This window comes from Lissotriton helveticus, assembly GCF_964261635.1.
Source record: "Lissotriton helveticus chromosome 1_1 unlocalized genomic scaffold, aLisHel1.1 SUPER_1_unloc_47, whole genome shotgun sequence".
Lineage (NCBI taxonomy): Eukaryota > Metazoa > Chordata > Amphibia > Caudata > Salamandridae > Lissotriton > Lissotriton helveticus.
Genome location: NW_027611689.1, coordinates 532,615 through 604,703, shown reverse-complemented (window position 1 = coordinate 604,703; position 72,089 = coordinate 532,615). Strand labels below are relative to the sequence as shown.

Below are 72,089 nucleotides of genomic sequence, written 5' to 3'. Positions count from 1 at the left end.
TAATATCAAATGAAAGGACACCACACAAGTATATATTATAAAAATATATGTGTTTATTACTAAAAACAATCCCCAGTATTCTTTATGAATAAAGGGGCACAAGCGTTAAATCAAAAGCACAGTTTAAACATACAAAGTTGCACAATTATGGATGAGGGCGGGTGGCCACTCAAACCATATACTAAACAAGTGGTATAAGAGATACCAATTGAACAGTGGTTAGGCCTAGGGCCTAGGGAATCGCTGGGAGCAGTCAGGACAAGCAGTGCTGAAGTCGGGAGAGGCCCACGGGATTCGGGAGCAGTGCGGAAAGCGCACGCATGCACCAATGTTAACCAATGGTGCGTAAAAATGACAAAGTTAGAGTTTAAGGACACTTCCGCTGAACCTAGAGGAACAAAACTTAAGACACAGACCCTAGAGGTGTGCACCAGTGTGGGAACACCGGCGGAGCAAAGTTACCTCACCCACAGGAAGCGGGTGCACAGGGTCGAAGTTGAGTCGGGTTTCGTCACGCAGGCTCTTGGTGCTTGGAGCTGAAAGGGCTGCAGGCGGGGTGAAAGAGAAGTGTCCGGTGGAGTCCAAGGGTGGACTCGAGTCTAAAAGTACCTGAAAGCAGAGGGGACAGAGTCTGGGTCACTCAGCAGTGACCAGGGTGGAACCAGGACGGAACCAGGCAATGTCGGGCGCAATCAGGTCGCTGTCGCGGTGCTTCTCTCCGCTGTCACGTGGGCTCTGGGGCATCTACGACGTCCAGGAGCAGGTCACGATCTGTCCCACGCAGGCTCTCACCGTCGGCGCTGTCGGCTTCAAAATTGGAGCAAACAACACTTGGCAAAAGCAATCCACGCGGAACCGGGAGATTGCTTCTCACTCGAACCAGGAAGGTCAGAGTGGGGGCTCCTTTTCAGGGGAGCTGGTGCAGATCTGGAGCAACCAGATTCACAAGTCGGTTTCAAGTTTTTGTCGGCACAGGGGCCACTAGCCGGCGTTGGCCCGGTCACTTGCCAGCCTGTGGGTGAGGTAACTTTGCTCCGCCGGTGTTCCCACACTGGTGCACACCTCTAGGGTCTGTGTCTTAAGTTTTGTTCCTCTAGGTTCAGCGGAAGTGTCCTTAAACTCTAACGTCATTTTTACGCACCATTGGTTAACATTGGTGCATGCGTGCGCTTTCCGCACTGCTCCCGAATCCCGTGGGCCTCTCCCGACTTCAGCACTGCTTGTCCTGACTGCTCCCAGCGATGCCCTAGGCCTAACCACTGTTCGATTGGTATCTCTTATACCACTTGTTTAGTATATGGTTTGAGTGGCCACCCGCCCTCATCCATAATTGTGCAACTTTGTATGTTTAAACTGTGCTTTTGATTTAACGCTTGTGCCCCTTTATTCATAAAGAATACTGGGGATTGTTTTTAGTAATAAACACATATATTTTTATAATATATACTTGTGTGGTGTCCTTTCATTTGATATTACAGGATTGTATGTGGTAAAACAGCTCGCTTAACACGACCTCTTAAGTTAAGCCTTTAGGCTGCTTAGTCCATGCTACCCCTAGGATAGCTTGTCTAACAAGGTTGACTTACAACCTGACACCATAAGGGATTGTTTGGTCTGATAATAGGTGGTTCCAGAATTGGAAACATCACCTATCAGGCCAACTTCTCACAGATGAGAAATAGGAAAGTCTGTTCTCGTTTATAAAGGGCACCACACCTCAGCTTGGTTACTAAAAGTACAATGATTCTGGTTGCAGACGGCACACAATCTTGTTTACACGGCGAGGAGTCACATTAGCCTGGTGCTTGTGTACATATGCACAAGTGAGCCGGGCTACAGATGGCACACAGACTCATTTACATACAAGACTGGTGGTTCCTGGTTAGAGACGGCACACTAGCGTCTTTACACAGGGAGGAGGATAGGAGCCTAGTGCTCCGTAAACATATGTGGGAGATGTGAGCTTGGCGGTGCCTGGTTGAAGACGACGCACAGGAGCTTTAAACAGGGAGAGGAGCTGGGTGATGAAAGAAAGCCAGGGTCTGGCAATCTGCAGCGTGATGGATATTCAGCCCAACCTCCATGATACATGATGTTTTACAGACTGTTCTTGGCGCCCCGTTGTCAACCATAATCCTGCTGACATCCAAACCAGGTCATGTGGAGTCTGGTGTCATCTCTGTCCTCTTTCTACGCTCTATGTACCGATCCATAAATAACACAGACCCTTCCAGCCACAGCTCCAGGTGGTTACAAGCTCCACACTGAGTAACAGGAAGATCTTATAAGAGATCATGCGTCTGACATATCAGGTCACAACATTGAATCACAAATGGAAACCAGTATACAGAGCGTAGCTCCTCACATCACATTGTAAGAGGGATGAGAGCTACTCAAGTGTGAACACGTTTCACCTTATATATATATGTCTTATTAACATATCATGACTATCACTGGAAGGCATCAGAGCTCTGCACATGGTCCAAGACAAAGAGAGTCAACGTGCGATTGGAGGGTAAATGGTTTCTAAGAGTGAGAGACGACTGTTGATGCGTCATAATGTGATAATCTTTAAAGAGGTGCATTTTCAGGTTTTTTTTTGTCACGATTTGTAGCTGTGACAATTTTATATATGTTTGATTTAATATTCCTATTACAGAGTCTTCTCCCTTGAAAAGGCGCATTCTTGAACAACATGAGGATAAAACACATGCCGTCAAATCGAGAATGAAGGGATTGTGACATGGTCTAGGAACACTAACAACATATCTTACATCAAACCTCACATGTTTAACTGATGGAGCACAAAGAGTGATATAAAGTGATAAACTGAGAAAAAAGTAACCTGGAGAATTGCTGCAAATTAACGTAAATCAAAACTAATAAAGACGAACATAACCACAGCTGTATGACCTGGAAGCCGATTATTTCTTAATACAGTTTCGAGAGTGGTTGGGGATCAACCTCTGGGTCACTCACATATATATGATCTGATGTCTCCTGTATGCACCCATTCTGAACGCCCTGGGCAGCTTGCCCATCACGTACTGCAATAAAAGATTTATATGGGCAACTAACACGTGTATTACTTGCAGTTTGCGTACCCAACCTGCCTTGGGTCTCTTCGACTGTATTTATTTGGTCCTCAATGCCCCCATTGCACCAGTCAAATAGGTCATCAAGGATTTTTGTCCTCCCATTCTTGGGGCGATCGTGGGTGTGAAGCCTGTCTTACTTTTACCCATTATTTTACCGTGTCTAGCAAACATAAAAGAAAGTCAAGATCCCCAAACACAATCCGATAAAAGAAAATAGCAGTCCAACCTGAGGGGGGTGGCCCAGTCCGGCCTCTGACGGTCTATGACGGGCGAAGACAAGCCCGTTTTGGCCCGGTCTTGGCCCGGGCACGCCCCGCGCGCGTCGAACCTGCGGGACCGCTGCAATGCTTTTAAAGCCCCTCCAGGGTCTCTCAATAAAGTGCATAGTGGGTTATGGGCCAGGGGCCAGCAGCAGGGTTCAGGGCATGGCTCACTGGTTAGAGGAGGCAGACCCGGACGCTGAGATCAGACCCGGGACCAGGGTTCAATTCCCGACGCGGCAGGGTCTTGAGCCCAAAATGTCCACGGACTCGGTAATTCTCGCTTCGGTGCCTACTCGAATCACAGGTTCACACTCTGCAACTCTGGGCAATAGCTTGCTTAATCTCCACTACGGCCCCCCGCGGCGGGATGCCTGGCTTTCACCTTGGGGATACCCAGTAAGGGGCTATCTCACAGGGGAAAAACCAGGACGGGTTCCCAATGCAAAGCGCTTCGAGACCTGGCGGTGATATTGCGCTATATAAAAACCCATCCATCCATCCATCCCCTATTCAAATGTGAACTTGCACATCTGCACACGCTTAAAAAGAGGTGGAGTCAAATTTACAAATGTAACCTACTGCAGCCAAAGTGGAGCAATAGAAAATTTAGCACCACGCATAGCCAACCTCTGGTGATGCAATGCCCTCCCTTAGAAAATAATGCATTGGCAAATCCAATAGGTCTCGGCAATTTGACAGCTATAGGCGTTTCAATGTGAGTGTCTTTTAGCTAAGGATTTTTCACCTTCTCCTGGTGTGAAAATGTGTGTAACAAACATGGTATGAAAAAATCTTTACATTGGATGGTATTTATCAAACTTTTTTTTTTTTGGTTACATTTGTTTATTGGGTTTTAGGTCGCAGTTTCATGTACAATACAACAGTGATCAATCAAGGTAAACAAGCAATTACAAACATTGAAGTCCTAGAGATGCAATTTGAGACGTGGATTCCGTTAGGCATTGCACATTTCGGGGTCGTTGTTTGTCTATCGTCCCCAACTGTGTGTTTTGGTGGCGCGTATCACTTGGCACCCCATCATAGTGTATACACCCCCCATGGGTGAAACCGTCTCGGGCCTAGTAGACCGTCCCCTGCACCCGTGGGGGGTGAACTCGTGTTGCGTCTGGTACTGTGGGGGTGGTGCTATGGGCCTCAGGAATGTGGGTGTAATTCGCAATAGTATGTGGCATCGTAGTGTCTCTATGCGTGTAATCAATCAGCGAATAATATGTACAAGTAGCACTCTGTCTAGTTCAAGCTTGCCTTCTTACCCAGGAACTATGGGGGGGAACCGAGTAACTTGGGGGAGGGGTGGAAGTGAGGGATGGGCGGGAGGGGGGGTTTTCTAGGTCACCGTGTCTAAGCACAGAGTGCGTATTCTCGGGTCATTAGGTATAGGCCTATGATGAGCGTCGGTGTGTTGAGTCCAGGCGTCCGAGGGTCGTTGATTGTGTTCTCTCACCATAGGCATGTAGTCTCCGTGATATGTTTATGGACGCATGTGGGTTGGTGTCATCGGTCGTACCTGGGATTGTGTGGCTGTGGGTGACTCCTGAGGGCGTGTCGCCTGTGTGAAGGTGTATAGTAGTTGGGCCCACTCCAGGGATATGGGATGTTTGCGGTATCCCCGCACCTCCTCCTCCCGGAGTATCTCTTCCTCCACCTTACCCCATTTATGTACCGCGCCGACCCATGCCGCCTCCGGTGGTCCCGCAGGTGCTCTCCAGTGCATGGCGATACCGCATTTCGCTAGGAGGATTGCTAGTGATAGGAATCGGTATTGCGTTTTCTCAGTTTTCCGTTTGCGGAAAATTCCGAGTGCGCATGCCTCCCATGTATTCATGGTGGCAATGGTCGTGACCTCTTCTAGGATTCGGTGGATCATGTCCCAGTACCGTCGAATAGTGAGGCAATCCCAGAACATGTGCCTGAAGTCTGCCCCCGGGGTTCGACATCGAGGACATTCGAAGTGAGTGTCCGGGAAGAATCGTTGGAGGCGGCTCGGTGTGAGATAGGCTCTGTGGAGGACGTTGAATTGTATGTTGCGGAACCTCGCGTTCCTGGAGACTTTTTTGGGAAATTCCAGGGCTGACTTCCATTCCCCGTCATGTACCACTCTGCCGAAGTCTGTCTCCCATTTCTGGCGTAGAGACTGAAGGGATGGGAGGATTAACGAGCGCACCGCCCAGTAGAGCCATGTTACTAAGTGTCTCCCCACCCCCATGTGTAGGATCGTGTGAATCACTGGATGCGTCGTGGGTTCGCCGGCCTCTGGGTTCCAGTGCACACCGCTGCTATCCAATAATTGCCTATGGAGCAAAAACTGTCCCGGGGGTAGGTCATATCGGTCCATCATCTGCTCGAACGTCTGCAACTGTCCGTCTTCGAACAGAGATCCGACCTCCGTGACCGCCAGCTCTGTCCAGATCCGAAGTGCGCCCTGGGAGTAATACCAGTCCCTGCGAGGGAAACCCACCAATGGTAACAGAGGCGAGTACGGTGGCTGTGTTTTGGACATGCGATGTATGCGCATCATACACATTCGGGCAACCGACACCTGCAGGGGTCGAGTCCGTAGGGGTTTAGTGCCCAGTAATAAAAGTCTGGCGATCGCGGCCTGCGAGAGAGGACCATCAGCTGTGATGGTTTCTCCTACGTGTCGTCCCGCCGTCCAGTAGGACAACCACTGGAGCTGGGCCGCCAGAAAGTATGCCTCAAAGGCCGGCGCCCCCAGTCCCCCCTCCGTGGTAGGCAGGTAGAGTGTGGAGAGCGCCACCCGTTTTCGACCCCCTCCCCATATCAGGTCTCTCAGAAGAGTGTTCAGTTCTCCGAAGAATGATCGAGGTGGGATCACTGGGAGATTCGCAAAGCTATACAGCAGGCGGGGGACCATAATCATTTTTGCCAGTGCCACTCGGCCTATGGGCGCCAGTGGAAGCGTCTTCCAAAAGGTGACCGCCGATCGAAGACCAGCTAGCGTCCTACGATGATTTCCTGTGTATAGGTCCTCCGGGGTGTGGTACAACCGTACTCCCAGGTATCGGGGGGCGTCAGCATTCCAGGCGAGTGATTGGGTACCCATTCCAATTCCGAAGGGGGCCATATGAGGGCTCAGCGGGTATATGGACGATTTCCCCCAGTTGACCCTTAGGCCCGACACTGTCGCAAACTCCTCTAGCATTCTCCAGATGCTCGTCAGGTCGCTCGTGGCATCCCGAACATAGATCAGAAGGTCATCTGCATACAGGGATACGCAGTGCCACAGGTGCGCTATGGGGATACCCCAGTCTTCACCCTCTCGTCTTAGGCGTATCGCCAGAGGTTCTACCGCTAAAGCGAACAGGAGGGGTGACAACGGGCATCCTTGTCTAGTTCCTCTGTCTATGGTGAATTCCGGGGAGATATAGGTGCCGATTCGGACCCTGGACTTGAGTTGTGTGTACAGGAGCTTGGTGTAAGCGATTAGGCGGGGGCCAAAATTGTTCTTGGTGATGACTTCGAACAAATAAGGCCATAGGAGGGTGTCAAATGCCTTCTCTAGGTCTAGTATAAGGCAAGCTGCATTCGGGAACTGGGTTCGAGTCGTGTCTTAGACGTGAAAGAGCCTACGGAGGTTTTGGGAGGTGTTACGGTTTGGTACGAATCCGTTTTGGTCAGGATGGACCAGTTGGGGTACGACTTGGGCATACGTCGTCGCTAACAATTTACCTAGGATTTTACAGTCTGAGTTAAGTAATGTGATCGGTCTGTAGGACGATGGGAGTTGGGGATCCCTGTGTGGTTTTAGGAACGACACTATTATTGATTCTCTGAGGGAGCGTGGGAGGATTCCCGCTGTGAGTGCATCCTCCAACATAGTCGTTAGACGTGGGGCAAGGTGAGCTAAGAAGGTCTGGTAATACTCGAGGGGGAAGCCGTCCATGCCTGGGGCCTTGTTTCTGGCAAGCGTCCCTATCGCTGCCTTAACCTCGGTCCGAGTTAATTTCCTGTCTAGATCCTTCCTGAGCGCTGGCGAGACTTGGGGGATTGGCAACGGGTGTAAGAAGTCGGACGCCACGAGAGTGTCGTCTTGGCTGGAAGTCTGGTATATGTGCGAGTAATATGTGTAGAAAACCTGCATGATCGCTACCTGGGAGGTCTGGAGGTGACCAGCCTGGTCTGTAATTTCCGTGATAGGTTTTAGGTCAGGGTCCTGTCTAGCTAACCATGCTAAGAGTGTGCCACCCCTGTTGCCCTCCCGGTGTACCTTACTGGCGTATTTTCTGAAGTTGTATTTACGCAGGTCCCGCAGTGTCTCAGCGTATTTTGTCTTAGCCTCTGCTATTTGTAGCTGGGTCACCTCGCCGCGGTCATCCGCTTGCAGCATGGTTGCTAGCTCCTGTTCTGTGGTGTGTAATGCGTGTTCTAGTACCTGGCGCACTCCTAGCACTTGCTGAATGCAGTGTCCCCTCGCCACTACTTTGTGTGCATCCCACTCCACGAGACTAGAGGATGTCGAGCCCGCATTGAGTCTGAAGTGTTCCCGCAAGTGTTCCCCGTGTTCATGTGTGAATATCTGGTCTGTGAGGCACTCCCGAGGGAGCTTCCAGGTCGGCACTGGGGGGTGGGGCGGTTTCCATCGGAGGGTCAGAGCATGGGCATCATGATCCGATAGCACTCTGCCTAGGTAGTCTGTGTGTCTGGCTTTGGCGTGTATAGCAGGTGAGCAGAGAAATCGATCAAGTCTCACTCGAAGGTCATGTGGAATGGAGTGAAACGAGTATAACTTCGTCGTGGGGTTCAGTGCTCTCCACGTGTCCGTCAGTGTCCAGTGTCGAACCCACTCATTGAAGAGTTCCGTCTGTCTGTATATTGGTGACCGTGGTGGCGGGGGGCGGGACCGGTCGAGGGTCGTGTCTAAGACACTGTTGTAATCCCCTCCCAGTAGCCAAGGGGTGTGAGTGTGGTGTGCCAGTGTGTTCGTGAGGCGAGACCAGAAGGCGTTCTGTTCCACATTGGGGGCATAGATACTGCCCATCAGGATAGACTGTCCATTCAGTTGCCCTTCCAGTAGGACATGGCGTCCCTCCTTATCTACCACTCTGGATTATTTATGGAAGGGGACTCCCAGTCTGACCCAAATTAGCGTGCCCCTGGCAAATGCGGAGTACCCCATGGCACAGATCATACCCCTCCATTTCCCCTGCAACTTGCTGACTTCAGCCGTCGTCAGGTGAGTTTCCTGTAAGAGTGCGCCTGTTGCCTCTTCAGATAGGCATAGACTGCATACCGTTTGCTTGCCGTATGCAGCCCCCTGACGTTTAATGTGATAAAAGTAAAATCCGTGTTAGGGGGTTTTGTCATGTGTGGATGTCAATCGTGCTGGTCATTGCCTCTGGCACCCCTCGGCCGCTCCCAGAGTCACCCTCGCTCGCATGACCTCCCTTCATGTATGGTTCCATCGTGACCAGATTACCACCTCCCGTGTAGGTATCAGGGTTGAAAGGGAAGGAACAGAACACAGAAACAACATATGGGAAACTGTTCCAACTGAAGGGGCCCATTGCAAGGCATGATGAGCCCAAACTGTACATCTCGTACTGTCTCTAGTTCGTTTGGTGTGAGGGGGTGGTGTAGCGGTGGATCCCTGATCTCGGGTCAAGGCCACCCACCGCATTGTGTCTCTGCGTGTGTGTATGCTACCACCCATACCTTAGGCGTGTCTTTCCGGCGTCCCTCGTCGGCTGGTCACTCCGTCGTCTCAGTCTTACCGCCGGATGTGGCAGTCGCCATCAGATGAGTGTATCCGCCGTCTGCGGGGTCACCAGTGGCGGGGAGGCGGAACCATCTCTGGAGGTGCGAGCGTCGCTCTGACCCTCATCCTCGGATGTAAAGAGGTGGGGGCCTCGATCCGTTTCCCACTCGGTGTCCGGTTGCCCGACCTCCGCCGCTGCTTGAATGGCTTTCCGTCGGTCTGCTATGATTTGTTCCAAGTCCGGGACGCGTTTGACGTTGGGCGACGGAGGTCGATTCAACTGTGTGAGAGTGACCTTTCTGGTCCGGACTCGCCGCCGTTTGCTGGACGCAGAACTCGACGGTGTATCCTCGCGGTCTGATCGAGGTTGACCGCGATGATCCAACCAGTGTCTCGCCTCCGCGGGGTCTGTGAAGAAGTGTGTTGCATCCTCATAAATGATCTTGAGGCGGGCCGGGAACAGGAGGGCATATTGTATCTTATGTCGGCGCAGGGCTTGTTTTACTGCCAGGAATGTAGCGCGTTGGCGTTGTACTGCTTGAGAATAGTCTGGGAAGACCATCACGTTTTTGTCTTCCACCCTGAGGACTTTCGCCTGCCTGGCCGCCCGTAGAATCGTGTCTCTGTCCTGATAATGCAGAAGCTTCAGAAGGAATGGTCTGGGTGGGAGGCCACCTCGATGGCGTCCAGTCGGGACCCTGTGTGCTCTTTCTATCGAGAAGAACGGTGTTAGGTCCTGGGTCCGGGTGAACGATTTTATCCAGGTCTCTATATATCGGATAGGGTCTTCCTTCTCCACTCCCTCCGGCAGGTTGATCAGGCGTATATTGCTCCGACGGGAGCGTCCCTCTAAGTCGTCCGTCTTGCGTTCCAGATAGTCGACCTTCTCTTGTAGGTCCTTGATGGCTTTTTGATTGAGCTGGACTTGAGGTTGCAGTTCATGGAGCTTATGACTCTCTTGCTTCACCTTATCCGCCAACTTCTTATGGTCGTCACGTAGCAGGGTAATGTCCGAGGCCAGTTCCCCAAATTTAGTTTCCATGGAGACTCGTGAGTGCTCGATGGCCGCCAGGACTTTGTCGAGCTTCATGGACATGTCCGATCCCTGCGAAGGATCTCCGGTCTTTGATCCGCGGGAGGGGCCCGGGGAGGGCGATCTTCTCTGAGCTGGCGCCGGCGTCACGGGCACTGCCCGCTGTGTTCGCCCCATGGGTGGCGTGGGTGACCTATCGGTCCGATCCGGTCTGTCAGGGGTGATTCAGGCCTCTGTCTGCAGCGACGCTGGGCAAACCCGGTCCCCGGGGTCTTCTCTGTCTAGTACTGCTCTTCCAGGCTGGGCTCCCGATGCCTGGCTGCGGGGGGTCTGTGGTGTGCCCGTTATAGGGGAGGTAGGAGGTTTTCCGCATGGCATCACCCCACTTGTGTTGCCGGGGCAGCCGGGGCACCCCCCTCCGTCACCCGCTACTCCTGGACCCTCCGCCGGGTGCAGGTACAATAGGTCAGTGTTCACCAGGGGGTCTCGGAACAGACACCGGGGGCCCAAGCCGGGTATTGGAGCTCACCTCAGGGGCACACGTGGTAGTGTTCCCCGGCTCCCCCCGTCGCGTGGTTCTCGGGCGGTACTCAGTGGCGACGGCTCCTGGGCACCAGAGTTGGGAGTCCCCGCAGGTCGCGTGTGCCGTTCCGTGCCTCTCCCCCGCCAAGTCACTCCGGCGGCGCCATGTTGGATTGGGGACTCCCTGGGACCGTTCGCGGGCAGCCTCCCTGTCGTCCAGCGCTGAGCGGCCGGGTCCGCACCGGTCTCCGCGCACGTTTGCCGCGTTGGGCAACCAGGGGCCGCACCCGTCCAGGCTCCCCGCGACGGCGGGATCACTCTCGGTCCTCTGTCCGCTATATGTCCATTGCGGGTCCGGGGCCCCCGATTCCCCTCTGGATGTCGTGGCGTCTTGCGTGTGGCATCGCGCTCCGGATGTGACAGGTTACCGGCGAGGCGTGTATGGCGCTCCGGCTCCCGGCAATGGTAGGGACTACGCTGGCCACCCGGGACTTCTCATGTCAGTCCCTGGGCGCCGCCATTTTGGGGGAGAGCCCGCCGAGGTCTGTAGGGGCCAGCGTGGGTGCACCTCGGACACACCGTCACTCTCCAATGCTCTCTAGGCGATCCCGGGAGTCTCCTACCGCATCTGGAGGCTATAAAATTATGCGGTGGTAGCTTTCATCGTCGGTGTGGTGGGTAGCCGACCGGAGCTCTAAGGGAGCCCGTCCGCCATCTTGGCCAGCCTAGCCACGCCCCTGGTATTTATCAAACTTTACAAATTCAGACCTAGTAGAGTTGTATTTTATTTGGTGCTATAAATAGCTCACCAATTACAGACCACGTGCAGTAAGGGACTGAAATGTATAAGAAACACCATATGATGTGAATTCCTGCGATGTCACTTGGTCAAAGGTTATGTGAGGTCACTGACTCAAAGACCATGTAATGTTCACTTGCTAGGATGTTGCTGTGCTCAAAGATCTGCTGGTGTGGCTTCAACCTGCTCTGAAATGTTGATATTCATTTTATATGAAATGCTCTGTAAGAGGCTCATTGGCCCTAAATAGCTGATTTATGATGGTTGATAGAATGTTAGAAATGGGATTCCTGTTTGGCTGAGGTATGCACCCAGGCCAGGCAGGAACCACTGCTCTCTACAGGGTAAGCTAGATACACACTAAAAGATAACCTGTGTTCACCCTCCGGTAACTTGGGACAGAGCAGTCAGGCTTATCTAAAGATTTGTCCACAATTGTCTTCACTGGGAACTAAATACCCCATCGTAGCGCTTGACTCTCACAGGTTAGCTGGCGGAGCAGTCCAAGGCCTACTCAAGGGAGGTGGTGTGGGCTAGTAATCACCAATCACTGGCACGCAATGATAACACCCAATAACTGATTGTCCAGTCAGTACATTTTCTTTAGAAAAGTACATTTATTACACACACTACTAAATACTACACAATAGTTTACAAATATGTACATTTGCAAACGGAACATACCACAGATGCCATTGCGTAATCACTGGGGACCCCTTAGAGGGTCACCCAAACATCTCACATTTATTCAATCATTTGTTTTGTAATAAACACATACCTTTTGCAAAAATCATTAACATTACTGTGATAATCAATAAAACATTTGCAATCATAATGGTAACCCCGTTAAGAATTTATCAGTAATTAACCTTGTATTTGTGTATTTTTTCATGGGATTGATATCAAAGTTGCAATGATAAAAACAACCCATAGAGGGCATCACATTGAAAAAGCATTACATTGCAACCATATAGTCAGCCCGTAGAGGGCATAAGATCAACATCACATTTGTGGATTTCCAGCCCTTCCAGGTCTGATTAAATGCCATTAAATTACCATGCATGTGACCCCTAGGGGTTGAAACACTACGAGCTGTAGAGTTAATGCTACAGCCGTGGGAGAGCTAAAAAAGACACGGAAATCCAGGGGAGGTGATAATTTTGAAGTCCACCAACTAAGGGCGAGGACTCTGACAGTACCTTTAAAAGAAAGGCTGCATTGTGTTGATTTTTTGGTGCTGGTCCCGTCATCCTGGGACCACAACAAGCAGAGATATGGGCCAAAAAGTGTTCAAACAGCAAGGCTCCGAAGGCATTATGGGGCTATTTTCTGAGAAAGCAGTAAATACGGTAGCAGGGGCACTCTCGCTGTGCAGGGGAGACCTACGCAAGTTTTGTTCCTTTGTTTTCCTTTGTTTTTTAAGCGGCCTCGTGTTGCGCTTCGTTTAGGGTAAAGCAGTCAGCAGATGAGACAGCATCTGATAATTGATCTCAGTCTTCAGTTTTCATGCACGTGGAGAGGCGCCAATGCACTGTATGGCATGGCAGTGGGGGGTGCAGAACGGTGTAAGGGATGAGAGAGACAGGCGCAGAACACAGGGCGGAGCCATTGTGTAGAGAGTAGTCAGCAGAAGGGACAGCATCTGACATTTGATTTCGGTCTTCAGTTTTCATGCACATTGGGAGGCACAAACGCGCTGTATGGCGGTGGCAGTGGGGGGGGGTGCAGGTAACGTGAATGGGGCTAAACAGACGGGCGGAGCCATTGTGTATAATAGCAGTTGATCTTGGTGTTTGAATGGACAGCATATATTATGATAATAAGAACAAGATTTTCATCCCTGTTTACAGTGGTGCTTCATAAACAACGAGCGCTCGTCTCAAGTGCTCTAAATATAGAAAAAAGTAGCACTGATAACAAATGCTAAAATGGCAGCTGGAGATGGATAGTAGTAATTGATATATGCTCTCATAGGTAGAGAAATGACGAATGTATGCCATGGACAAATGGGGATAAATCATATTAGATCGATAGTGGAGCCAGCAAATGGTAAGTCTGTCGGTGGGCTGAAGCCCATAAAGGAGATAAACATGTCTCTTTGAGACAGCGCAAGCATTGTCTAGCCGAGACCTAGAAATAGAACCTCATAAGAAATAAAGGTACATTAAAATAATGTATTTTGTCTTTTCACAAAAAATAATTTCAATTAATTCTATACAAAACTTTTTTAAAGGCTCTGTCCCATCTGAACAGAGGCAATTTAGTAATTTAGAGTACATAATAAGAAAACACAGGGATTATACTTTCAGTGGGATTTTTTCAACAAATCTTTAAAAAAACATTTTTAACACATTTAAAATCAATTACATATTTAATTAAAATAAAAGTTAATAGTATTCAAGCATTTTGTTCTACATTTAAAGTATATAACATTAATTTACAATAATATTTAACTTAAAAAGATTTCTTTTTTTTAATTTAAAAAACATTCAAAATATCCCATATATTTTTGCACAGGGAGATCTCCACCCTAGTTGAACATATTAAAGATTATATTTTTTCTTAAGATTAAATTAAAGGTTTCCCACCTGAAGTAACATTTTGTTTATGTATTAATAATTATTAAATGTGCTCAACACATGTAATTTGACTTTACTAATAATGATTGTTATACTAGTGTTTAGATTTTTAAAATGTATTAAAACATTAAAAAATAATGAAATGATTTCTTTAAATATTTTTTGCCATTAAATTACATTTATTTAGTTTGTTTAAACTAGTTTTAAATATTTAATTCAGCATTATTTCCTATGGGGTTTTATTTTATGTACCTACCACCATTATTATTTATTGAAGTTTGCTGCAGTTCCAGTGGATGGCCATGTGTGATGTTGGACTTAATCCCGCTCTGAGCACAAGTACATTTACGATTGTTTCAGGTACATTATGGCTTAGTGACTTTAGAGTTGTGGTTTATAAACAAGCAATGGGCTTACTCTTTAGTGGGTGAGTACCTGTCTTTTCCATAAACCCCTCCCTATACTCCTCCTTAGTTCTGCCTTCATCCCTCCCCTTTATTTATAAGCATTTCCCATTTTACAGCCACTCCCTCTGTCCCTTCCACATTTACTACTAAAAACTGTACTAACTTGTGCGGAAACTGTGAAGTCGGGGCAGACAACTACACACAGAAATAGATAGGAGAGGCAGAACAACCGCACGTAATTTGTGAAAAGCATTTTGTAGTTCTTTAGTAGTACTAAAAATGTACAACTCAAATTATCTGTGAGACTCTCTTGGGTATGTCTGATGTGATTCTAAAGCTCGTGAAACTGTCCTCAGCAGATGGGAAGTAGGTTCCATTTGTAACAAAAAGGGAGCTGGAAAGAGGTCACTAAAGTTGATCTTTGTAATACGAAGCTGTGCCCCATTGGAACAGAAGTCATTAGGACTATTTAGGGTGGTGACAGGAATGGTTAGCATATGGTTGGTCTTGTCTTTCGTGGCACAGAGACTGGAGAATGATGTGGTGGTATGTTGCTGAGATAAGGTCTTTGCCTAGAGTGAGTTCTTTCATGTCTAGTGAGATTTTCTTTCAATGTGAACCTTTTCTGGCATTTAGAGCATCGATGCGGTTTGTGGAAAAGTAAATTTTGCCATGTTCTGTGTCCCTACGTGTCGTCCATCATATGTTATGTGTGCATGATTAAATATGCATATGTACTCCCCATGTCCGATTAATGACGCAATTACAGTTGTGTCCACCTCTAGTATGCCAGTTTCCAGTCCTCGTGAATACTACGAATATCAGGCCTATGTAAAGCTACGTTGCCACGTTTCTCAGTGTGCACGTTATTCTATTATAAAGTCCCGTTTCTAGGCCTCAAAAGGGCCTGGACACTAGATTCAGCTCCTGTCTCCTGAAGCCCTCGCTGAGGAGCGACACGGCCCCCACCTGTATCCTCGACCCTTCACTTACTTCCTGCCTCGCAGTGCCCGGTCCAGCCTGGCTCTGCCTCTGAGTCTGCCAAGAGTATGTTATGATTCCAGTTATCAGTTCAGCCCTCCTTCCCTGCATTCCTAAAGCTACTGAATCGCATCAATAGTTTCCGTCATTGTCTAGCCTTCAGGGCTCCATGTTAGAGAAATACTGCATTTAATGGTCATTTAATATTCTTCAACACGCACTACATGTAGAATAATGCATGCTCCAGTCTTAGAGTCTGTTAGCCTTTCCCCTCTTGACTTCTAGTTTATATCAACATGTTCCCTAAACATCAGATACTAGATAGGGTTTAGGTACATGTTGCTCCGACCCTCCAGACTTCAGTCTCTGCTCCTAGCACAGAGTTCATAGCCCCCAGCTTCTCCTAGTAATACGTCATTGCCAGTTTGCGCGCACCACTAGGTTAGAGGTCCCGGCTCCTCAGGTAGCCCCCTCCATGGTTTCCGCCCCATTCATGACATATCCTGTTACGTCTGCACCACATGTCTATGTATACGCCCTATTACACCTCTTTCCCCCCTTATCTTTCGCGACTGCTACGCGTCACACCTACTGCTCCACCCACTGTTACGCCTATTGCAATGTAATGCTATGTGTTTGCGTTATGTATATATGCTCATGTTTTGTTATTAAAAGTTATTCCTTCCCTTGTCCAGATCCTGCCCCCGGCAGCGCTGCCATCCTATTCCTGTGCAGGTTGTCCTGATCCTGTCCTTATGCTGTAATAAACCTGCAAAACTCCCACTACCTCGAATCTTGACTCTTATTTTATTGAGCTATCTGTTATTCATTCATGCACTCAAAAATAGGGTATTATTTATTTATTTACCACATAATGGCGCCCGAATAGGGACTTGCCCTTTCCCCACGCGTCGGTGAAGCCACGCCGACCCCCTGACCCTCTGCAGTCGTGACGGAACTCTTCTGCGCAGTGGCAGATATTTCTGCTCAAGTATCCCTCAGGCCCACGGAGGAGACGGAGGAGGCGGTCCAGCATCCAGACGAGACGGTGGAGGAACGCGGCGAGTCCCGACCAGAGCCCAAGCCAAGAGTCCAAGGTCCGAGGTATCCGGAGGTCCACCCGTAACTGAAGTCCGAAGTCCGAAGTTCGTCGTCCGTCGTCGTAGCAGTCCAGTCCAGTCTGAGGCCTTCCGTTCTTGCTGCCCGGTGAGTACCGTTACTGGGGTGGTATCTAGACAGGGTCAATTTAATTGACTCTGGTCTGTGGGTTGGTGGTACACAGTCCCACAAACGAAGTGTCCACGTCGGTGGATGCGGGTCCTGACGTGTCTCTTTACGAGACCGGTAAGTTTCGTACTGTTTCAGCAGTGCATCTAGTTTCTGTTCTAGCCAGTTTCTGTTCTCGAGAAAATTTATGTGTTCTGTTCTCAATATTTCCAGGTAGTATTCTGTTCGAACTGTTATTTTAAATGTTTTTCATGTATTTTAATGTCGTGGTATGAATGGGGAATAAGTATCATGTTCATTGTGTATTGTATTGTGTCTAGATTACAGTTCAGTCATGCCCATATTTTCCAAGTTACGTCAGTTAAAAACTAGAAAGGGTCTGCTGGAAGCAGCAGTTCCCGTCCCGCCCAGGGACAGTCCAGGTCACTTTATGTATCAGAAACATGGCATAAGCGCCATATTGTATCTAGATTTATGGGTAGAGTATACCAAACAGTTAGAAGAAAAGTATAGATGGCCCGTATCGGGTACATGGGATGCTGAGTGCATCATGAGAGTAGAAGAGGCATTATGGAAAAAGAAAGCCAGACAGTCACAGAAAGATGCCATCGAGTTATGGCGCAAAGAAGCTCATAAAAGAACCGAAAAAGAAATCAGAAAATCAGAATTAAGTAGAGAATCCCAAGAGCGAGCCCAAGAAAAAGAATTAATCGAGATAGGTGAACAAGTCAAAACTGAACAGAGAGACAGACAGAGGAATGCCCTTATTAAGGGTATGTACCCTCTTCTTGCCGAGGGCTTGCCAAAAGCGACCCCGGAGGCATCCAGTAATTTCCCGCCACCATTAGTTCCGACCAAGCTACGTCACAAACCGACCGCAGCTGATATTTTTATTTCGTCCTATCTGGACGACACAGTCCCTGAATATGCAAATCCTGTTCGCGCTCCGCCAGTCCCAGTAAATCAGGCACATCCTGCTTCTCCAGATACCGGGGCACCCCATGCAGTACCTGCTACGGTACCCCCGGTCCAGCCAGCATTTCAATTTCCCGCTCCGCCACGAAGAATATCAGTTGACGATTCTAGTCTAGGGGCCGCAGGAGGAGGTCCTCCTCAAACCCCGCCGCCACGCAAGCGTTTATCAGCACTCGAATTACATGCTCAAGCATCACAGCGTACTCCCAAGAGTAATAAGTCTGTCGCAGAAATCAGGCAAGCCCTTGGCGAATGTGCCTATGACCCAGTCCCAGGCGAGAATAATATGGTTTTATATTCAGTACGCGTAAGGAGGGTGACCGAGTATCTAGTCACCCTACCCAATATGAAAGAAGATCTAGACAGAATCTATCGTTTCATCCGTACAGGGGATGATCCAGAAAGTATTAGTGATGCCATGTCTCAAAGGAAAGCTGAGATCCAGCGTATGATATTAAAGTTTTTAATTAACTGTCTAATAAGAGAACAAGATTACCCGTCTAAAGATCAGGCCGAAATGAAAATCCTGACAAAGTGGAGTGATAATATAGCCGAGGGTAAGCACAATACCATTAGTGCCATGGAGAGTATGTACAAGAAAATCCGTAGAGAAATAATAAAGATACACGAACAACGTAAAGCAGCACAAGTAAGCGAGAAAGAAAGTAACTCTGATCCTGAAGAGGAAGACGACGAGAATACCGCCAGGATAGCGTATGTAGGAAAATCTAGATTTCCAGATCGCCATTTACGCCTAGAACACAAGCCAATTTTCCATCATTCAGCACCAGAACAAGGTTCCCTAGAACAAGTATTCCAAGCTACCGATCACATTCTGAAATCAAGAATCGGTTACAGTGAGTTAAGTACTATGCATGAACAAGAACTAGCCCGATCAGCAGTCCGATGGATTACTGATTCTACCACTTTTCCAGACGAAATAGTGGCACAAATGTTTCTGAAAATGCCCCCAGCCGAACAACGACTGGCGGGTATGTATATGATTCAGCACCTCATTACTTTATATGAGGGTCAACACTCTGATCCAGGTCCATTACACGATGTCCTGAACGAGTTACTCCAGTATAGATGGAGAGGTCTAGGTACCGATTTAATTAGTGTCATTCTAGAACAGCGTCACAAATATAGAACGTTTCTGAACCCGCATTTTGTTCATGTCTCACCCCCAGAAAGTAAACCATTTTACATGGAAAGACAGAACCCGTTACGAGAAGTGCATCCAGTTAAGACAGAGGACGGTGAAATGCAACGAGTGTTTGTTTACACCCCGATTACAAAGATGGAACTCCTCGAAATGAAGAAATTAATTCCCTGTCATGACAAAGATCCAGCAGGGTTCCATAGAGAATTAAAAGACATGCTCCGTATGGGAGAATACACTTACCCAGATATCATTAAAATGTTAAAGGTCCTGTTGCCCGCAGGGGTGTATGAAAAGCTAAAGGAAAAAGAATGGGAGGTGGGAGAGAAAAAGATAGATTGGACAGTTCTAGAAGCAGAAGATAAGTCACGTGTACCAGGTACTGGTCTTGGAGATAAATGTAAAGAATTACCAGAATTATTGATTCAAGTTTTACCCAGATTATTAACAACGAGAAAAGAAGACTGGGATGCAATCTCAGCCTGTAAACAGAAACAAGAAGAAGACATTAGTGATTTTTATTCTAGGTTTGAAAAATGCTTCAATAGTGGCCTCAAGACAAGTAGTGAGTCATACCCTCACCTTTTTGTTACTAAATTAGTCGAGAATTCAAGCCCACAAGTTAAAAATCGAGTTCTGAAAGTCGAGAGTACCTGGCAAGCTAATACCCCGTCCCAGATGTTGCAGATGCTTCAGTATCACCAGAATAGAATCAGGGAAGAGCAAGAACACGAGAGAAAACGTATGAAAGACACGAAAATGAAAGTACTAGTTGCACAATCTGTTCCTCAAGACAGTCAGAAGAGGGGTCCAAATCAAGCCAGTCATCCTGCAGCTCCCGTTAAAGGGAATTGCAATTATTGTAAACAGCCAGGTCATTTTATAAATGAGTGTGCAGTTCTGAAACACAACATAGCTACTGGTAAGACTAAAGAAAGACCACGTCCGCCTAGACAAGAACAAGTTTCACAGATTCCTCAGCCACAGAATGCACCACAGACAGTTACCGCACCGCAGCCTATTGCTGCAACACAGCATGTTACATCGCAGATGTACCAGTATGCACAGTCTGAGTATCCAGAGTACCAGCAGTATTCATGAAACAGCCTAGAGAGGGAGGTAGGCTTGCCTCTCATCGAGATACCTGTAGATCAAGAAGGTCCCTATGTTCACAGTCAAGTATTAGGGAAAGACAGAAAGTTTTTGATTGATACAGGGGCAAGTAGGACCACAATTAGTCATGCCGAAGTTCCAGGGGCTCCGCTCTCAGGCTCAAGAAATGTTTCCCTTGGATTTTCAGGAAAACCTATCGTAAATGAGATTTCAAAGCCAGTTACTCTAGAAGTAGGTCCATTGTCCCGCACTACTGATCTGTTACTTACTAAGTCATGTCCAGAAAACCTATTAGGCATTAAAACACTGAAAGAGTTAGGTGCAGTTATATGCTGTTCCCCAGAGGGAATACGATTGTTCCTACGTGACTTTAAGGGTCACTATGTATTACGAGATTTTGATTCAAGACTGTCTAATGTTCCACAGCATTTATGGGCGCAAGGTCCAACTGATGTAGGTTATATGCAAATCACACCCTATCGTGTGACTCTCAAGCCAGGTGTAGTGTTACCACGAATCAGACAGTACAGATTGCCACCCGAGGCTGTAGCAGCCTTATCCAAAATTATTGACGAGCTCATCGCTCAAGGAGTGGTTGTAGAAACTGACTCCAACGTATGCAATTCTCCGATCATTCCAGTTATGAAACGTACTGACCCAAATGCACCCCCAGTATATCGATTAGTGATCGACCTACGAGAGCTTAATAAATGTATTATTCCGCAGTACCCAGTTGTCCCAGACATCTCTTCCCTATTGACAGCCATTGATTCCGAAGCCATGTTCTTTACAGTAATAGACCTCAAGAACGCATTTTTCAGTGTTCCTATTCATCCAGACAGCCAGTTCCTTTTCGGATTTTGTTTAAATGGAAGGAGATATATGTTTACACGAGCTCCTCAAGGTTTCACAGAAAGTCCTAGTATTTACAGTCAAGCACTCAAGAGACAACTAGACAACATTCACATGCCAACTGACACTGCCCTGCTCCAGTATGTCGATGATCTACTGATCACAGCCCGTTCCGAACGTGACTGCGAGCGAGCGTCACTGACGGTTCTGTATTTCCTAGCCGAGATGGGGCACAAGGTGTCCCCTTCGAAGCTTCAATTCTGTGTCCAGCAAGTGGTCTACTTAGGACACTTACTGTCCAAGAGGGGTAGGCAGTTGACACCAGACCGTATCCAGTTAATAGCGAGTCTTCCTCAGCCCAAGACCCAGAAGGAGGTACGTGCCTTTATCGGCCTTACTTCTTATTGTAGACAATGGATTCCTCAGTATGCATTTCTAGCCAAACCACTGATACAGTTAACGACACAGGAGGCAGCCGCATCGACGGTTCTCCCTTGGACATCTGAACATACACTGAGTTTCAACGAGTTAAAGAAAGCTTTATGCCAAGCTCCAGTTCTAGCCACACCGAACTACAGTAAGCCTTTTACACTTTTCGTCACTGAACGTGAAGGTACAGCATTATCTGTTCTCACACAAGATCAAGCAGGACAATACAAGCCCTGTGCTTATTTTTCGAGCACATTATATCCTGTAGCCCAGGCTCTGCCTGTGTGCCTCAAGTCAGTTGCAGCCACAGCACTAGCTATCAGACAAAGTGATTCCATAGTCTTAGGACACTCCTTGACAGTACAAGTTCCACATTCTGTGGAAGTTCTTTTAAACCGAACACAAACTCAGCACTTGACAATTGCACGTTTAACAGGTTATGAATTGACACTGTTCCAGCCACACATAGAAATCAGACGCTGCAACATCCTGAATCCTGCTACACTGTTACCATCAGTTAATTCAAATCCTGACCCACATGACTGTGTGGAAGTAGTTAACATTACGACAAAGCCAAGACAAGATCTGACAGATATTCCATTACCAGACCCTGACCTGACACTTTATGTGGATGGTTCATGTATGAGAACTAGTACAGGAGAACTAGTCGCCGCGTATGCAGTGACTACTGACACTGACGTTATTAAAACACACCGTATTGACACTCTGTCCGCTCAAGCAGCAGAGCTAGTTGCTCTGACACAAGCCTGCATACACGCCAAGAACCTGAAAGTTAATATTTACACAGATTCACGCTACGCATTTGGAGTCGTACACGACTTTGGAGTGCTCTGGCAGGAGAGAGGTTTCATGACTTCTCATGGAACCAAGATTCAGCATGGTCTCCTTATCCAAGCTCTATTGGATGCAATACATTTACCGACATCCATTGCCATCATGAAGTGCAAGGCACACACGAAAGTCACTGACATTATTTCCCAGGGTAACGATCTAGCAGATCGCACAGCCAAGCTTACAGCCCAGACTCCAGACATTCCAGTTAACATGACACATACTCCAGATCCGATTACATGTATGACAGTTAAGGACCCTACTCAAGATGTCATAGATATCCAGTTACATGCTACTCCCGATGAAATCAAGAAATGGTCCGAACAAGGAGGGGTCCAGACAGATCAAGGATGGGTAACGAAGGGTAGAACCACATGGTTTCTCCCCGACTCTATGGTTCAAGTCATTATCAATACCGCACATAGTCCAGCACATTTAGGAGAAAAAGCTATGTTAGATAGTATCCAGAACATTTGGTTCAACAAGCATTTACGAGCTGCAGCTAAGCAGAAAGTCCGTACCTGTATGATATGTTGTCAGTTTAATCCAGGTAAAAGTGTCCCGGTGGAACAAGGTGGTTTCCAGCCCCCTGACCACCCTTTTGAAGTCCTCCAGATGGATTATATTCAGATGGAGCGATGTCGAGGTTTCAAGTATGTCCTTGTAGTTGTATGCGCTTTGTCCAGGTGGACAGAAGCATATCCAGTCCCAGATTACACAGCCGCGACCACTGCCAAGCAGTTGGTTCGTGAATTCTTCCCTCGTTATGGACTCCCTAGAGTCGTATATTCTGATAACGGCCAGCCATTCTCCTCAGAGTTAATGAAGCACGTTTCCCTTTTGTTAGGGTACCAGTGGAAGTTCCATTGTGTACGCCATCCTGAAGCAGCCGGTCTCGTTGAGAGACATAACCAGACTCTGAAAATCCGTATTGCAAAAGTGTGTAAAGAGAAGGGTGTGGACTGGCTAGTAGCTCTGCCAGTTGCTCTATTTTACATGCGCATGGTCGCACATTCCAGATCAGGTCTGTCCCCGTATGAGGTCATTTTCGGCCGCCCCCCAAATATGTGGGGTACTCCTAGACCCCGAAGTATTACCGATGTTTCAAGTAATATGCTGACAGATTACCTAGCTTCCTTGATGTCTGCCCTCAACTCATGTCGTTCACAGGTTGCCGCCGCATTTCCAGACAATACCGAGGTGGCACCGCATGAAATCGTTCCAGGATCCATGGTGATGGTGAGGAACTTTGACAGATCAAGTCCGCTGGAGCCTCGATGGAAAGAGCCCCGACAGGTCCTCCTCACCACCCGTACAGCCGTGAAGTTGGAAGGACGCAAGGGCTGGGTGCACCTTTCTCATGTTAAACTTTTTAATGGACTGAAACCCGTCTTTAAGAACATTTCCCAGGATTTGAAGGATTGCCAAAGCATTGTTCTCAAGGACTGTCCCGCAAATGACATTGATTCAAAACCCCCCCTGTTAGAGAAAACTCCGCAGCAGGAGTATAAACAGAAACTCCGGTCTAGTAAATTAAGTCAGCCAGTTTGATTGTCTAAGTCCTCCCCTAGGTGAAACGGTTAGACTGTTTCTGACATGTATAAAATAGACCCCCATAGTGAGAGAGTCAGTCAAAACTCAATCCGATGTATCGTTTTTCTATGTTTCATATTGTTTCTCAGCATTATGATTTCCTGCACCAGTTATGCATTTTATCTGTGTTTCCCAGTTCTTCATGTAAATAAGTCTTCTAATGTTACAGCAGAGCACACGTTTAGTGATCTGCCCCCTCATGAACTCTCTTACCGCCTCGCTATGCGTAATAACTCCTTTATCCGCATGTTACATTACTCACACCAGACCAGCAATGCCACTAATTGTTGGGTATGTGGTCGACTCCCCCCTTTCCAGACACCGAAGGGAGTTCTGCCACTCTTTCCTTATCCTTTTTCACATAATGGTTCGTGTGGGGCATGGTCCACGTTAACGTCATCCTCAACAGATATGTCTTTTCTTAACAGTACATGTTTCCCAGACAAGCAAGGTCTCCCCCACAGAACCGGGTTAGATCTAGAAAATGAAGTGTATAATTTAGGTAATTATTCGTCGAATTTTATGGTCCTGAATGTTCAGTCTGATACTACTCCAGACTTACCTGCTATTTCAGTACTACCAGTCAAAGGCGAATTATGTGTCCGAAATAATGGTTCCATACATGTAGGACATAGTGATTGTACTACTGTTGTCAAGTATAGTGACAGTGGGAAATCTATTTTCAAAGCTTCACGTCATTCATATTTTATTTGTGGTCAGACCGCATATGTTCGTCTGCCCCTCGATTGGGAGGGAACCTGTTACATTGCCTTCCTACTGCCACCAGTTTTTCTAGCCCCATCTGATTATCATAGAAATACACATCTAGTACACATTAGACATAGAAGGGAGTCCCCGATTGTCGATTATACTGAAACTACTCTAGAACAATATACCGATTTCAATAAAGGTTTCTTCTTCTTTATAGGCCCTGTCCAGAATAGTAAGTTAATCCGTAGATTAACAAGAACCCTTGAAGCTGTAGTAAATGAGACTGCCTCTGCTCTAGGTAACCTAACCGAAGAGCAATCTGCTATGAGATTTGTCGTTTTGCAAAATCGTCTCGTCCTTGACGTCATACTGGCCGATAGGGGCGGGGCCTGTAGAGTCATTGGATCTAGTTGCTGCATTTTCATTCCAAATAACGCGCCGTCTGTTTATTCAGCTATAACCAGACTCCATAAAATTGCCCATCTGTTACACCAAGATCCAGGCACCTGGACATGGTCCGGTTGGTTCTGGAATATAATTTCCGCATGGGGATGGAAAGTCTTGTCCTTTCTAGGTATAGCAGTAGCGATCATATTCAGCTGCTGCCTCTGTATACAATGTGGCCCTGCGATTTGCGGCATGTGTGCTACATCCTGTATTCCTAGTATAACTCCTAGTCCCAAGTCCCGTTCTAAATCCCGTTCTAAGAGAATTCGAGATGAGCAAATGATACTGTATGAAATGATAGATGGTATCATGAATATTGATGTTTCCTGATGGAAACGTAGTGACAAGGAGGGAATGTGGAAAAGTAAATTTTGCCATGTTCTGTGTCCCTACGTGTCGTCCATCATATGTTATGTGTGCATGATTAAATATGCATATGTACTCCCCATGTCCGATTAATGACGCAATTACAGTTGTGTCCACCTCTAGTATGCCAGTTTCCAGTCCTCGTGAATACTACGAATATCAGGCCTATGTAAAGCTACGTTGCCACGTTTCTCAGTGTGCACGTTATTCTATTATAAAGTCCCGTTTCTAGGCCTCAAAAGGGCCTGGACACTAGATTCAGCTCCTGTCTCCTGAAGCCCTCGCTGAGGAGCGACACGGCCCCCACCTGTATCCTCGACCCTTCACTTACTTCCTGCCTCGCAGTGCCCGGTCCAGCCTGGCTCTGCCTCTGAGTCTGCCAAGAGTATGTTATGATTCCAGTTATCAGTTCAGCCCTCCTTCCCTGCATTCCTAAAGCTACTGAATCGCATCAATAGTTTCCGTCATTGTCTAGCCTTCAGGGCTCCATGTTAGAGAAATACTGCATTTAATGGTCATTTAATATTCTTCAACACGCACTACATGTAGAATAATGCATGCTCCAGTCTTAGAGTCTGTTAGCCTTTCCCCTCTTGACTTCTAGTTTATATCAACATGTTCCCTAAACATCAGATACTAGATAGGGTTTAGGTACATGTCGCTCCGACCCTCCAGACTTCAGTCTCTGCTCCTAGCACAGAGTTCATAGCCCCCAGCTTCTCCTAGTAATACGTCATTGCCAGTTTGCGCGCACCACTAGGTTAGAGGTCCCGGCTCCTCAGGTAGCCCCCTCCATGGTTTCCGCCCCATTCATGACATATCCTGTTACGTCTGCACCACATGTCTATGTATACGCCCTGTTACACCTCTTTCCCCCCTTATCTTTCGCGACTGCTACGCGTCACATCTACTGCTCCACCCACTGTTACGCCTATTGCAATGTAATGCTATGTGTTTGCGTTATGTATATATGCTCATGTTTTGTTATTAAAAGTTATTCCTTCCCTTGTCCAGATCCTGCCCCCGGCAGCGCTGCCATCCTATTCCTGTGCAGGTTGTCCTGATCCTGTCCTTATGCTGTAATAAACCTGCAAAACTCCCACTACCTCGAATCTTGACTCTTATTTTATTGAGCTATCTGTTATTCATTCATGCACTCAAAAATAGGGTATTATTTATTTATTTACCACAGGTTTTAGTCCAGTGTGAGTTCTTTCATGACGAGTGAGACCAGATTTGTGCCTGAAGCTTTTCCAGCATTCAGAGCACTGATAAGGTTTATGCCCAGTGTGTATGCGCTCATGTTGAATGAGATTGGCCTTACAACTGAAGCTTTGTTGGCACTCTGAGCACTTATATGGTTTTAGTCCAGTGTGAGTTTTCTCATGTTGAGTGAGACCAGATTTCTGACTGAAGCTTTTCGAGCATTCAGAGCACTGATAAGGTGTGTACCCCGTGTGGGTTCTCTCATGGAGAGTGAGAGCTATTTTCTGTCTGAAGCTTTTCTGGCATTCAGAGCACTGATACGGTTTTAGTCCAGTGTGAGTTCTTTCATGTTGAGTGAGACCATATTTGTGCCTGAAGCTTTTCCAGCATTCAGAGCACTGATAAGGTTTTTCCCCAGTGTGTATGCGCTCATGTTGAATGAGATTGGCCTTACAACTGAAGCTTTGTTGGCACTCTGAGCACTTATATGGTTTTAGTCCAGTGTGAGTTTTCTCATGTTGAGTGAGACCAGATTTCTGACTGAAGCTTTTCAAGCATTCAGAGCACTGATACGGTTTTAGTCCAGTGTGAGTTCTTTCATGACGAGTGAGACCAAATTTATGACTGAAGCTTTCCCTGCATTCAGAGCACTGAAAAGGTTTTTGCCCCGTGTGGGTCCTTTCATGTAAAGTAAGGCTGAATTTCTGACTGAAGCTTTTACAGCATTTAGAGCACTGATAATGTTTTTGCTCAGTGTGAGTTACCGCACGTTGTGAGAGAGTAGATTTCTTACTGAAGCTTTTCCAGCATTCAGAACACTGATACGGTTTGAGCCCAGTATGAGTTCTCTCGTGTTGAATGAGATGGTCTTTCTGACTAAAACACTTCAGGGGCTTAGTGCACTGATAAGGTTTGTGCCCAGTGTGGATTCTCACATGTTGAATGAGATTGCTTTTCCGACTGAAGCCTTTCTGGCACTCAGGGCACTGATACGGTTTTTGTCCAGTGTGAGTTCTCTTGTGTTTAGTGAGGTGGGATTGATAACTAAAGCTGTTCTCACATTCATTGCTCTTATTCAAGTTGTTTGTATCTCCAAGTTGGGTTTGTTCCTGGATACATGCCATCTTAAGTCTGAATCTAATTCCAGAGTCTGTACTTGTTTATGTTAAAACTCAACATTAACTTCTAAACTACGCTGCTGAAGCTCTTCTTTACATTTGCATTTAACTAATTATAGCTTTTATTTGGAGATCAATGTTCTTACCTTTGAAGCCAGCCTATCTAACTTGTCTTATAAACTTTCACTGAGAGGCCCCTTATTTTTATTAAGATGCCCCTCATGGATTCATTTTCTCCAAGTTATGCCCACAAGGATTCCCTCAACTAGAATTAAGCTCATTCTGACTGCAGCTTATCGCATTTAATTTAGGAGTATTAAAAGCAGTGATAGGGTCTTTGGGGATTAGTACTTACAAGTGAGGTACATTTTTTTATACAAGTAATGAACAGGGATTAAAATATGTTAGGGTATTTCACAAATTATCAATAGTGTAACACTGGCATTTTTTAAGCTTCCTATTCCGGTGAGACCCGAAAAGGTACACCATTAACTTTGGAGGTCTGGCACACTTGGAAACAACATAGATCAACCAAAGAGACAGAGTTGGTGGGAAAAATATTTCAATATTGTCGATGTTAATCCAGTGTCTTTGCTGTAATGATATCTGAGAAGAACATTTTCAGTTATTTTTTCAAATACAATGTGTTTTCTCCGAATCACAGGAGACGGAGACAAAAGCTTGCTCTTGTAAACTGAGGTTATTAACCTTCCTGACAGTTCTGTCACATCACATCACGTCTACGGATACTGATTTGGTGGGAGAGGCTTAGGTCTCTATGGCATTTCTCATAAACCATCAGACAGAATTTGCAACACTGATTATTCCCAAGTGCTCTGTGTGAGGATCAGTTGTTGCCAATGTTCTTTGCTCGACCAATCATGAAATGTTTCCTTTAAGTTAAAATATTCTTATATTTAGTAGCTGCAGTAGATTTTCAATTTACTTCCGGGTCCAGTTATTATTTTAGAGGTTTTTCAATCCCAATAACTGACACTTGGTAAATGTTCCTGGTCATTGTATTTTAAGGGTTTGACAACAAATAATGATTGTAAGAAAGTCGATAAATCACTTTCACATTCAGCAGTTTCTTCCGCACCAAATTCCTCACCATTCCTGGTGCAAAGAACTACTTTCTTCTTTAGAGATCTAGAATGTTTCTACTTTCCTCAATATAACCCTTTTTAGAAATGTTTCCAACATTGCAGCATTTCTTTTTCTTTTTGTTGCTTCAATGACCTGTAAAAATAGAGATAGAAATTGTAAATGAGTTGCACTCCAAGGGGGTAAAACAGTTAATGGATACTGCATAGACGGGGAGCTCGGGACCACTGAAACTCAATGTCGCACTTTACCGGCTGGTGAAGTTGAGCAGGCCAAATCTTTCAGCTGAAGAATTTATTAACCGTGGGCAATGAACTCAGGTCTGCTAGTGGAGGTTGCGGAAATTTGCTAACTACGCATTACATTTAAAACACGGAATTCATGCAAAAACTCTGACTCCGCCACATAGGGAGTTAGCTACTACACCCACAACCCTTTTTATAAAACAACTTTACCTTTGCATGCTAAAAAGCATATAACCAATTCACAAAAGTGAGCTTTGAAAAATATCAGGCAATGAGAGAGGTGATGATTTTGGGGTCCCCCCTAACCTAGGGGAAGGGCCAAGCAGATGACTTGAACACAGAGAGCATATCATGCTGAACGGTTCAGTGGTGGTCCCATCCTCGTAGGACCATCCCAAGCAAAGTTATGGGCAAAGATATAATGCTAACCAAAGGACCAGCAAAGCATTATAGGACGAGATTCTAGAGTGCAGTGAATATTATAGTATTAGCTCTCAGCTGAGCCGGGAGAGATGCAGCTTGAGGAATGTTTTGATATTGCACACTATAATATTCACTGCACTCTAAAATCTCGTCCCATAATGCTTTGCAGAGCATTTGTTTGGGATTGTAATTTTGCCCATAACTGACTGTGCTTGGGGTGGTCCTAGGAGGATGGGACCACCATTGAATCGTTCAGCCTGATATGCTCTTTGTGTCCAAGGCTTCTGCTTGGTTCTCTCCTTAGGTTAGGGAGGACCCCAAAATCATCAACTCTCCCATGCTTGCTTAAGTTTCATTTTCACTTTTGTGAGATGACTATATGCATTTTTGCATGGAATGATAGAGTTACTTGTTGTTTTACCAAAGGTATGTGAGGTTTCTGTTTTATTAATTAGGAGGAGATGGGACGGAGTTACGGAGTGGAGTTTCACAGAGTTTTTGTTCAACTCCGCAGAATTCTGCGTAGTGGTACTCCACCAACTTCGCCTACCTTTAGAATTTATGACTCCGGCTATTGCAAGCTGTGCTCTAGCGTTCTATTGGGTCCACCTTGTGTCCAGGTTCTGATACATCTACAACCAATTCTTGGTTTCTATGATTCTAAATTGCATGTTCTAATTTGAAATGTGTATTCTCTCTTTTTCTCTCTTCCTTCCTCAATAGGTGTTATTTGACGATGAATTTGGTCTGAGCTGTGATGTGCTGTGATTTACCTGTATACAAAAGAATAACCGTTATTAAACGATTCTAGTGTATCTTTGTGCTTTGACCATTCAATCTTGAAGTTTAGATAAAAATAACTTGATAACTATTCCATGTGTTTGTCCTTACTTATTGATGATTGTATTAATATTGTGTGAATATTATTAGCTAGGCGCGTCTTTATTACAGGTCCTCATGAAGGAGTGGCTTTCCATCTCTAGTTATCTGAGTCCCTATTAGCTCATACGGAGGACCTTATGATTGTGATTAAATTGTAGAGTTTCTGTGGGCCAAACTCTGTGTTATTGTGAATTGTGTTGCTGAGGACTGAGTTTACGATATGGTGGGTATCCTATATCTGAGCTCACAAATTTTACACCTCTTCCCCTGGATCACCACCGTAGACTGAGGCTGTGTCCAGTTAGCTCAGTGGAATTCACCATTTCAAATTATGTTGAGGATAAGGACTTACCTGGTGGACTGGAACTTGTCACACTCCTTTGACAGGACCCAGACACTCCAACACCTAAAAAAAGAAAAAAAAACAGCATAACGGGAAAGGAAACTAAAATGGGATAAGAAAAGACAAATACTAAAGAAACAGAGGAATTAGAAAAAAGAGGCTATCTTCCACTCTTCTTCAAAGAGACCCAGTGTGGCCTTGGATGTGACAAACAGGACAGGAAAGGGCAGGCTCGGAGGACACAAAGAGCTGGAAGTCAGATCTAGAGAGAAAGGATGGGGCAGATATAGACCAAGGAGAGGATAGAATCATGAGGTGTAGAGGAGACAAATGTGTCGACAGTCAAGGGACTGCTGGGGAACATGGGAGGCAAGCGTGCTGATGGCCCAGTGCCTCCCGACCCGAGAAGGGCCCAGACCTGCTCTAGGGCCCCACCACATTCATATTCCTTGAGAATGTGGCTGCATCAGGTGGGTGCCAGGGTTAGTGGAAACTCAAAAATTGATGGGGGAGGTTTGCGGGAACATGGGGAGGCTGGCCACTGCTACAACGACCATGTGTGGCGGCACACTTTGCCACATAAACCTTAGTATTTGTAAGAGCCCTAAACTAAGAGACAGAAAGAAGAAAACTGTTATGAAGAGAATACACTGGCAGAGTTCAACAGTTCCTTATTAGCTTCCATACCTTCAGGCCAACAGATGATAGAGCATTCCAAATGTGGCAAGACAAAGGGGGAATGGAGGATTGTACCAAGTAGGTTAATTATAACAAAAACATCACACAATTCATGAAACTGGAGATAATTAGCCTGACCCTGGAGTATACCAACATTTGTACAGAAACACGCTTAAAACAGCTAGCATAAAAACAAATAAGGAAGAGTACTACGTTAAAGCCACGTATTTATTTTATTTTTTTAAGATCATAAGCTATCTAGCTAGAGAATGGTCTAGAGAGGGAGTCAAATTCTTGAAGCTGAAGAGAGATAAAAAACAGGAACACAGAGAGAGAAACAGAGAGAGACACAGAGAGAGACTTGAGAAGAAATAGAAGAAAAGGAAACAGAAGGCACTAGGAAATGTTACCTGACAGTTATCTTGTTGATTCCTCTGAGGGAGGCAGCCACACCACCTGGCCCGTCCCAGAATACCTTGAAAGGAAGTAAAGATTTGCTTCAACCAAGAACTTATCTGCATCAAACGTGAATCTCACTCCCTCTCATCTTCCAAAACAACTGTCCTTAACTTACAAAGGAAAAACTATTGTTCTCTGCAAAACCATTGTAAAGCACTGTTGGTCTATGATTAAATAGAATATTTTCTTAACCTTTTTATTCTTCTGGTATCTACGACCAAACCCACAAAACACAACATCCTCCAAATCCAAACCTTGCCCTGCAATGGACACACAATGAACCATGATCACATGCTGAACAAGGTCCGAGTGATGAAGACACAGCCCACCAACAAGCTAAACAAGGTCTGAGTGCTCATACAGCGCACCCACAGGCTGGACAATGTTCGAGTGAAGAGACAACGCACCAACAGGCTTAACAAAGTCTAAGTGCACATTCAGCGCACCCACAGGTATAGGAGATTCTGAGTGAACAGACAGCCCACCCACAGGCTGAACAAGGTCTGAGTCAAAATACAGCGCACCGACAGGCTGAACAAGGTCTGAGTCAACATACAGCGCACCCACAGGCTGAACAAGGTCTGAGTCAACATACAGCACACCCACAGGCTGAACAAGGTCTGAGTGAACACACAGCATACCCACAGGCTGAACAAGGTCTGAGTCAACATACAGTGCACTTACAAGCTGAACAAGGTCTGAGTCAACATACAGCACACCCACAGGCTGAACAAGCACTGAGTAAAATACAGCGCACCCACAGGCTGAACAATGTCTGAGTCAACATACAGCGCACCCACAGGCTGATCATGCACTGAGTCAACATACAGCGCACCCACAGGCTGAACATGCACTGAGTCAACATACAGCGCACCCACAGGCTGAACAAGGACTGAGTCAACATACAGCACACCGACAGGCTGAACAAGGTCTGAGTCAACATACAGCGCGACCACAGGCTGACCAAGGCCTGAGTCAACATACAGCGCACCCACAGGCTGAACAAGGTCTGAGTCAACATACAGCCCACCCACAGGCTGAACAAGGTCTGAGTCAACATACAGCACACCCTTAGTCTGAACAAGGTCTGAGACAACATACAGCACACCGACAGGCTGAACAAGGTCTGAGACAACATACAGCACACCCACAGGCTGAACAAGGTCTGAGTCAACATACAGCACACCCACAGGTATAGGAGATTCTGAGTGAACAGACAGCCCACCCACAGGCTGAACAAGCACTGAGTCAACATACAGCGCACCCACAGGTTGAACAAGGTCTGAGTCAAAATACAGCGCACCCACAGGCTGAACAAGGTCTGAGTCAACATACATCGCACCAACAGGCTGAACAAGCACTGAGTCAAAATACAGCCCACCCACAGGCTGAACAAGGTCTGAATCAACATACAGCACACCGACAGGCTGAACAAGGTCTGAGTCAACTTACAGCACACCCACAGGCTGAACAAAGTCTGAGTCAACTTACAGCACACCAACAGGCTGAACAAGGTCTGAGTGAACATACAGCACGACCACAGGCTGAACAAGGCCCGAATCAACATACAGCGCGACCACAGGCTGAACAAGGTCTGAGTCAACATACAGCGCACCCACAGGCAGAACAAGGTCTGAGTCAACATACAGCACACCGACAGGCTGAACAAGGTCTGAGTCAACATACAGCGCGACCACAGGCTGAACAAGGTCTGAGTCAACATACAGCGCACCCACAGGCTGAACAAGGTCTGAGTCAAAATACAGAGCACCCACAGGCTGAACAAGGTCTGAGTCAACATACAGCACACCGACAGGCTGAACAAGGTCTGAGTCAAAATACAGTGCACCCACAGGCTGAACAAGGTCTAAGTCAACAAACAGCGCACCGACAGGCTGAACAAGGTCTGAGTCAACTTACAGCACACCCACAGGCTGAACAATGTCCGAGTCAACATACAGCACACTAACAGGCTGGACAAGGTCTGAGTCAACATACAGCACACCCATAGGATGAACAAGGTCTGAGACAACATACAGTGCACCCACAGGCTGAACAAGGTCTGAATCAACATACAGCGCACCCACAGGCTGAACAAGGTCTGAGTCAACATACAGCGCACCCACAGGCTGAACAAGGTCTGAGTCAACATACAGCGCACCCACAGGCTGAACAAGGTCTGAATCAACATACAGCGCACCCACAGGCTGAACAAAGTCTGAGTCAACATACAGCACACCGACAGGCTGAACAAGGTCTGAGTCAACTTACAGCACACCCATAGGCTGAACAATGTCCGAGTCAACTTACAGCACACCAACAGGCTGAACAAGGTCTGAGTGAACATACAGCGCGACCACAGGCTGAACAAGGTCTGAATCAACATACAGCGCGACCACAGGCTGAACAAGGTCTGAGTCAACATACAGCGCACCCACAGGCTGAACAAGGTCTGAGTCAACTTACAGCACACCAACAGGCTGAGCAAGGTCTGAGTGAACATACAGCGCGACCACAGGCTGAACAAGGTCTGAATCAACATACAGCGCGACCACAGGCTGAACACGGTCTGAGTCAACATACAGCGCACCCACAGGCTAAACAAGGTCTGAGTCAACATACAGCACACCGACAGGCGGAACAAGGTCTGAGTCAACATACAGCGCGACCACAGGCTGAACAAGGTCTGAGTCAACATACAGCGCACCCACAGGCTGAACAAGGTCTGAGTCAAAATACAGCGCACCCACAGGCTGGACAAGGTCTGAGTCAACATACAGCACACCGACAGGCTGAACAATGTCTGAGTCAAAATACAGCGCACCCACAGGCTGAACAAGGTCTAAGTAAACAAACAGCACACCGACAGGCTGAACAAGGTCTGAGTCAACTTACAGCACACCCACAGGCTGAACAATGTCCGAGTCAACATACAGCACACTGACAGGCTGAATAATGTCCGAGTCAACATACAGCACACCCTTAGGCTGAACAAGGTCTGAGTCAACATACATCACTCCCATAGGCCGAACAAGGTCTGAGACAACATACAGCACACTCACAGGCTGAACAAGGTCTGAGACAACATACAGCGCACCAACAGGCTGAACAAGCACTGAGTCAAAATACAGCCCACCCACAGGCTGAACGAGGTCTGAGTCAACATACAGCACACCGACAGGCTGAACAATGTCTGAGTCAAAATACAGCGCACCCACAGGCTGAACAAGGTCTGAGTCAACATACAGCGGACCCACAGGCTGAACAAGCACTGAGTCAAAATACAGCCCACCCACAGGCTGTACAAGGTCTGAGTCAACATACAGCACACCGACAGGCTGAACAAGGTCTGAGTCAACTTACAGCACACCCACAGGCTGAACAAGGTCTGAGTCAACTTACAGCACACCAAAAGGCTGAACAAGGTCTGAATGAACATACAGCACGACCACAGGCTGAACAAGGTCTGAATCAACATACAGCGCGACCACAGGTTGAACAAGGTCTGAGTCAACATACAGCGCACCCACAGGCTGAACAAGGTCTGAGTCAACATACAGCACACCGACAGGCTGAACAAGGTCTGAGTCAACATACAGCGCGACCACAGGCTGAACAAGGTCTGAGTCAAAATACAGCGCACCCACAGGCTGAACAAGGTCTGAGTCAACATACAGCACACCGACAGGCTGAACAAGGTCTGAGTCAAAATACAGCACACCCACTGGCTGAACAAGGTCTAAGTCAACAAACAGCGCACCGACAGGCTGAACGAGGTCTGAGTCAACTTACAGCACACCCACAGGCTGAACAATGTCCAAGTCAACATACAGCACACTGACAGGCTGAACAATGTCCGAGTCAACATTCAGCACACCCTTAGGCTGAACAAGGTCTGAGTCAACATACAGCACACCCATAGGCTGAACAAGGTCTGAGACAACATACAGCACACTCACAGGCTGAACAAGGTCTGAGACAACATACAGCGCACCCACAGGCTGAACAAGGTCTGAGTCAACATACAGCGCACCCACAGGCTGAACAAGGTCTGAGTCAACATACAGCGCACCCAGAGGCTGAACAAGGTCTGAGTCAACATACAGCACACCGACAGGCTGAACAAGGTCTGAGTCAACTTACAGCACACCAACAGGCTGAACAAGGTCTGAGTGAACATACAGCGCGACCACAGGCTGAACAAGGTCTGAATCAACATACAGCGCGACCACAGGCTGAACAAGGTCTGAGTCAACATACAGTGCACCCATAGGCTGAACAAGGTCTGAGTCAACATACAGCACACCGACAGGCTGAACAAGGTCTGAGTCAACATACAGCGCAACCACAGGCTGAACAAGGTCTGAGTCAACATACAGCACACCCACAGGCTGAACAAGGCCTGAGTCAAAATACAGCGCACCCACAGGCTGAACAAGGTCTGAGTCAACATACAGCACACCGACAGGCTGAACAAGGTCTGAGTCAAGATACAGCGCACCCACAGGCTGAACAAGGTCTAAGTCAACAAACAGCGCACCGACAGGCTGAACAAGGTCTGAGTCAACTTACAGCACACCCACAGGCTGAACAATGTCCGAGTCAACATACAGCACACTGACAGGCTGAACAATGTCCGAGTCAACATACAGCACACCCTTAGGCTGAACAAGGTCTGAGTCAACATACAGCACACCCATAGGCTGAACAAGGTCTGAGACAACATACAGCACACTCACAGGCTGAACAAGGTCTGAGACAACATACAGCGCACCCACAGGCTGAACAATGTTCGAGTCAACATACAGCACACTGACAGGCTGAACAATGTCCGAGTCAACATACAGCACACTGACAGGCTGAACAATGTCCGAGTCAAAATACAGCGCACCCACAGGCTGAACAAGGTCTGAGTCAACATACATCGCACCAACAGGCTGAACAAGCACTGAGTCAAAATACAGCCCACCCACAGGCTGAACAAGGTCTGAATCAACATACAGCACACCGACAGGCTGAACAAGGTCTGAGTCAACTTACAGCACACCCACAGGCTGAACAAAGTCTGAGTCAACTTACAGCACACCAACAGGCTGAACAAGGTCTGAGTGAACATACAGCACGACCACAGGCTGAACAAGGTCTGAGACAACATACAGCACACTCACTGTCAGGTCTCGTCGGGGCGCCTGCAGTGTAGCGCACCGCGAGACGGATGCCTTTCAGACTCAATACGGGGTAAGAACTACATTACCCAGATGCCCTAGCTGAGGCTACATCAGTCAGGGCGACACGCATCCTGTTGCGTGTTATTCCGTTTCCTGGTATCCGGTTTTTGGAGGAAGGAGTCGCGTCTTGCTGCTGGCGGAGGGGCTCGTCCTGGACGATTGCTGTGGTTCAGCTGGTCAGGTAGGAACGGCCCCTCGCCGGTGTCTTCTCCGTCATTAAGCGGAGCGCTGTGGGGATTCCACGCGTTGCCGTTTGTTGCTAGGAGCGTGCAGTGAAGTAACTGCTGCGTTTGTTACCTTTTTGCTTTGGGACTATTCCGAGGAGCGGAGCGGAGTGGTAGGAAGCCACACGTTGCCGTGTCTTCTTTCTTGTGTTTGCTTTCGACCTGGGTGATACTCCTGAAGGAGGCGGTGCACTGAGGTGGTCACAGCTTCAGGCAACCAGTGCAAGCGCTTGTGTGTTTACTTATGGTTTATGGAACAATCAGTATGCTCAATACTTAAGGAGCGCTGTAGTGGTCGCAACTGCGCGTTGCCATAGGATCAGTCCTCTTGGGGTTGTGTGTGGTGTCATACTGGAACATTTCCGCTTTCTTCCCAAGCCCCTTGCTTATTTACTTTGCTCTCTTTTCCTTGGTATCTGGGGACTGCCTGGTGTTCAGAGGGTGCTTTTCTCGAGGGAGCGGAGTGCAGTGGTTATTGCTTCCCACGCACTACCGTGTCCTGGACTGAGACGTGTACACAGCTACCTAGTGCAATATCATTTCGTTGGTTTTCTTTTATGGTGGCGAAACTTCCACGGAATCCCGTATTCTACAGGCATAGGCTGTGTTCAAGGTATAGAGGAGGGTTCTGTTTGGGTGACAAGCGTGTTAGTGTATGGGAAATGCAATGTGTCTAATCTATGTGTGTTCCTTATAGGTTTCATGTTCATATATGTCTACAAAGAGAACAGCCAAAAACAACCAGTGGGAAAGACTTGCCTTTTTCCTCACAGGTATTCAGACTACCTATCTATACCTTAGATGTTACGGTGTTGTACGACAGGTGGCCTTACCTTTATGTGTTCTGTCGTTACAGGTACCTCCCTTCCCAGCTGTCCCCTTCCTTCCCTTCCCTGTTTGTTATTTTACTTTTCCCCTCACCTAATGGCTCAAATCCTCTGTTAACTCAAAGTCAGAGTGTTTGTGACGTTTGGAGGTGGGCTTTATATTCATCACTCGGATCCTGTGGAGCGGACCTGACAGAATAACACGCCCACGAATATAGCTACACCCGATCCGAGTGGGGACTATATGGCTACCTTAGAGGATGTGCTTCAGGCACTGGTGTTGGTGCAGCAAGAACTCGCTGCTTCCAAGACTGAGGCCGCTGCCCTGAGAGACAAGGTGGACAGAATGAGTAGGAACCCTTTTGATGCCTCTCCCTCACAGATTCAGGTTACGGTTCCTCCTCCAATACCCCTTGCCAGCCCAGAGAGGTACTCAGGGGATCCGACAAAGACCCAAATATTCCTGACACAAATCATGATGCATTTTTCGTGCAAACCGGCCTCTTTTCCGACCAACCACTCCAGAGTGGCTTTTGCCATTTCATATTTGATTGGGGATGCGGCTAATTGGGCTGTACCATTGGTGCGTAACGATGACCCTATGTTGAACAATTGGTCGGCCTTTAGGGCCGAATTCGAGCGAGTGTTCGATCGCCGGGCTACAACCTTCAGCGCAGATCGAGAGTTGCTAACATTGAGACAGGGTAAGAGAGATCTGATATCGTATATGACAGACTTCAACCGGCTGATAGCAGAAACCGCTTGGCCAGAAGAGAAGAGAATGTCTCTATTCTACCAGGGGTTGAGGGATGGCCTCAAGGATGTTATTGCCCAAATAGATCCCCAGCCCACCACCTGCACAGACATGATAAATTTGACCCTACGTCTGGACAGCAGAATGAGCGATAGAGGGAGCGATCGGAGAAGATGGGATAGGGGGTTTCTTGGGTCTGAGGTTAGCCCCCGGAGAGCAATTACGGCTCCAGAATCTGGTACAGAACCCATGGAGATAGGGGCAGTCAAGGCCCCGTTATCCAAAGAAGAAAAGGAACACAGGCGGGCCTTGGGCCTCTGCCTCTATTGTGGTAAAAAAGGCCACTATGTTAGGGACTGCCCTACCAAACCCAAAACCGGTGGCGTGTGGAACCGCAGCAAACGGTTGGCAGTCACGGCGTTGGGGGCAGGGGACAAGGGAGGTAGGGCGGACTCATCCCTAGATGTCAGTACTCCCCATCATCAGATCCCTTCGTTAACGGTCATGTCCCTGTTGGGAACCGAAACGCATATACTCTTGCCCATGTGCTTAGAGAGCCAGTGTCAGAGTCACCAAGTGAGGGTCATGATAGATTCCGGAGCTACGGGGAACTTCATAGATAGTGGATTGGTAACCGCACTGGCCTTGGAGAGGGTGCCGAGAGACGTCCCAGAGGACGTATTGGCAGTGGACGGAAAGCCGCTGAAGTCAGGAAAGATCACCGAACAAACCGACTCTTTGGTGTTGTCAGTCGATATCCCGGGTGGTGCTCACAGGGAAGAGGTAACATTGAATATCATCGAGGCGCCCCAATATGAGGTCATTTTAGGTATGCCCTGGTTAAGCTTGCACAATCCCACTATCAATTGGAGGTCCAAGGAGGTCCGGTTTGCATCCGAGGAATGCAGGGAGCATCTGGTTCCCGTATGTTTGACGTCCGCAGCAGTATCCTATCTGCCTTTGGTGGTTGCCACTGCTGCGGAGAAACTGGTGGTTTTGCCTTCGCAGTATGAGGCTTATGCGGAGGTGTTCAGCGAAGGCATGGCAGAACAACTACCTCCCCATCGGCCTTATGATTGCCGGATAGATTTAGTGGATGGGGCCACTTTGCCTTCTTGTCGTGTGTATGCCCTCTCGGTTCCTGAGACCGCTCACTTGAAGGCGTATCTCGACCACTATGTGGATATCGGGTTTATCCGTCCCTCCAGATCACCGGCGGCCTCCCCCATGTTTTTCATTAAAAAAGCGAATGGCGAGTTAAGAGCGTGTGTCGATTATAGGGTATTAAACAAGAACACCGTCAGGAATAGATACCCCTTACCCCTCATTACCGTACTTCTGGATCAGGTGAAGGATGCTCGAATATATACGCGGCTTGATTTGAGGGGGGCCTATCACCTGGTCCGGGTAAGAGAAGGCGACGAGTGGAAGACCGCATTCAAAACCCGTTATGGACTATATGAGTATACTGTAATGCCGTTTGGGCTGTGCAACGCCCCGGCGGCATTCCAGTATTTCCTAAACGACGTTTTGAAGGAATTCGTGGATGTCTGTGCTGTTGTGTACATAGACGATATCCTCATCTATTCGGACAACACCATACAACATCACGCCCATGTGTCCCAAGTTTTGCAGAGACTGGGTGAGAACAAGTTATACTGCAAACTGTCTAAGTGCGAGTTCAGTGTGCTTGAAGTGGAGTTCTTGGGAGTGGTGTTGAGTCATGCTGGTTTACAGATGTCAGACAGGAAAGTAAAGGCAGTGCAGGATTGGCCGATTCCAACGAGCATAAAGGAGGTACAGAGCTTCTTAGGGTTCTCTAATTACTACCGCCGATTCATAGCACAGTTCTCTCAGGTGGCTGCTCCGCTGTCAAGATTGTTACGAAAAGGGGTTCCTTTTCAATGGACAGAGGACACCGACAGAGCCTTTCAGACCCTGAAAGACGCGTTTACTTCTGCTCCAATCTTGGCCCACCCCAAACCTGAACATCCTTTCATCGTTGAAGCCGACGCTTCGGATGACGCAGTAGGGGCCATATTGTCTCAAAGGAATCACCTCACGGGCCAGTTACATCCAGTGGCATATCTTTCAAAAAAGCTCAGCATGGCAGAAAGGAACTACACTATTGCTGAGAAAGAACTGCTAGCCATCAAAAAGGCGTTTCAGGAATGGCGTCAGCACCTGTGGGGGGCTGCGTTTCCTGTTACTGTGTATTCCGACCACCGAAATCTGCAGTATATGAAGACTGCTCGCAACCTCACACAGAGACAGATGAGGTGGATGCTCTATTTTTCGGAATACGATTTTGTGATCACTTTTCGTCCTGGGGCTGACAACAGAAAAGCCGATACCCTATCACGACAACAACAAAGGGGGGTGTCAACAGAGACTGCAAGGTTGGAACCCATCGTAGACCCCGGAAAGGTGTTGTGTGTTGTCCAGGCTGATACGTTCTTGGATCGAGTTGGGAAAGCAAAGACCCCAGGGGAATGGGTCGTGTGGGCTACACAGGGGAGCGGACGTACCCTTAAGAAAGGCCTCCCTTTCCAAAATGCTAAGCTGTTCCTCCCAAGTGAAGCGCTCAAAAAGACTGTCTTTGGATGGTGCCACGATTCCCACTTGGTGGGACACCAAGGGGTGTGTAAGACAGTCCAGTTGTTACAAAGGTACTTTTGGTGGGACACGATCAAAAAAGACGTCGTTGATTGGATAAGAGCGTGCAGTGTCTGTGCTATGGCAAAAACAGAGACTGGAAAAAAGAAAGGGTTGTTGTGTCCGCTTCCTACCCCCAACAGACCATGGCAACACATCAGCATAGACTTTGTAACAGGTCTACCTCCGGATCAGGGTATGACCGCCATCCTAGTGGTGGTAGACAGCCTCTCCAAACTAGGACATTTCATCCCTTGTGTAAATTTGCCTACAGCGGGACAGACAGCCCAGCTACTGATGACGAACATCATCAGGCTACATGGGATACCCGAAGTCATTGTATCAGACCGAGGTCCGCAGTTTATCGCCAGGTTTTGGAGGTTTTGGTGTCAGGCCCTGGGTATTCGTTCCTCTCTGTCCACCAGCTTCCATCCGCAAACAGATGGTCAAACGGAGAGATTGAACCAAACCCTTAAAAAATATCTCCGGTGTTATGCTGCTGACGCACATGACTCATGGGTCTCGTTATTATGGATGGCTGAGGTAGCCTATAATAACGCCTGGCATTGTTCTTTGGGGGTGTCTCCGTTCTGTGCAACGTATGGGTACGATGCCAAGGTCCTTCCGCTTACCCTTCCTAGTGGTATAGCGGATCAACCTTCGGTTTTGAGTCAGATGCAGAAGATCCAGACAATGCACAAGAAGATCAGATCCCATCTGATTAAGGCAAAGAAGGAATACAAAAAATACGAAGATCAACACCGAAGACAAGGCCCAACGTACGCAGTGGGTGACAGGGTGTGGCTGTCGACCAGGAACATCAGGTTCAAACTCCGCAGCATTTTTCACCCTAAGTACATTGGGCCGTATGTGGTGGTAAAAAAACTCAGCTCGGTGGCGTACAGACTGAAACTGCCGGGGTCGCTTCGTATCCACCCAGTATTCCACTGCAATCTGCTGAAGCCAGCGTTCTCGGATAGGCGCAGGGCGCCTCCTCCAGTTTTGTGTGATGGGGGTTTCGAGTATGTCGTGCGGAGCATCAAAGACTCCAAGTACAGGAGAGGGGTGCTTTGGTACCTGGTGTCGTGGAAGGGGTATTCAGCAGAGGACGATTCCTGGGAGCCTGAGTCCAACATCCATGCTCCAGCGGCTATCCGTTCCTTCCACAGGAGGTTCCCTCTGCGCCCTGGTCCTAGGAGGCGCTAGAGGGGAGGGCATACTGTCAGGTCTCGTCGGGGCGCCTGCAGTGTAGCGCACCGCGAGACGGATGCCTTTCAGACTCAATACGGGGTAAGAACTACATTACCCAGATGCCCTAGCTGAGGCTACATCAGTCAGGGCGACACGCATCCTGTTGCGTGTTATTCCGTTTCCTGGTATCCGGTTTTTGGAGGAAGGAGTCGCGTCTTGCTGCTGGCGGAGGGGCTCGTCCTGGACGATTGCTGTGGTTCAGCTGGTCAGGTAGGAACGGCCCCTCGCCGGTGTCTTCTCCGTCATTAAGCGGAGCGCTGTGGGGATTCCACGCGTTGCCGTTTGTTGCTAGGAGCGCGCAGTGAAGTAACTGCTGCGTTTGTTACCTTTTTGCTTTGGGACTATTCCGAGGAGCGGAGCGGAGTGGTAGGAAGCCACACGTTGCCGTGTCTTCTTTCTTGTGTTTGCTTTCGACCTGGGTGATACTCCTGAAGGAGGCGGTGCACTGAGGTGGTCACAGCTTCAGGCAACCAGTGCAAGCGCTTGTGTGTTTACTTATGGTTTATGGAACAATCAGTATGCTCAGTACTTAAGGAGCGCTGTAGTGGTCGCAACTGCGCGTTGCCATAGGATCAGTCCTCTTGGGATTGTGTGTGGTGTCATACTGGAACATTTCCGCTTTCTTCCCAAGCCCCTTGCTTATTTACTTTGCTCTCTTTTCCTTGGTATCTGGGGACTGCCTGGTGTTCAGAGGGTGCTTTTCTCGAGGGAGCGGAGTGCAGTGGTTATTGCTTCCCACGCACTACCGTGTCCTGGACTGAGACGTGTACACAGCTACCTAGTGCAATATCATTTCGTTGGTTTTCTTTTATGGTGGCGAAACTTCCACGGAATCCCGTATTCTACAGGCATAGGCTGTGTTCAAGGTATAGAGGAGGGTTCTGTTTGGGTGACAAGCGTGTTAGTGTATGGGAAATGCAATGTGTCTAATCTATGTGTGTTCCTTATAGGTTTCATGTTCATATATGTCTACAAAGAGAACAGCCAAAAACAACCAGTGGGAAAGACTTGCCTTTTTCCTCACAGGTATTCAGACTACCTATCTATACCTTAGATGTTACGGTGTTGTACGACAGGTGGCCTTACCTTTATGTGTTCTGTCGTTACAGGTACCTCCCTTCCCAGCTGTCCCCTTCCTTCCCTTCCCTGTTTGTTATTTTACTTTTCCCCTCACCTAATGGCTCAAATCCTCTGTTAACTCAAAGTCAGAGTGTTTGTGACGTTTGGAGGTGGGCTTTATATTCATCACTCGGATCCTGTGGAGCGGACCTGACACTCACAGGCTGAACAAGGTCTGAGTCAACATACAGCGCACCCACAGGCTAAACAAGGTCTGAGTCAACTTACAGCACACCAACAGGCTGAACAAGGTCTGAGTGAACATACAGCGTGACCACAGGCTGAACAAGGTCTGAGTCAACATACAGCACACCCACAGGCTGAACAAGGTCTGAGTCAACATACAGCACACCCTTAGGCTGAACAAGGTCTGAGTCAACATACAGCACACCCACAGGCTGAACAAGGTCTGAGAATACATACAGCACACACACAGGCTGAACAAGGTCTGAGTCAACTTACAGCACACCCTTAGGCAGAACAAGGTCTGAGTCAACTTACAGCACACCCACAGGCTGACCAAGGTCTGAGTCACCTTACAGCACACTGACAGGCTGAACAATGTCCGAGTCAACATACAGCACACCCTTAGGCTGAACAAAGTCTGAGTCAACATACAGCACACCCACAGGCTGAACAAGGTCTGAGTCAACATACAGCACACCCATAGGCTGAACAAGGTCTGAGACAACATACAGCACACTCACAGGCTGAACAAGGTCTGAGTCAACATACAGCGCACCCACAGGCTAAACAAGGTCTGAGACAACATACAGCACACTCACAGGCTGAACAAGGTCTGAGTCAACTTACAGCACACCAACAGGCTGAACAAGGTCTGAGTGAACATACAGCGCACCCACAGGCTGAACAAGGTCTGAGTCAACATACAGCACACCCTTAGGCTGAACAATGTCCGAGTCAACATACAGCACACCCTTAGGCTGAACAAGGCCTGAGTCAACATACAGCACACCCTTAGGCTGAACAAGGTCTGAGTCAACATACAGCACACCCACAGGCTGAACAAGGTCTGAGTCAACATACAGCGCACCCACAGGCTGAACAAGGTCTGAGACAACATACAGCACACCCTTAGGCTGAACAAGGTCTGAGTCAACATACAGCACACCCATAGGCTGAACAAGGTCTGAGTCAACTTACAGCACACCCACAGGCTGAACAAGGTCTGAGACAACATACAGCGCACCCACAGGCTGAACAAGGTCTGAGTCAACATACAGCGCACCCACAGGCTGAACAAGGTCTGAGACAACATACAGCGCACCCACAGGCTGAACAAGGTTTGAGTCAACTTACAGCACACCCACAGGCTGAACAATGTTTGAGTCAACATACAGCGCACCCACAGGCTGAACAAGGTCTAAGTAAACAAACAGCACACCGACAGGCCTAAGCGTGGAAGGGTATACTCAGATGTGAGTCCCTTGCTCATTGCACCATCAGGATTCAAGCAAGCCGGGCCGAAGACGGCTGAAATGCCAGAAACCGGTCCCCGGAAGCTTGTTTCCTTCCCAGTGTAAGAATTGGCTTTTGTAGTCTGGTCTGCCCTGTTCCCATGATGCACTGGGCCAGGGACAGACTAATTTGCATACAGCCAGGTTCTGAAACTGGGATGGTGCATTGAGCTAAAAAACGGTGTTGGATCTAGCCCTGATCTCTTGACTGGGTGAGAGTACTCTGCTTAATTCAGAGACTCTGTCCATCACCACCCCTTGTTGTAAATAATTTTGTCCACCCTAAGCGTGGAAGGGTATACTCAGATGTGAGTCCCTTGCTCATTGCACCATCAGGATTCAAGCAAGCCGGGCCGAAGACGGCTGAAATGCCAGAAACCGGTCCCCGGAAGCTTGTTTCCTTCCCAGTGTAAGAATTGGCTTTTGTAGTCTGGTCTGCCCTGTTCCCATGATGCACTGGGCCAGGGACAGACTAATTTGCATACAGCCAGGTTCTGAAACTGGGATGGTGCATTGAGCTAAAAAACGGTGTTGGATCTAGCCCTGATCTCTTGACTGGGTGAGAGTACTCTGCTTAATTCAGAGACTCTGTCCATCACCACCCCTTGTTGTAAATAATTTTGTCCACCCTAAGCGTGGAAGGGTATACTCAGATGTGAGTCCCTTGCTCATTGCACCATCAGGATTCAAGCAAGCCGGGCCGAAGACGGCTGAAATGCCAGAAACCGGTCCCCGGAAGCTTGTTTCCTTCCCAGTGTAAGAATTGGCTTTTGTAGTCTGGTCTGCCCTGTTCCCATGATGCACTGGGCCAGGGACAGACTAATTTGCATACAGCCAGGTTCTGAAACTGGGATGGTGCATTGAGCTAAAAAACGGTGTTGGATCTAGCCCTGATCTCTTGACTGGGTGAGAGTACTCTGCTTAATTCAGAGACTCTGTCCATCACCACCCCTTGTTGTAAATGAGTCAACATACAGCACACCGACAGGCGGAATAAGGTCTGAGTCAACATGCAGCACACTCACAGGCTGAACAAGGTCTGAGTCAACTTACAGCGCACCCACAGGCTGAACAAGGTCTGAGTCAACATGCAGCACACTCACAGGCTGAACAAGGTCTGAGTCAACTTACAGCGCACCCACAGGCTGAACAAGGTCTGAGTCAACATACAGCACACCCATAGGCTGAACAGGGTCTGAGTCAACTTACAGCACACCCTTAGGCTGAACAAGGTCTGAGTCAACATACAGCACACCGACAGGCGGAACAAGGTCTGAGTCAACATACAGCCCACCTACAGGCTGAACAAGGTCTGAGTCAACATACAGCGCACTCACAGTCTCAGAGAGCAGGTCCAAACAGCTAAGCCCACTTCTTCATAACCCAATTTTTCTATTTAGAGCCCTTGAAATCTGGTTGACAAACAGCATGTTTAAGTCTTTGTACATATTTCTGCCCACCCTTCATAAATCCGTCAACCACACTCAGATTTACAGAAACCATGCTCTCTGAGCAACTTTAGGCCGATGCAGTGTCCGACCGAATGCTGAGAAATGGCAGCAACAAGGCATCAATGCATCCAATCCCTGCTCTTAAGGTGAACCAGGAGTGGAAGCGAGGCGACCCACCTGAAGGAACAACGTGTGAGCCAAATGGCTGGTGGGCGATGTTGGAGTCAAATGAGGAACATTCGAGATGGCAGGACCTGAAGGCCCTCCGTTGTGATGGGAACCAGGCAGCTCATGATCACGTGAAAAAGACGCAGATTGGATGATGACTTGCAATTAGTGACCTCTGCCCTGGAAAGGCAAGGGGTGAAGCGATGCCTTGAACGATGGATGGTCACCCATTCCATGGCTGGCAATAGTGAATGGAGGCCAGCATGGCTTCCCAGCACAGGGTGGGGCAAGTATATGAGCGAACAGGGAAGCTATACAAGGGCCCACTGGTCATGCCAATATGGATGAATGTATGTATGTATGTGGTATTACTATCAAAAGACACACAATTGATGGACGCAATGCAGAACAAATTAAAACATTCACCCCCATTCAAGAGACCTGGGTTAAATCCATCATTCTTTTGTTCACCATGCCACCCAGTTTAGACCTGACAATATGCAAATCAGTCTTGACCCTGTGCCCCATGGGAACAGTCCAGCCCGAACTGTTAAGCCAGGTATTTCCTGAACCGAAAACAAGCATCCTAGGACCTGTTTCGGGGTTTCACCCCCTTTAGCCAGGATAGCTTGAATCCAGTGGCACAGGGAGCCCGAACCCATGTCTGGGTATACCTGGCGCACTTGGGGCGAGGAAGCAAAGACACACAATTGTAGGGCGGAACGCAGAACAAATCAAAACATTCACCCCCAGTCAAGAGATCTGGGTTAAATCCATCATTCTTTTGCTCACCATGCCACCCCAAGTTTAGACCTGGCCATATGCAACTCAGTCTTGACCCTGTGCCTCATGGGAACAGTCCAGCCTGAACTGCTAAGCCAGGTCCTCCCTGGACTGGAAAGAAGTATCCTAGGACCGGTTTCAGGGTTTCACACCTCTTCAGCCAGGATGGCTTGAATTCAGAGACACAGTTGCCCGGGACCCACATCTGGGCATACCCGGTACGCTTAGGGCGAGGAAGCAAAGACACATAATTGATCGACAAAATGCAGAACAAATCAAAACATTCACCGCCTTTCAAGAGACCTGGGTTAAATCCATTATTCTTTTGCTCACCATGCCACCCAGTTTAGACCTGACAATATGCAAATCAGTCTTCACCCTGTGCCCCATGGGAACAGTCCAGCCCGAACTGTTAAGACAGGTATTTCCTGATCCGGAAACAAGCATCCTAGGACCTGTTTCGGGGTTTCACCCCCCCTTTAGCCAGGATAGCTTGAATCCAGTGGCACAGGGAGCCCGAACCCATGTCTGGGTATACCTGGCGCACTTGGGGCGAGGAAGCAAAGACACACAATTGAAGGGCGGAACGCAGAACAAATCAAAACATTCACCCCCAGTCAAGAGATCTGGGTTAAATCCATCATTATTTTGCTCACCATGCCGCCCCGGTTTAGACCTGGCCATATGCAAATCAGTCTTGAACCAGTCTTGACGCTTTGCCTCATGGGAACAGTCCAGCCCAAACTAAAAGCCTGGCTGATGAGGGCTGTTAACCCGAAACCGGTCCCAGGATGCTTGTTTCCAGTCCAGGGAAGACATGGCTTGGCAGTTCGGGCTGGACTCTTCCCATGAGGCACAGAGTCAAGACTGATTTACAGATAGTTATGTGTTAGATTTGGGGGTCTCTGATTGGCACAGGTAAGTACTTAGGACATACAGGGACCCTCTCCTCTAGTAAGGGCAAGGGACTTACTCTACAAAATAACCCCTGCTCACCCTCTAGGTTGCGTGGCGCGAGCAGACAAGGCTAATCTCAGAGCATTATGGGTTAAGCATTTGTAAATACACAGAGTAACTCAATGACAACACCACAAAAGGGATACCACACTATGGGCCAGATGTAGGTAAAACTTATTTACCGATTCTTAATTACCGAATTTTACCGATTCGGTAATTAAGAATCGGTAAATAAGAAGTGGGGGTATGTAGGAACATCCAGATGTTCCATTTACCGAATCGTTAAGAATCGGTATTTACCGATTCGGTAAATATCGACCGGTAATGCTCCATTCATTCCTATGGGCTTTGAAGCCCATAGGAATGAATGGGGCATTACCGGTCGGTATTTACCGATTCGGTAAATACCGATTTTGACAAGGGTGCAGGGGGTGTCACTTTGACACCCTCTAGCACCCCCACAAAAGGTTCGGGGGCCATATGGCAGGCATACCTGCCCTAAGGGCAGGTCTGCCTGTCATATGGCACAGGTGTGCATGCACACATGTGCATGCACACCTGAATCGGTATTTTAACATCAAATACAATTTGATGGTAAAATACCGATTTTGTAGGCCTTGTGGGACTCAGAAGAGTCCCACCTACATATCAATTTTACCGATTCGGTAAATATACCGGTCGGTAAATTTACCGACCGGTATATTTACCGAATCGGTAAAATTACCGATTTTCCCTGTTTACCTGCCCCTACATATCAAATGCCAAATACCGGTCGGTAACGGCCGAATTCGGCCGTTACCGACCGGTAAAACCCTACCTACATCTGGCCCTATGTTTTGTATCAAAAATAGTTACTTTTATATTAGAGTTAGCACAAGAACCAATTGTGTTTAAAATTAGGCCACAATGCTATACAGGCAAAGCGTCCTTGAACAAATGCGTGATTCTTTTGTTCTGTGCGTGTTGCGCACTGCATACACGTTGCGGACTTCACCGGTCCGGGGCACACACCCTGGGGTGCACGTTGAAGTACAGTACCTTTAGAGATGGGGAGTCTGGCTCGAATGAGGCGTGACGGCGGACTTGGAGCGGTGTCGGCCTCTCAGGGCGGTGATCCCGGCTGGTCGCGGCGTCATCTGGACGAGGCGTAGAGCGGCGGCCACGGGGCGATGAGGCGGACGATCCGGGTCCTTAAGAGGTCACAGTGCAGTGCGGCGTTCGAGCCGTACCTTCCTTTCGGGCTGCTGTGTGGATGCGGGCAGCGCGCCACGAGGCAGCCAGTACAAGGCGTACGGGCCGGCTCTTTAGTGCGGCGCGGTCACAGAAATCAGGAGCGCGGTGCGAGGCGGCCAGTACTCTTCGTGCGTACGGGCCGTACTTCGCCTTGCACTGCACTCCGGTCTGGGTTCCAGCGGTGGGGGGGGGGGCGGCACAGCGAGCAGTGCGGCACAAAGGGGAGAAGGAGGTAGAGTGCGGGCGGCCCAAGCGGGACGGTGCGGACACGGCTCAGGTCAGAGCGGAGTCACCCGGGGCAAGGCGACCAGGCACAGGCTGGACAACTGACGGGGGGCAGCGAGGCGCACTTGGTATCACGGCTCCAGCAGCACAGAAGAACGGGCAAAAGTCCAGCAGCTCATCAGGGAAGGCAGGGGAGAGTCCAATAATCCTGGGACTCTGATCAGGGGGCAAGCTCACCCACAAGCCCTTGGAGATTGTTGAAGCACAAGTTTGCCAAGTCTCTTTAGTCTTGTCCTCTCCTTTCACAGCAAGGCACCCACTGTAGGCCAATCCCCCAGGTTAGGGACAGTACTCCTCCTTCAGCTTTCCCAGGTCCTTCTCGTCGGGCAGAGGTTCTTCGTGGTTCAAGCAGGATCTGATTTCTTAGGAGCAGGGCTCCTATATTTATACCACATTTCTTTTGTTCTTGCAGGCCAGGGGGCCTTTGCCCAGTTCAGCCCAGTTCTGGAGCACTTTGTTTACAGGACTCTGGCTTCTTCTTTCAGTGTGCAGGGCAGAGACATCAGACGCTCCACAGGAGGTGGAGGCAGCTTCGTGGTGGCAGAGCACAGCCCTATTCAGAGTCAAGGGGCACTCCTCCCACCCATCCTGGTGTAATCTTCCTATTCACCACCTGGCAGCCCAGACTGTCTCCTGGAATCCCCCAGCCCTGTCACACACAGAAACCAGACAGCAGATACACATCAGAGCAGACATGGTTAGGCAAGCAAACACCAGCCTTCTAAAAGCAGTATATGCAAACACAGAACATTAAAATAAACCTCACTAAAAGATGTATTTTATTATTCTGAGTTCAGGCATACTAAACTCAAATTTCTACCATGTTCCCTGAGTCTGTTAGGATCATAGGATGTAACAATTCTAACAGCCCATTCTGGCCTATGAGAACAGGTAGCCTTGCAATAGTGAAAAACGAAAATGGCTGTATTTCACTATTAGGACATGCCACACACATCATGGCTTGTCCTACCTTATGCTTACAATGCATCCTGCCCTTGGGCCTACCATAGGGGTGACTCACATGAAGAAAAGGGAAGGTTTAGGGACTGGCAAGTAGGGGCACTTGCCCAGTCAGCATGACAGTACCAGACTGCACGCAGGTTCTGCAATGGCAGACCTTAGACACATTTTACAAGGCTGCTTCTGTGTGTGGCACAACCAGTGCTGCAAGCCCACTAGCAGCATTTGGATTTACAAGCCCTGGCACTCCTGGTGCACTTTACTGGGGTCTAACAGTAAACCAAATAAGCCAATCATGGAAATCAATCAACATATACACTTTATATAGGGAGCACTTGCACTGTGGCACTGATTGGCAGTGGCACAGTGCTCTGAGCAGCTAACACCAGCAAAACACATGAGGCAACAGCAGCAAAAATGGAAGGGGAACCCACGTCAAGGATGCCAGGTCTAACACTATGTCTGAACTGGGGTAGCGAAGTCAGCTAAAGAACGATGATGGATTCAACCCAGATCTGTGACTGGGGGTGAGTGTCTTAAAAGTTTCAGCACTCCGTCTATCATTCCTTGTGTTTGCCTTGTTTGCCCTAAGTTGGCAGGGTATGCCCAGAAGTGGGTCCCTTGCTCACTTTGCCACTGGATTCAAGCTAGCCTGGCTGATGAGGGCTGTTAGTCCAAAAACAGTCCCAGGATGCTTGTTTCCGGTCCAGTGAAGACATGGCTTGGCAGTTCGGGCTGGACTGTTCCCATGATTATAATAGCAACAACAAGGGACCCCAATTCAGTCAGCAAGGGACCTCGGGGAACATACTTTTTAGAGCAACAGTGGTCCCATGCATTCGGGAATACACAAAGCAATAAATAAAGACAGAATCAAATCTATATTTGGAGCGACATGTCCAGCCGGACAGAGGTCTTTCAAGTTTACTCAATACACAATGAATCCATACATAGAGAGTACCTTCCACAATACACCAGTGTGGTACACAAGCCTGTGTCCAACACTTACGGATCAGATACAGAAGGTAGATTTAAGAACATAAAGGGCTTTTCAAGGCAAACAAACGTTTTCTGTTTCAAATCCAAATGTACAGAAGTGTCAAACAGGGCACCATTACATTACCTAGAAATCAAGTTTTGTATAGGGTGCCAGACAGGTCGACGGCGTTTCGGTCCCCCTATTAAATCATGGGGACCATCATCAGGACATACAGTAATTGCCTTAACGTTATTTAGCCTCTAGTTACCAGGACAGTGCACCGGTACTAGACCAGCAGGGAGAATTGGCCTGCATTCACAACAGCAGCCCAGAATCAGGATGCGGTTCGCCGCGTTACAATGGTGTAATCGGGCGGGGCCAGGGTAGTGCCGGGTTAGTCGGTTTTCAGTCTGGTCCCTGGCGTCGACCTGTCTGGCACCTATGCAAAACTTGATTTCTATGTAATGTAATGGTGCCCTGTTTGACACTTCTGTACATTTGGATTTGAAACAGAAAACTTTTGTTTGCCTTGAAAAGCCCTTTATGTTCTTAAATCTACCTTCTGTATCTGATCCGTTAGTGTTGGGCACAGGCTTGTGTACCACACTGGTGTATTGTGGAAGGTACTCTCTATGTATGGATTCATTGTGTATTGAGTAAACTTGAAAGACCTCTGTCCGGCTGGACATGTCGCTCCAAATATAGATTTGATTCTGTCTATATTTATTGCTTTGTGTATTCCCGAATGCATGGGACCACTGTTGCTCTAAAAAGGACTGTTCCCATGAGGCACAGGGTCAGACTGGTTTGCATATAGCCATGTCTGAACTGGGGTGGCTGAGTGAGCTAAAGAACGATGATGGATTCAACCCAGATCTGTGACTGGGGGTGAGTGTTTGAAAAGTTTCAGCACTCCGTCCATCATGGGTTGAATCCTTCCTATGCGATAGGGCTCAAGCGGTCCACCTTGCTGATTTCACTGCCGTTCCCCGCAAGGTGGAGTGCGGCGTCCCCCAGGGCTCATCACTTTCCCCCCTTTTGTTTAATCTATACATCTACCCCCTCATTTTTATGTTGCAGCAGCTGGAGGTCACTGTGTTCAACTACGCCGACGACCTCCAGCTAATCTTCAATCTCTCCCATTCCCCTTCGTCCGCTCAGAACGTCCAAACTGTTATGTTATTCATTCAGGACTGGATGAACTGCAACCACCTCAAGCTTAATCCAGACAAGACTGAGTTAGTCTTGACCGGAGGTGGCTGCAGTCCATGGTCCCCGTCTTTTTGGCCCCCCTCACTTGGTACCCCCCCACTCCCGGTCCCTAAAGTCAAGACCCTTGGGATCCTGCTAAATGCACAACTTTCTGTACATTCTCAAGTCAGCTCGGTAGTATCCTCCTGCTTCTTCTCCCTCAGGATAATCAGGAAAATATCCCGTTTCTTCTCTCTCCCGGCGCTAAAGGTCATCATAATGGCTATGGTGCTCTCGCGCCTTGATTATGGAAACATAATCTACAATGGCGCACCGGCCTATGCCATACACCGCTTGCAGCTGGTGCAGAACCAGGCTGCCCACCTGATCTATGGATTGCCCAAATACCATCGTGCCACCCCATTGCTGAAGGCCCTGCACTGGCTGCCTGTGAGAGAACGGTCCCTATTCAAACTGGGCTGCCTCACTTTCCAGGCCAGGATGGGCACTGCCCCCGAATTTATCAACTCAGCTATCAGCCCCTACTTACCGGGCAGAGAACTTCGTTCAACCCACATGGCACTCCTGACCGTACCCCGCTTTAAGAAAAAGAAAGCTGGCGGGGCAAAATTTGCGGCCCTGGCACCAACGTTCTGGAACTCCCTCCCCTTGGGGCTCCATACCTCTTCCTCTTACTTAGAGTTCCGAAAAAATCTTAAAACTTTTCTCTTTTCCAGCGCCTTTTCTACTTAAAATGTTTTTGCTGCTACCTGCTGGTCGTAACCCTTAAAGCGCCATGAAACCGCTTGGTATAAGTGCGCTCAATAAATGTTTTTAAATTCAAATTCAAATCTCCTTGTGTTTGCTTTGTGGTATTACTATGGCATGAACCCAACGAAAAAGGCAATGGAGTGCTGTAGATGGCCAAAGACAAGCATAAAGTCAGGCGAAAATCCAAGACGACCTCGCGGCCATCTCTGAATGGATGGTAGTTAACTACTTTCAACTGAAGTCCACCAAGTCAGAAGTGCTCCTGGTGGGCTGAGATGACCATCGATGGGGCAATCAATGGTAGCCTGCGGCCTTGGAACCCCACCTCAACCGAAATCCATGGTCAAGAAACTGGGAGTTTCTATGTATGTGCTCTCTCATTTGAGGGGCACGCTAAGACAGTGGCTGGCACTTGCTTTGGTGTCTTACATGGCCTGAAACCCATTTTGGGACTTTTTGACGAACCTGCTCGATAGGTGATTGTCCTATCCACCGTGCTGTCACGACTAGACTACTGTAATGGGTTGCTACTTGGTGTTAATTGTGCTGTGACCAAAAGACTTTAATGGGCCCAGAACGTGGCTGCCTGCACACTCTTTGCACTACCTAAGTACTGCCGTGTTTCAGACCTTCTCTGCCAGCTCCACTGGCTATCTAAAGAACAGAGAGTCTACTTTAAGAATCTGTGTATGACACACAAGATCCTGTATGGCCTGGGTCCACAAATTTTGAGCGAGCTGTGCTCTCTGTATGTCCCAGCTCGAGCCTTGCACTCTGCGCACCTGCATTTGGCCCATGTCCCACGAGTGCACAGGACAAGAGCAAGGGGGCGCTCGTTCAGAGCACTGGCACCAGCCCTTTGGAATTCCATTCTCCTTGCTGCCCGTAGCACGCAAGACCATTGGGCTTTCAGGAAAATGATCAAGTAGTGGCTTTTCTCCAACCACTAGCTTCCTCGCCGTCTGCTCTGTCAGATTTAGCGCTGGGACGCCCTGTTGTTGGGGCAGCTATGTTCTCCACAAGTGCGTATAACATGACATAAAGTGATACAAGAGGAGGCAGTTTGTTCACGGTTAATGCACTAGTGATGTAGGGTTCTTTAACGAGATGCATCTTCAACTCTTTCATAAATCGGAGCAGCTTTGGTGCGTCCTGATGGATACGAGGAGGCTGTTCGAATGTGCGCTGCTCACATCTCATCCTTTAGATGAACCTGGTGAAATCTTTTGAGATGAAACATGATGGAGAGAAGTTTGTTTGGAGGGAGATCTCCCTGATTTGGGGCCGATTAGAGCACTCGAGGGAAGTCATGTGGGATAAGATATTGGGGCGCTGCTGACATTCTGACAGGTGAGGGCAGAGAATGTACCTGAGAGCTTTGCTTCTGGGCAGCCGCAGCACCGCTGGGACTGCACTCGATGGAGAGACTAACAGGAAGTGTCCAGTGTCCACCAGGTGGAAAGGTTCTATTCTGTCTGTAGTTCTTTCAACAGGTGAGCCTGCATTATCTGGAGGGATCAAGAGGGTGGGGGGCGTACACTGGTTTAATATGGACTGAAGGAGGGGCAAAATGAGCAACATTTCTAAGAAGTATTCATGTATTCGTAAATCATGCAGAGTCAGGACAGGCCTCACCCCACCAGAGGACAGGCCTTGCCTCTGCTCTGTACCATCTGGACAGGCCTCACCTCCTCTGTACACCGTGGACAGAACTCCCTTCCTCTGCACCCCCTCTGTATTGGTCTCGCCTCCTGGGCATCCCTTCTGGACAGTCCTCACCTCGTCTGCATTCCCTGGACAGGCTTCAACCTCCTCACTGGCAAGTTAAACGTGAACATCGGGCAGCTACAATTCGAAAAAGATTGGATTACCGGTATTAGAATCAGAAGCTCCAATTCTACTAAACAAATGCTCTTGATCTACGTAGATATTTTACCAAGCGCCAGGGAGAAGAGGCTCAAGTTTGATCCCCTGCTCCGGATCATGTGTAACCTATTAATTGAGTATGAATGACTGACAACTGGTGATTACAACACAAGCCTCGTTCAAGACTCTCCAGACGAGCTTGACGCAATAAGTCCTCCCATTATGGAACAAACAAAACATACCAGCAACAAATACAGTAAACTTGGTGAATACACGGTACCACAGTTCAACATTCTGGGCTATATAACTTTGAATGGTCGTTTCCCCATGGACAACCCTCCAAACTGGTCAAGAACAAATGGCTGCCCTTATTCTATAGACTAAACAATATGCAATAAGGTGATGCTCCCACTATTCGAAAATAAATTGCACCATCGCTGCATGAGGTGATCGCGACCATCGAACCCAAGTAATCACCTTGTCACTTAGTATAGCTCGGCACGACAAGTCTGACAACAAAAGGAATTTTCACAGAGAACCTTAAAAAGTTAAAATGGTCAGATCCTTTGATAGCAACAATAATGACAGCATGCCGAGACCAGTTAGCAACAAGGAGCCTTGATGACACCCGGCTCTCTACGTCATGGGAGATCTTTTCCAGCCAACTGCTCACAAAAAAACAAAAGAGGCAACTCAACCACAACATCTACTGAAATTAGGAAATTAAAGCACCTACGTAACTCAGCATTGTTGTGTGTTGTCGTCTCTCCTTTTCAACCTCTTCATCTCGGATCTATCACAGTCACGTGAAGATGTGGACTCCCTCCCTCCAAAACTCAGGGGAACCAGGGTCAGCAACCTTTTGTACGCAGATGACTTTATCCTGATTAGTCACACCAGGGTCGGGCTGCAGAGGCTGCCTGATCAGTTGTTCTCCGACACCACCTCAAATGACTTGGAATTAAATCTATATCAAAGACACGGGTGATTACCTACGGGTGAAGGAAATAGCAAGGAGGTGGATAGCAGTATGGAAAAAGCATCGAAAAGGCCGCCTCAGACAAATATTTAGGGGTCCACATGGATAGGAGGTGCACTTTCTCAAAACCCTCTAATACCTGTTTTGAAGGTCAGAATCTCCAATTATCTTATTTACAGTCAGGAGATTATGTTAGGAACAGAATGGTGAATAAAATAACAACAAGGATCTTTAAGCAAGGTTGAGCCTATCAAAATCCTGATCCCCGGCATTGATTCAACTTGAGTTTGGCCTCCAAATCCTCGAGCAGTTGGAGCTGGAGCATTTATCAAGCTGTGCAATAAGCTACTCTCGGCCAGAGAATCGAGCCTGGAGGCTATGATGTGGCAGGAAATATCACTTGGTCAACAGGGACCATCATATCAATACTACTTAGATGATTCTTTACAACTTCTGGAGGCAAAAGAAATCTGGGACACTAATCCTTCTCAACAAGCATCAAAATGTTGATTAAAACCACCATTCGTTCCAGGTCTTTTCAGTCGGACAGAGCGAAACTGGCATATCGGACACATACTTGGACGGTTTTATCAGGGTTTAAGGCAGGGGTTGAGGCCCCATATCTGTCATATACCTATTCAGAGTACTGGAAAAAAATACGTTTGGCACCATACAAACGATAACACCATGTGTAGGGGAGCGGGAGTAGTAAGGAACCCATTGAGCACGTGGTACGTCTTTGCCCTGTATTTCTTAATGACCGAAAAATGTTGTTACAGGGCGAATGGAACATGCTTGGTGTTCGCTCCTGCCGTCAAGCCAGCCTTACATCCATTACATCTTATTACACCGTGTCGAACAAGCCGGCCTTCGAGGCGCAGCCCTCGGCTGGGTTAAGTCCTTTTTGAACGACCAATCCCAGGCAGTCAAGCTTGAGAATTTCACAGCGCCCAAACTGTCCACCACCTGCGGCGTTCCGCAGGGCTCATCATTGTCTAACCTGTACCTTAAACCCCTACTACACTCTTTAAAAAACAGGAAGGTTACAATATACAACTATGCGGACGACCTGCAACTTATTTTTCCTCTAAACTTAACAGACTCCGTCGAGGGATTTCAGGCCACTATGCTGCACATTCAAGGGTGGATGGAGCTGAACCACCTAAAACTCAATCCAGGAAAGACCGAGCTGGTACTCCCGGGTAAAAGCTCTACCAGCTGGGGCCCTCAGTTCTGGCCGTCTTCAATGGGATATCCTCCATCTCCCTCTCTCTCTGTGAAAAGCCTCGGAATCACCCTCAACTCCGATCTCTCTCTGAAAAGTCAGGTGGGAGCGGTGATCTCGTCTAGTTTCTTCCAGTTACGGAAGATCAAGAAAATTTCTCATTTACTCACGCACTCTGCCCTCATCCAGGTGGTTATCGCCTTGGTCCTTTCCCGATTAGATTTTTCCAACTCCATCTATTTAGGCCTCCCCCTGGTTCTGTCTAAACGCCTGCAAATCGTGCAAAATCAGGTGGCTAGACTAATCTTCAAAAGCAACGGTAGGAGTTCAGCGAAACCGTTGCTGGCCACTCTTCACTGGTTACCTATAGCCCAACGGGTAACTTTCAAGACAGGCTGCTTGGCCTTTAAGGCTCTCCGTTGAAAAAGCCCTAAGTTTATTAACAACCTCATAAACAAACATGAACCGACTCGCAATCTCCGCTCTGCCCACCTGTCCCTTCTCACTCTGCCTCCCTTCAAAAAGAAACGTCTTGGCGGATGTCGATTTGCTCATTTAGCCCCAAAGGTCTGGAATTATTTTCCCTTGTCACTCCGGAGTTGCACTAATCTTTTGGAAACCTCTGGGTGCCCGTGCGCTTAACAAATCTTGAATAACATAGCATAACATAACATAACATAACATAACATAACATGAACCCAGAGAACCAGATGCTTAAAATCGGTTCACCAGGTTTGTTACAAGAGCGGCACAAAGGCTTACTCAATGTGAGAGCCGATGTGCCAACAATAATCAACTAGCACTGGGCTATTCCAACTCCATAAAAATGCTAATTTGCACATTTTCCCAATCCCTTTAAAGTTGATCTGTACTAAATAAGTGGGATTGTTAGTCGGTTTTTAGTAAAGACGAGAGCCTAGCTCCCTTCTTTTAATACGAAGTTAAAATTTAACAAATTATTAGTGACTTTTGACTGTAACGTAATTGAAGTGGTCTTTGGTTCAGAACTCATCTGGTGACGCAGTCCCACTTGAAGTAAAATGACCTTAAGAGCTCAAAAGATTCGAACAGGTGCTGACTAGGTTTTATGCAATTATTATTGTTGAATATCATAAGTTTCTACCAACTGCTATCACACATGACACCTTTATTGGCCCAAGGGCCGCATTTGGATTTTATAGATTGTGAGGAAACTATGTAGCATGAATTCAGAAATGAGTGAACCTCCTTTTTATTCTTTTCATTGTGTGTAAACATTTTAACAGTCAATTGATATATGCTTTATTATCTGTACGTCAATACTGTAATGATTTTTATTAATCAAACAATAAATCTATCTATCCTCTGCACATTTATCCAGACATGCCTCACCTTCTCTTCATTCCTAGCTGGGCAGGCTTAACCCAGGCTGCAACCCCAAGCACAGGACAGGCCTCACCTCCCCTGCACCCTCTGGACAGGCCTCACCTCCTCTGCACCCCCTGAACAGGCATCACCTCCTCTGCACCCCTGTACCCCTGGACAGGCCTCACCTCCTTTGCACCCCCTGGACAGGCCTCACCTCCTCTGCACCCGTGGACATGCCTCACCTCCTCTGCACCCTCTGGACAGGCCTCACCTCCTCTGCACCCCCTGAACAGGCATCACCTCCTCTGCACCCCTGCACCCCTGGACAGGCCTCACCTCCTTTGCACCCCCTTGACAGGCCTCACCTACTCTGCACCCGTGGACAGGCCTCACCTCCTCTGCACCCCTGGACAGGCCTAACCTCCTCTACACCCCTGGACAGGCCTCACCTCCTCTGCACCCCTGGACAGGCCTAACCTCCTCTACACCCCTGGACAGGCCTCACCTCCTCTGCACCCCTGTACAGGCCTAACCTCCTCTGCACCCAACCCCCCAGGACAGGCCTCACCTCCTCTGCACGCCCTGGACAGGCCTCATCTCCTTTGCACCCCCAGGACACCCCTCCCCTTCTCTGCACCCCTGGACAGGCCTCTCCTCCTCTGGACAGGCCTCTCAGGTGCTTCTCACAGGAGCTCAGGTGAAGGATTTTTATTAAGGACAGAGGACCCAAGAGTTCATTCCACCCCATACAGCGCCTCTGACTTCACCCTGAGTCTCGGGCGCTATTCACAGGCCCCAAAGAGAGACACTGCTCCCCTGGATAGGCCTCACCTGCTCTTGGCAGGCCTCACATCCTCTGCACCCCACCTGGACAGGACTCACCTCCTCAGCCCCCCATCTGGACAAGCCTCACCTCCTCAGCCCTCCTGGACAGGCCTCACCTCCTCTGCACCCCCAGCTCAGGACACGCCACACCTCCGCTGCACCCCTGGACGGGCCTCACCCCCTCTGCACCCCTGGACAGGCCTCGCTTCCTCTGCACCCCTGGATAGTCCTTGCCTCTTCCGCACCCCTTGAAAGGCCTCAGTTCCTCCACTCCCCCTGGACAAGCCTCACCTCGTCAGCACCCCTGGACAGGCCTCACCTCCTCTGCAGCACAGGACAGGCCTTATCTCCTCTGCACCCTTGGACAGGCCTCTGCCTCTGCTCTTCCTGGATAGGCCTCACCTCCTCTACCCCCTGGACAGGCCTCACCTCCTCTGTACCCCTGGACAGGACACACCCCCTCTGCACCCCTCTGGACATGTATCACCTCCTTTGCACCCCTGGACAGGCCTCACCTCCTCTGCACCCGTGGACAGGCCTCACCTCCTCTGCAGCACAGGACAGGCCTTATCTCCTCTGCACCCTTGGACAGGCCTCTGCCTCTGCTCTTCCTGGATAGGCCTCACCTCCTCTACCCCCTGGACAGGCCTCACCTCCTCTGTACTCCTGGACAGGACTCACCCCCTCTGCACCCCTCTGGACATGTATCACCTCCTTTGCACCCCTGGACAAGCCTCACCTCCTCTGCACCCCTGGACAGGCCTCGCCTCCTTTGCACCCCTGGACAGGCCTCAACTCCTCTGCACCCCTGGACAGGCCTCACCTCCTCAGCATCCCCTGGACAGGTCTCGCCTTCCCTCTACCGCTGGAGAGGCCTCACCTCCTCTGTAACCCTGGACAGGCCTCTCCTCCTCTGCACCCCTGGACAGGCCTCACCTCCTCTGCACCCCTGGAAAGGCCTCACCTCCTCTGCACCCCTGGACAGGCCTCACCTCCTCTGCACCCCTGGACAGGCCTCTCCTCCTCTGCACCCCTGGACAGGTCTCGCCTTCCCTCTACCGCTGGACAGGCCTCTCATCCTCTGCACCCCTGGACAGGCCTCACCTCCTCTGCACCCCTGGACAGGCCTCACAGCCTCTGCACCCCTGGACAGGCCTCACCTCCTCTGCACCCCTGGACAGGCCTCTCCTCCTCTGCACCCCTGGACAGGCCTCTCATCCTCTGTACCCCTGGACAGGCCTCTCCTCGTCTGCACCCCTGGACAGGCCTCACCTCCTCTGCACCCCTGGACAGGCCTCCCCTCCTCTGCACCCCTGGACAGGCCTCACCTCCTCTGCACCCCTGGACAGGCCTCACCTTCTCTGCACCCCTGGACAGGCTTCACCTCCTCCTACCCCTGGACAGGCCTCACCTTCTCTGCACCCCTGGACAGGCTTCACCTCCTCCTACCCCTGGACAGGCCTCACCTCCTCTGCACCGCTGGACAGGCCTCACCTCCTCCGCCCCTCCTCTGGACAGGCCTCACCTCCTCTGCACCCCTGGACAGGTCTCACCTCCTCTGCACCCCAGGACAGACCTCACCTCCTCTGCACCCCAGGACAGGCCTCACCTCCTCTGCACCCCAGGACAGGCCTCACCTCCTCTGCACCCCTGGACAGGCCTCATCTCCTCTGCACCCCTGGACAGGTCTCACCTCCTCTGCACCCCAGGACAGACCTCACCTCCTCTGCACCCCAGGACAGGCCTCACCTCCTCTGCACCCCAGGACAGGCCTCACCTCCTCTGCACCCCTGGACAGGCCTCATCTCCTCTGCACCCCTGGACAGGTCTCACCTCCTCTGCACCCCAGGACAGACCTCACCTCCTCTGCACCCCTGGACAGGTCTCACCTCCTCTGCACCCCAGGACAGACCTCACCTCCTCTGCACCCCAGGACAGGCCTCACCTCCTCTGCACCCCAGGACAGGCCTCACCTCCTCTGCACCCCTGGACAGGCCTCATCTCCTCTGCACCCCTGGACAGGCCTCACCTCCTCCGCTCCCCACTCAGGCTCAGCAGAAGGAAGAGCTGAGCTCTCCTGACGTCACAGTGAATGCCAGGGGGGGTGAATCTGATCCATGGATTCATAAATTGCAGCAGAGTGAGTTGGCAGAGCTCCTACCTGATCAGAAACCTGTCCAGGCTCTCTCCTCCTCCTGGGGCTGGGCGGTGGGGGGGGGGCAGATCTGGGGTCTGAGGGGGGCTGATCTGGGGTCTGAGGGGGGCAGATCTGGGGTCTGAGGGGGGCAGATCTGGGGTCTGAGGGGGGTTCTGTGAGGGTCTGAAGATGGAGGTAATTGCAAACACAGACAGACAGGGCTCCTTCCTCCTCTGCAACAGGCTGGGCACAGAGCACAGGGAGAAAGTGATGTCACCCCCTCTGCTGGCGCTGTCTCTGCCACTGCTGACCCGGAAGAGGAAACCCTTCTCCCTTTCATTCAATGTGCAGCTCATTGGGTTTCATCAGCAGGCAAGGAGCGCCCTCTGGTGGCCACAGGCGGAACTGCCACCTCCTGGCTCCAGCAGTGAATACATTTCACACAAACAAGCATTTATACCTGTAAAAACCTGGGATTTCAGATGTCACAGAAGGGAATGTTTTTAAGGGTCAGACAGTTCAAGTACAGGGCCTCACACTTTGCTGCTGCTGTAAAAAAAAATGTATAGCTTCACTTCAGATGAGCATCTTCCAAACACTGATTTAGAGGACTAAAGAGTATTTACAGAAAGGTGACAACTGGAAGTGGCAGTCTGTATTTCAATGAATATATCTGAATTTGAATGAATATATCTGTATTTCAATGAATATATCTGTATTTCAATGAATATATCTGTATTTCAATGAATATATATATCTGTATTTCAAAGAACATATCTGTATTTCAATGAATATATCTGTATTTCAAAGAATTTATCTGCATTTCAATGAATATGTTGGTATTTTAATTAATATATGAGTATTTCAGTCAGTTTTGTAATTAAACTGGGCAGCTTATTTATTCTTTTAAATAATTTATTTGCAGTTTTTCAAATCCACAACATGCTAGATAGCAAAGTAAATAGAGGTAAATACCATGGAGTTTTATACACCAGGTCAGTGACAATGAGGCATAGGTCATGTGTCAAAGCGACAATTGAAGGAACAGCTTATTTCTAATTTTCCTGTGTCTGTGGCTTATTTCTTATATTTGATACGGTTTTATATCCTCAAACAAGACTGAAATGTAGGTTCTAATTAGGTTTTGAGTTTCTGGTTTAAGAGCACAACTGTCTCCTAAAATATTAAGATAGCGGTCTCTTGCAGGCTTTGTTTTTTGTTTACAGTAACCACCATCCTCTCTCAATAAAGATTCACTGACAAAAAACAAAGCAATTTATCTTTGAAACAATTAATTCCTAAGATAGGGCAACCAAGTATGAACCAGAAATTTCTCACACAGTTTGCATTGTATCATAAAAATGAGTGGGTGTTACTGGTCTGAGAAACAGGGGAGGGGCATTTCACTACTCTAAAATATTGTACTCCTTCACATAGGCCCCTATATCATAGTACACTCGTCATCAATACACCGCTGATTAGTGAGTGCGCCAACTCTTTTTAGCATTGTCATGCAGGAAGCCTTGAATGCCTCAACAGCGACATTAATTCAGACGTGCATACATCAGAGCCCTCAAGCCTCACTCATCACGAGTGACACTAACACATTTGGAAGTCAGTCTGAAGTCTCACACAAACCTGGTCCATTCTTCCAAACTATGGAGATTAACTAGAAATTCACACATGACTATTCATCAGAGAGCAGACCCTCTGTCCCACATTTTGTTGGCAAAACCTTCCTCATATTTCACCATGAGTACTGTACACAGTTCAGTAGAATGTTAAATTGAATGTCTATTTTAGTGAGACTTGGTTGTCAATCGTATCACTTTACATGTGTTCTCATCATGTCTATAAATTCAGTAATGTTTCTTCCTTTGGTACTGTCAAAGTCAAATGTTAAGTGACAACACTCCCTGTGTCTTTGTTTAATACCTCATTTCTCTATTGATTTTTCATATACAATGAGCATATAACAGGTATGAAAGTTTATCGATTCAGCAGAGTCCAAGATACTGTGTAAACTTGAACTTGTGAGAAGACATTGATAACCGGAAAAACAATAAATAACATAACCCATCCAGATAGAGGTGATGTTGCCCAGAAGATCCTGCAGATTATCAGGGAAGGAGGACGAGGGGAAACACGAGGAGAAGGGACGTGGGAACAGGAGAGAAAAGTCAGAGTGCCAGGCACCATAGTCACCCCCCAAAAAGCCAACTCCCACTACGAAGGCCATAGCCAGAAACTCTTACCATGGTGTGTTAAATTCTGGAATATTGACATTTTGTGAAGCAAGGTCAGACGGGCCATTAATTGCGGTGCCAGCCCTAGGTTGGTCATCAAGGTATCCCAAATGGAGCCGTAGCAGCACAAAGTGCTATACAGTCCGCAGGAAATGCAAAATGTCACAGGCAACTGCGCCACACCGTCTGCACCTGCAGCATGTGGAATAGTCTGCCGTATGTGCTTTATAGACACACTCCAACGTCCAGTGCCAGTGGTGTAGGGACTTGAAATAACTGAATTTCAACCTGACCGCCTGGAGGAAACTGCCATAGTCTTTCCACAGGTCCTGCCTGTCCTGCTCAGAGAGTGAGAGGCCCCGCGGTACAACGGTACATGAGTAGAGAAGACCCTGACTATTTTTTCAATAATTTCGAAAGGATGGCCACAGCAGCATCTTGGCCACTTGATAAATGGGTCCAGTACTTGGGACCTCTCCTGTCTGGTAACTTACAAGCAGCCTACCAGGCCGCTACAGTTCAAGAGGTAGCTCAATATGCTGATATAAAGAGGTGCATCATGGAGAGGTTGGGTGTAGATGACAAGACCCACCGGCTAAAACTATGACACATGAAGGAAGGACTCCAAGAGACATCTCAAGCCTTGTACGGTAAAAGATATGGCGGATGGCTGGTTCAAACCAGTCACTACAGATAAAGATGGCATCATGGCCAAAATATTTTTGGAGCAATATTTGTCCTGACTTCATCCGCCCATTCAGAGGTGGGCGCGTCAACAGGCTAATCTGACCCTGGAAACTGCCGTAGAGATTGCTAGTGCCTACAACAGAGCTCAAGAGATTCAAAAAGGGTGAGAGGAGTCAACAGGGAAAACAGGAGGCACAGGAGTACATCGTCAGCCCCGTCCAACCCTAGCAAAGAAGTCCAAACCTGTAACCATAATTCCTGGAACCCCTATTATCAGACCTCCTACTATGGGTCCTCAAAGTTTCCAGTGTGGAGGGATGAGACATATTGCCCGGTTTTGTCCCCAAAAGGAAGACCCCATGGAAATAGGTATGGCCCGCAACTACTATTGCTCCCCTTCAGAAAAAAATCACCTCCCTATCGCTGTACAGTATCAGTGAATGGACACCCCGTGACAGCTCTGGCTGATATGGGATGCCTACACAGCATAGTCCGAACTCAATACCTGGGATCCCGCCTTGGCCCGATTGATGGCACTGTAGCTATATGTTGTGTTCATGGTAACACCAAACCGTACCCCACGGCACAAGTACAAATACAACACCCCCATGCCCCAGGAACCACTTTAACTGTTGGACTTATACCCTGGTTACCAGAACAAGCTATACTCGGAAACGATTACCCCAAGTTATTTCAGTTGTTGCACGGCACTAAACTCAAAGATGAAGAATGGTGGGCCACAACACCTTTTTCACAGGAATACAGACAAGGAGTGACCACCATCAAAAACTAGTAAGAGTAGAAAACAAAGGAGGGCAGAAAAAGGCAAGGTTCCATTGGTTTTGCCCGTTCCACAAGATGAGAACCCCTGGGAAACCGATAGAAATTTCCTTGCGGCACAAAGGGAAGATCTGGTGTTGGAACAAGGCCCTACAGGACAAAGACCCACACCACGTAGGTCCATATTTCTTTAAGAAAAAGCGGTTGTTGTACAGAAAAGGGAGCCCCACTCAGAACCCCCAGCTATTTATCCCTGGTCCATTTAGGGAAACAATGATGTATCTAGCCCAAAGCCACTTATTGGTGACATTTTGGGGCAGATAAAACTGAAAAACAGATCATGGAACGGTTTAATTGGCTTGGCATATACCAGCATGTAAAAATATACTGCATAGAATGCCCGGTACGCCAAAAAAATAACAGGTATCATCCTCCCACAGCACCCCTTCAACCACATCCCATAATAAAACCACCCACAAGAAACCTTACGATCCTCAACTGCCAACCTCCTCATGATTTCCCGCACAAATAAGGTCTCCTGGGGCGACAAAAGTTTCACAGTTGCCCCGGCCAGACTGTGGAACACCCTACCTCAGCAAATTAAATCTTGCCCAACGCTAGCAGCCTTCAGGAAGCTTATAATAACGTGGCTTTTCAATCAATGAGCAGCACACCATTTGACTACTGCCTCTTCCGTCCATAGCGCCGAGACACCCACGGGTATTTGCACACTCTACAAATTGCTTAAATAAATTAAAGAAATAAATATAACCCTTCAGTCTAATAGGTATAGACATAATAGGTCCTTTGTTACCTTCCCGCAGTGGATATTTTTATGTTCTTGTTATGGTAGACTACACCACCCGTTTTCCAGAAGCCATACCCTTAGGCAGACCGGATGCCTCTAACATAGCCAAGGCCATGATAACGTTTTTTTCAAGGGTGGGATTCACAAAAGAGATCTTGACCGATCAAGGAACTCCCTTTGTGTCCCGATTGATGAAGCAAGTCTGTGTGCAGTTAGGGGTCAAACAAATCAGGACAGCTGCCTATCATCCCCAGACGGATGTGTTAGTTGAAAGATACAATGCCAATATTAATACCACCCTCAAGAAACTCCTAGCTTTGGAGTCCAGGAAATGCGAGGACATGTTGCCCCTGTCATTATTCGCCATTAGGTGCAAAGAACAAAAAAGTACAGGGTACTCTCCCTTTGAGCTGTTACATGGTCATAAACCACGTACCTTTCTAGAGATGGCCCAAGAGAGATGGGAAACAGAACCAAATGATACCAAGCCACTGACAGAATGTCCCTAATTTACGTACCCATCTGGGACAAATCAGGGCTATCGTGAGGAAGCTCAGATAGCACAGAAGGGCCAATACGACAAGGGGACTAAGGAAAGGTCTTTTGAAGTTGGTGACTCATTTATTTCTGTTATTGCTGATGGATATACTCAGTGTTACTAATGATGGCTTAATCAGATCATCAGTTGTTGGAGCAGAGGCAGGGTCCCTATACTATCATTGAGAAGGTCACTCCTGTGACCTACCGGGTTGAAACTGATCCGGCCAGACATACATCTCAAATCTATCATGTGAATTTGCTAAAGAAATTAGAGGGACCCTTGCCAGCAGATGTGAATACGACGGTAGCACATACTCCCTTGTTTAGCCAGTGTATAGACCCTTGTCTTCCACCTGTACTACGATGTAATCTGTCAAAAGTACTAAATCCTTTTCAAGATACTTTCTCTTCATCTCCTGGTAGGACCACGCTCTTTGAACATTCTATAAAAACTCCCACTGGGAAACGGGTACGCCTTAGGCCCTACCGTATCCCGGAGGCTCGTCGCAAGACCATAAGAGATTAAATCCAAAAGATGTTGCAGATGGACATAATCAAACCCTCTGTGAGTGAATGGAACTCACCCATTGTCCTTGTGCCGAAGCTAGATGGCTGGATACGATTTTGTATTCATTTCAGAGAAGTCAACAAGATCTCTGAATTTGGTACATACCCACTTCCCAGGGTGGATGAAATGGTTGAGAGAATCATGCAGGCTAAATATATCAGTACACTGGATTTGTGTAAAGGGTATTGGCAGATACCCCTGAGGGAACAGGGTATAGAAAAGACAGCCTTCTCTACCCCAGATGGGTTGTATCAGTTTAAAGTGCTACCCTTTGGGTTGCACGGGGCTTCAGACACATTTCAGAGAGCTATGAATATAGTACTACAACCCCATGAGAGATATGCTGGGGCATATATTGATGACATAATTATTTATAGTGATACCTGGTAACAACACTTATTACATCTCTCCCAGGTGATACAGACCTTAGGGCAATATGGTCTCAAAATTAATCCAGCTAAAAGTCATCTAGCAAACCAGACCGTTCGATACCTCTGGTATCTATTAGGGGAAGGAGTAATAAGACCACAAAACTCTAAACGGTCTGCCATTTCCCAGATACCTTTACCACAAACCAAGAAAGATCTTTGGGCTTTCCTGGGGTTGCTCGGGTACTATCGCCAGTTAATTCAAAATGCAGCTCCTTTGACTAACCTGCTCCAAAAAACTGTCAAAACAGAGGAAATGCTAATACACCCAACTACGAAATAGTACAGGCTTTTGAGTCCCTGAAAACATCTCTTACATCTGATACTGTATTAGCTAGTCCCGACTATTCTCTTCCCTTTGTCCTTCAAACCTACGTCTCAGATCAGGGATTAGGGGCTGTCATGTCACAAGAAACACCCCAGGGTGAAAGGCCCATACTATATATAAAACGTACGCTTTTTCCAAGAGGAAAGAATTATGCCACCATAGAAAAAGAAGCTCTAGCCATCAAGTGGGTCACATACATTCTGAGCTATTATCTTGAGGGTCGGGAATTTACCTTATACACAGATCATGCCCCTCTAGAATGGCTAGCCAGGAATAAAGGCAACAATGAGAGAGTCCTGAGATGGTTTTTGTCGTTACAACCATATTGATTCCAAATAAAACAGCGGAAAGGAAGCAAACAGGGGAATGTAGATTACCTGTCTAGATTTCCCCCAAAACAGACCCCTAGTAGAAAGACAGCAAGGGAAAGGGGATGTGAGAAACAGAACGCAGGGCTCACCTTCAGCTTGCCATGGAAAGAACATTCCGACTACCAAAATCAGCGAACAGCCAACAACTATCCCCGTATACTGTGTCTTCACAGAGGGACTACGAAACGACGCCGGAAGTGGGCGAAGTCGAACCCGTAAGTTGTTTCCACGCTCCAATGAAAGGAGGGTGAGACAAGAAGGAGGTGTCTTGGACCAATTGTGGAGAGGAAGCGAGATTGAAGGTTGAGGAAGACGGAGACTGTGGAGGACCCGACAAGGACGACGCGGAGGACGGGGACGCCAGTGGAGGAGACGAAGATCCTGACAAGCGGTGGAGTGAGGAGTAGTGGTGCCCACCGGAGTATGCTGGAGAGCAGCCGCAACTCAGGAGAGTTGCGGCAGAGCTGGTGAGTGCTAGCGTCTCGGGGGGCTAACGGGAGGGTAAGCGGGAGGAGGGAGGCATACACAATAGAGGGCAGGGTTGTGAAATTGAGGACACAGCCTCAGAAGTACTCTGTGTGGAACGTCACTTACATTCCCTGCAGAATCAAAACTTTACCGGTGTGGGCACTGAGTGTTGTTGTCACCTTCTTTTCCATTTCTCAGCATGTTTCCAACTAAGGACTGTTATGGCATGATATTCCTTATTGTTTAAAGCACTTTTCCTTAGTGAGACTGGATCTGAGGAAACCCTTGCAGCGGACCCCTATGCACTCCAAGGTGTGGTGACTGGTAGAACCAGAATACCTCCCTACACAGAGTGATTGACGGCTCTCTTTTCTCTCCTCTCCTATGAGCCTCTGGGGACACACCATCAAGACTGAGGAGGAAACGGGAACATCTCCCTCAGAATCCCCGTCCAGCTCAACCAAGAGCAAATTTGGAGAAGAGCAGGAGGAAATACACTCTGAGCAAATTACCAAACCCATCCCTGATAAAAAAAAACGTACTTTTGGAAAATATATTCAGCCTCCTCACCTGTTTATCAAACCTGCCCTCCCAAATGGGGATATCTTAGACCTCTGTTGGGTGGGGAGGACGCGAAGCAGTACTGTTTCCTAGTGCGCCATAGCCTTGTGCTCTTGCTTCGGAAACACAAAACTTGCGGCCTAGTGGTGATACCTTGCAGACTTATTGCCTGGGTACCGGACACTCACGCTGCGCGGAGAGCTTTGGATTACCCCGCAGACCAACACCATGATGTGTAGGTAAATGTAGGTGTTGCCGCTGCGCTGGGGCACTACATGGTGGCTGGATGGTCACGCTGCAGCGGTGGCAAAGAGTAAGGCTGTGTCACTGTTGGCTGTGAGACTCAATGCAGTGAGGTGACTGTCAGAACCCCATGCAGGCCCCGCAAAGGTGATACAAAGAGGAATTGTCCCTGCATCGCCACTGCGCAACAACTAGTTGATAATATCGCCTTCAAGATCTGACGAGGTGGCCAACAGCAAACAGTACCGGGGCCCGGGTGCACCAGTTTGTATCGGAGGAGGTCTTCTGACTGTGCTGTTGCCCTGCGAGCGCATGCCACCCCACCACCACTGTACGGCAAGACTGTCTCCAATACATGGGTGTATCTACAGGGACTTGGTGCGGCTCCTGTGTGTGCAGCCATCAGTTATCTGACGCCTCCCTGGTGCGGTGTCCTAGAACATAGCTGGGATTTTGACCCCCCGGCCTGCATACCAGGGTCAGACAGGCAACCCCCCTACATCTGACACATACTACAACGAGCGGGGATCAGTCTCATGGCTTCGATACTGCTGTGGTACCGCTCATGGGAGCTGAACAACACACTGATAAGCTGGACTTAATACTATTAGAAATCAGAGATTCACGTACGGCGATTGAAATGCAAATAGGGTCGCTCTCTACTAGCCTCAATCTCGGACCACAACAAACTGGCAGATGAGGTAAAATCCAACGAACTTGCTCTAGATGATTTGATCCCGCAACAAACTATGCATACTTCCCAAATGGAACAACTACAACGTCACCTACGGAGGCTTCAAGACAGGGTGGATGATGCCGAAGGGAGATCATGCAGAAATAATGTCCGCATACTGGGAATTCAGGAAAAGAGTGAGGGGTGTAATCCCACCCAATCTATGGAAAACTGGCTGCGAGAACATGTAGCGAAGGAGGGTCTGACGGATCTCTGTAGTGTGGGAGTGACACCCAGACCACTAATAGCATGCATTCTGAATTATGAGGACCGGGACATGATACTACGTGCTGCAAGGGAGAATGCCCCTATCCGCTTCGAGAACAAAATGATCTCCCTATACCCTGAATTTTGCACTAGTGGGTCAGAAAGTGAGAGCTACTTTTCAGGATGTTAAAAAGAAACTGAGAGCACACAATCCGAAGTACGCCTTACTTTTTCCAGCCCCATTTGAAAGTCATTTCTGGCCAGAAAACAATATTTTTTGATAACCCTGAGGAAGTGGTGGACTGGCTGGAGATCACCTTCACACCTCCTGTCTCCCAGAACTCGATCCTGCCGAGCAACTCTGCATGATCCTTGTCACAATGTGAATATGCAGTCAACATGGAGAAGAATCGATGCCGTGGCGATGGTGTGAGCCCATCTCTGGAACAGATCTCGAGCAGCCAGAAGTAAGCTCTTCTGACATCAGCAGCTCTGGCGGACCATGATGCCCTGTCCCGTGCGTTGTCTATCCGCTCCTCGGACGAGGTCACAGTTCGTTCAGACTCTGAAACCAGCCTAACATTATTTCCATTAGTTACTCCACAGACTGCGAATGAGTATTGAGGTGGTATGATAGGCCCTCCGGAAGTTGGTATAGTATGAAGTATTGATTAGTATGACTCAATGTTCACAATGACACTTGGTAACCCCGTTCTTTATACTTATTTCACGATGATGGGGCTTGTGCTGGAGCAATGAGAATAATGCAACTAAATATGGGGTAATGTGTGTTAAGACTGTGGTGGTTGCCAACGCCCCCCTAC

The 72,089-nt window shown here is 48.2% G+C and overlaps 1 protein-coding gene across 1 annotated transcript; it reads right to left on the bottom strand.

The window, feature by feature from the left end:
• Positions 1 to 26,321: 26,321 nt before the first annotated feature.
• LOC144806120 (uncharacterized) lies at positions 26,322 to 55,731 on the bottom strand. The gene is made up of 4 exons (XM_078672551.1): positions 55,607 to 55,731; positions 31,556 to 31,620; positions 30,477 to 30,530; positions 26,322 to 28,709 (listed from the first exon to the last, which is right to left on the bottom strand). Exon 4 carries the CDS (start codon positions 27,474 to 27,476, stop codon positions 26,322 to 26,324), a length of 1,155 nt encoding a protein of 384 aa, XP_078528677.1. The 5' UTR covers positions 27,477 to 28,709; positions 30,477 to 30,530; positions 31,556 to 31,620; positions 55,607 to 55,731.
• Positions 55,732 to 72,089: the final 16,358 nt, after the last annotated feature.

Coding starts and splice junctions, on each gene's coding strand:
- LOC144806120 (XM_078672551.1), bottom strand. CDS start 27,476: ATGGCATGTATCCAGGAACAAACCCAACTTGGAGATACAAACAACTTG.